Here is a 72,089-nt window from a genome sequence, read left to right on the forward strand (position 1 = left end):
TCTGAAGTGAAGTGAAAGTCGCTCAGTCATGTCCAAATCTTTGTGACCCCATGGAACATACAGTCCATGAAATTCTCCAGGCCAGAATACTGGAGTGGGTAGCCTTTCACTTCTCCAGGGGATCTTCCCAACCCAGGGATTGAACCCAGGTCACCCACATTGCAGAGTGATTCTTTACCAGCTGAGCCAAAAGGGAAGCCCAAGAATACTGAAGTGGGTAGTATATCCCTTCTCCAGAGGATCTTCCTGACCCAGGAATCAAACCAGGGTCTCCTGCGTTGCAGGCAGATTCTTTACCAACTGAGCTATTAGGGCCACATTTAACTGGTTGCTGTTTTTGAGCTAGCAAGCACTTAGGGAAATGTATGTCATCTAGTGGGAGCCACCCTTACCATAGTCTCTCTTGATTTAAAACTGGGCTAAAATAATTATATTTCCTATATCATCTTCTACTGTTGTTTAGTTGCTAAGTTGTGTCTGACTCTTTTGTGACCCCATGGACTGTAACCTATGAAGTTTCTCTGTCCACAGGATTTTCCAGGCAAGAATACTGGAGTGAATTGTCATTTTCTTCTCTAAGGGATCTTTCCACCTCAGGGATTGAACTGGCATCTCTTGCCTCTCTTGCATTGGCAGGCAGATTCTTTACCACTGAGGCACTGGGGAAGCCCCAGGGCATCTTCCAAGGGCAGACAAATAATATATAATTTCCTTTCGACCTTTACCTGAAAAGTCCATGGAGGTACTTAGCAATCCACATATTTATTTCATCTTTACCAGAAATTCTTGTTCTAGAAGAAATTTAGAACAGAATAGCTTAGAGATACTCAATGCACTTATACTAAAGATTAATATATCAAGAAAACATGCAGTGGTTTAGAGCAATTGTGTATTCTGCAAAAGATATGTTTTTTAAATTCTTTAGAAAAAAAATTCTGTCCCTCTATTAGTGATAGGCTCTAATTGCAAGTACTAGAAATCTAAAATTGGTGGTGTATTTCTTTTTGACCTTTCATTATTGGTTACATTAGCTTATTAAGTACATTTTTGTTCAGAAAAGTCCATTGCTCTACTTACTCTGAATTAGATTTCTAGAAAGCTTCTCAGATCTTTTTCTTCTTAAAATAATTAGAAATCATCAGCAGTGATGTCACAAACTATTGATAACACCCAGTATACATACTGCCTGAATTTACTGATTGGATTATGTAAAGCTTTGCCAAATATCTCTTTGGTAAACTTGAAGTTGCAGTTATTTGATAGTGTACTTGATTTTTGCTGTTATATTTACATATATTTCTTATTAGACTATCATAAGAGAAAAAAAATAAAGAGAAGATTTTTTTTTTTTTTTATAATAGGAAGAAAAGCACTGTTTCCACTACTGGTTAAGAAGATAGGTGTGCCTGGCTTGCTCAGTTGCTCAGTCATGTTTGACTCTTTGTGACCCTATGGACCATAGCCCTCCAGCTTCCACTGTCCATGAGATTTTTCCAGGCAAGAATACTGGAATGGGTTGCCATTTCCTTCTCCAGGGGATCTTCCAGACCCAAGGACTGAATTTGCATCTCTTGCATTGGCAGATGGGTTCTTAACCACTGAGCCACCTGGGAAGCCCCAAGAAGATATGTTCAGTTCAGTTCAGTCACTCAGTCGTGTCTGACTCTTTGAGACTTCATGAACCACAGCATGCCAGGCCTCCCTGTCCATCACCAAATCCCAGAGTCTACCCAAACCCACGTCCATTGAATTGGTGATGCCATCCAGGCATCTCATCCTCTGTCGTTCCATTCTCCTCCTGCCCCAAATCCCTCCCAGATCAGGGTCTTTTCCAATGAGTCAACTCTTCATATGAGGTGGCCAAAGTATTGGAGTTTCAGCTTCAGCATCAGTCCTTCCAGTGAACACCCAGAACTGGTCTCCTTTAGGATGGACTGGTTGGATCTTCTTGCAGTCCAAAGGCCTCTCAAGAGTCTTCTCCAACACCACTGTTCAAAAGCATCAATTCTTTGGCACCCAGCTTTCTTCACAGTCCAACTCTCACATCCATACAAGAAGATAGGAAGTAGTAGTAAAATAGATTTTCTTAAGGGTCCAAGACTGAGCGACTTCACTTTCACTTTTCACTTTCATGCATTGGAGAAGGAAATGGCAACCCGCTCCAGTGTTCTTGCCTGGAGAATCCCAGGGATGGCGGAGCCTGGTGGGCTGCCGTTTATGGGGTTGCACAGAGTCGGACATGACTGAAGCGACTTAGCAGCAGCAGCAGCAAGGGTCCAAAATAATAATAATAATAATATGCTTTAAAAAAACAGTGTGTTTTCAAGTATGGCTAGAGTTGGGCTTTTAGAGTATGAAAGAATTTCTCTATTTCAGAAACTAAGTAATAGCTAATTACAAAGTACATCAAAACCAACAAAGACCAGTCTACAATGTACAAAGCAGAAGATTTAGCTGTGACTTAACAACATGAACATGAAGAAAAGGAAAGATTCATGAGCAAGGCACAGATTTAGAATGACTAATATCACTGTCATCTATCATAGTAATATATAAACTAGCAGTACAATACATTGAATAAGCCAGTACAGACAATATAATCATGAAGTGTTTTTTTTTTTTTCAATCTCACACTTATTTTCTCCCCAAAATGGAAACCATAATCCTTCATCAGGAGCGTGCATTTGCTTGAGTGCATTCATGCTCAGGTGTGTCTGATTCTTTGCCATCTCATGGACTGTGAACTGCCAGGCTCCTCTATCCGTATAATTTTCCAGGCAAGAATACTGGAGTGGGTAGCCATATCCTCCTCCAGGGGGTCTTCTCGACCCAAGGATCGAACCTGAGTCTCCTGTGTCTCTTGCATTGCAGGCAGATTCTTCATCTCATCAGAAGGGATTAGATGAAGTATGGTACATTTATGCAACGGAATACTATATAATCATTTTACAATGGAGTAGATACACACAGCTGGACTTTGAAAGGTATATATATGTCTTACATTAAAAAAAAAAAAAAGATTGCAAAGAGCAAATTCTTTCCCTTCCCTTAGATGAAAATCTGGGAAGCCATTGCAGCAAAACTAATAAGTCGGTTACCATAAGTCTTAAAACACAGTCTCCATCAAGTAACAAAAATATCCATCCCCATGAAATCATTAAGGTCAAGATGTGATTTAAAATTCAGTTCAGTCACTCAGTCATGTCTGACTCTTTGTGACCCCATGGGACTGCAGTGCACCAGGCTTTCCTGTCCCTCACCAGCTCCTGGAGCTTGCTCAACCTCATGTCATAAGGGAGGCTTTTTCACTCTCCCACCTAAATCTGGAAAAATCTTAAAATTTGTTAAAGAAAGCAATAGCTTCCTTCCCACACATCCCCTAGCTTCCTTCTTTCCAGGTTTTCTAACTTCTCATTCCTTTTCCCCTTTTCAGCCATCCTACTCCTTACCAGCAGCATCTAGAAAAATAACAAGAGCAGAAGTAACAGATAAAGAAAACTTCTCTGTGGACACTGGATTAACTAGTGCTCTCTGAATTTGGCAGATATTCAAGGCTGACTCAGCTTTACGGCTCTTGGCCAACATTCCTAATCCATTTTGAGGAATCATTTACGTGCAGTCCTCCTGACAGGAGTAACTGTGCCTCCATTTCTGCTGTCCCTTTATCTGTCCTCATCACTAAGGATTGTCCCCTCTATTTTTTTTTTCCCTCATTGCCATCTATTTGTCCTTCTAGACTGGGTTTTGGACAAGACCTAAGATCACCCATGGAAGTTCTTACTCATTCTTGGCCCACAACTGGCTGGAGAATGCTGCCAAACTCTTGGAGAATGTCTTCTAACCAGCCCAAGCAAGCTCTCCCTTTGCCGTGCTTGCTGTTCAGTCACTAAGCCATGTTTGACTCTCTGCAACACCATGGCCTGTAGCATGCTAGGCTCCCCTCTTCCACTGTCTCCTGGAGTTCACTCAAACTCATGGACATTGAGTTGGTGATGGAATCTAACCATCTCACCCTCTGCTGCCCCCTTCTCCTTTTCCTTTGATCTTTCTGCATCAGGGTCTTTTCTAATGAGCTATTCCACATTCAAAACAGCTAGTTGGGAATCTCTTGGCCTTAGGTCTTCCAGGAATCAGTCAGACCTCAGTTTTTGCATTGCCCAACCTTTAGGAATACACATTCTTTAAAAATATTTATTCATTTGGCTATTTTGTGTCTTAGTGGCAGCATGCGGGATCTTTTGCTGCAGTATACGGATTTTCTAGTCATGGCGTGCTGGCTTTGATAATTGCAGCTCACAAGCTCTGGAGCACTTGGGCTTAGTTGTTCTACAGCACGTGAAACCTTAGTTTCCTGACCAGGGATCAAACCCATGTCCTTTGCATTGCAAGGTGTATTCTTCACCACTGGACCACCAAGGAAGTCCCCCACATTAAGTATTAAATGTTCTAACTGAACACTCTTAATTTTGTTAAAGGGGAATCAACTTCAATGTTGCACACCTTTTTGAATAGAAGATAATCCCAGTCCACAAAAAAAATGTCTCTTTGAATAATTTATTGGAAGTTCTTCTAACTGGTTTTGGAATTTGGAGGTAGCCACAAAACTCCCTACCCTTTGGTGGAGCTGGACAAAGAGATTTACAGTACAGCTCATTCCTAATACATTTTAAAAATCCTCTCTCAAGCTCAAAGTCTTATCACTTGCTATATCCCTGTTATGAGTGAGACGATCAAAGTTTATGGAACATACTTCAATAGGTATACTAAACATTTTCATTGTTTTAGCCTCTCCTTTGGTGTATACCTCATCTGTCTTAATATTTACTTCTGTATTCTGTCTCAGATCAACTGTAGGTATTGTTTATAGTTTATTTGTATAAATTATTACAGTAGCACAATTTCTTTTATTCATCTTTTGCTATGATTGTCAGTGCTATAAAATGTTCTGGGAATGTTTTTTCCTTACATGGACTTTAACTTTCTTAATCTTCATTAAAGTAATATCATGTCTCATTACCAAAACAAGTCATTTTCTTTTAAAGTCTTTCATTATTCTCTTTTCTCCATTAAAACATCATCAATCTCATCCTTAAAGTTAAATCATTGTGAGTTAAAGAAAAGTTCATCCAACTTCTGTAGACGAGTTACAAAATTAATTACAACTTTGTCAAAAAAAAGAATATAAATCGAGATGGATATATGAAATTAAATGATATTGAAATGATATATGTAGTCCGTTGAGTAATATTTGATCCTGCTAATTTCCTGGGAACATTCATACTCTCAATATTTAAATTTCAAGCTATGACAGTTGAGATGAAGCACATTTTATCATCATGGGTAACTCTCATTATATGACTATTATTTAAGAAAAGGATCCATATACTCATATTTCAAGTCTTTCTAAAACTGCATGCTGTTTTATTGTTTAAAAATTTTGGACAGCTTTCATGAATATATGCATGAGCATAGAAGATTCTCCTACTTTGTTCTGAGGTTTTACATTCAGGGTAGAAAAGAAGAAATATTTTCTGACATTTTCCCCACTCCACTTTCCCTTTTTTCCTCTCTCTCTTCCCTTCCTTCTTCCTTACTTTCTCAATATTTGCTTTAAATAAAAAGGAAGTTGATACAATATACATTTGCTTTTCCTAAATCATTTCCATTAGCAATGTATATCATATCTACCCCAAAGTTTGTTCGAATCACATATTCCCTGGCCACTCACTACTTAAAGTTAATTTCTGCAAGTCAGAGAGAGCAGTAACATCTAATACATGCATATCACCTAATTTCTTTCCTCTACATAGAGAAAAGACAGAGGAAAATGTTTGTTCCCAAGTGCCTCAAACTGCTCAGTGTTTAGGGAAAAAAAAAAGGAAGGTAATTGGGAAGTGCTTTTAAGAGAAATTAGTTTCTCTTGTCAACTGTCATCAAGATGAATTACACTCAGTGGCATCGCAGAAGCAGAAATGAAATCTAACATATTTGCAACTAAGACAACAGTGTGCATATTTTTCAATTGCATCAGGTAGGGCCTGTTATTTCAGATTCGTTGCTGCTGTCCTTGTCACAACATCCTACATTATTCAAGCCAAGCATCAATTCCATTAGGCAGTCTCTCCTTTGCTGTCAAAGATACAAACATAGGTTTGTGCTCCTTAGAGTAAATGTATCATCTGAATGGAAATGTGCCAGGAAATATTAAATGATATGAGGTATGATTCGTGAAAGAAAATCAGATAAACAGATGGGTCCCTCTCTCTCCCAAAAAGGGAAAATTCTTTCTAAAAAGCTGTAAGGTTAAGAGTTCTTTGTAGATGAATAGAGTAATATAACCATTTCTGTATTCCCAGTAAATAAGGTATGGTTGGTGTTTAACAGGTACGCAATACATATTTTTTAAACAAATTAATTCAATAAGTAAATGAATGAATAAAGGAATGAAGATCAAAGTAATCTTGCTTAATATATTAACACTAGAGTAAGGAAAAAAATTGGCCTATTAACATCTCTTTGGGTGATCAGGAACATATGAAATAAACATGCATTATTTCAAATTTTGAAATAGCCTATAATGGTTCATATTTATATCAAAGTGTACACATAGGAATTGGCAATACTTCACTCTGATGAGCAAGACCGAAGTGTTCTCATAATTAACTACATTTGAATAGATTTTATCACATATTTGCTACTTGCATGCTTTCATTAACATGTGCATCCAGGAGTTAAAAACACCAGGGGGAATTTTTTTTTTTTCTGTCAGTAAGAAATATTAAATCAAGATCCATATCATGAGTTAAGGATGTAACGTAAACTTTCGCCAGAGCTAATTCGCCAGACATCAAAGGTAGCTATTGGTCAACTGCTTAAAAGGTTTTGAGTTCAAAGTTCACAAAAATGATTCTGTTAAAATGTGGACACTCTCAGGTAAATTTAATCAGATTAATAGAATATCTGCTTTGCTTAAAAAGCTTATATAGGTGCTATAAGTGTTTTTATTTATTTGATGGATGATCTAATTCTTTCACACTGTATTATCTATGTAGTTAGAAAACATCACATTTATTTTACTTTATTATCACTATTTATTATATGAATATTTTGCTAAGTACTTTGAAATCTGCATATAATGCCTTGTGGAGTCCATGATAATATAAATTTGAAAAACAATGTGTTTTTAATACTAAGTACCAAAAATAGTGATTATTTATAGCAAATATATTATACTTCATGCAGTTTACATACAGAGTACATCATGCTTCTAATGCCAGGCTGAATGAATTACAAGTTGGAATCAAGATTGACTCAACAATCTCAGATATGCAGATGATACATACCACTGTAATGGCAGGAAGCAAAAAGGAACTAAAGAACCTCATGATGAGAGTGAAAGAAGAGTGTGAAAAAACTGACTTGAAACTCAAATCCAAAAAACTAACATCATGGCATCTGGTCCCATCACTTCATAGCAAATAGATGGAGAAAAATCGGAAAGAGTGAAAGATTTCATTTTCTTAAGCTCCAAAATCACTGCAGACAGTGAATGCAGCCATGAAATTAAAAGACACTTGCTCCTTGGAAGAAGAGCTATGTCAAACCTAGACAGCGTAAGCAGAGACATCACTTTATGGATAAAGGTCCGTATAGCCAAAGTTATGGTTTTTCCTGTAGTCATGTATGAAAGTGAGAGTTGGACCGCAAAGAAGGCCGAGCACCAAAGAACTGATTCTTTTCAATTGTACTGCTAGAGAAGACTCTTGAGAGTCTCTTGGATTGCAAGGAGATCAAACCAGTCAATCCTAAAGGAAATCAACCCTGAATATTCATTGAAAGGACTGACGCTGAAGCTGAAGCTCCAATACTTTGGCCATCTAATGCAAAGAGCCACCTTGTTCTAAAAGGCCATGATGCTGGGAAAGATTGAGGGCACTAGGAGAAGGGGCAACAGAGGATGAGATGGTTGGACGGCATCAGCAATTCAACAGGTGACAGTGAAGGACAGGGAAGCCTGGTGCGCTGCAGTCCATGGGGTCACAAAGAGTGATACACGACTTAGCGACTGAACAACAACAACGTGTCATGTACTTTATTTTGCTTGATAGTCATTTCAATTCTATGATTTTGGTATTACAATCTTATGTCATAATTAAAGGAGTCACTCAAAATATTTGAGCTGCTTATCCATGTCTAGACAACTAATAAGTTATATTACCAGCTTATCCGTTCTTTCACTCTGCCAAACTTCCGCTTCTAACTGAATGAACTGCAGAGTCTCTCATTCAAGAACATCCCTGCCAGGCTAGGCCTGGATTTAAAGCTCCTTCTCATTAAGGTCTCTATTCAAATAAAGGTGCAAAAGGCAACCAAATATATAAATAAATATGGAGAGTACTGTGGGAGAAGGCGGATTCTCCAATCAATAGTGTGTCATCCACATGGAAGAAGCTCAACAGTGTAACATATCTGGCCTGTCTATTTTTTCTTTACTTATTTTGGTTGCAGGGATGTGTTGTCACTTTTCTGATCAATCATTAGGATAAGAAGGTTTGGGAAAACAAAGTTTGACTCAGCAACTCCCTTATTTGTGTTAGGAGCATGCTACCTACTAGGATCCGGGCTTTGTTCTTCAATGTCTTAAGTACTACCTGGGCAAGCCTCACCTGGGGCAAAGCTGGCCTTATCCAGTGTTCTCACAGACAGGTATGAGTGTTCTGCTCATACCTACCTGGACGTTATGCTAAACCCATTTTCAGTTCAGTTCAGTTCAGTTCAGTCACTCAGTCGTGTCCGACTCTTTGCGACCCTATGAATCGCAGCACGCCAGGCCTCCCTGTCCATCACCAACTCCCAGAGTTCACTCAGACTCATGTCCATCGAGTCAGTGATGCCATCCAGCCATCTCATCCTCTGTCGTCCCCTTCTCCTCCTGCCCCCAATCCCTCCCAGCATCAGAGTCTTTCCCAATGAGTCAACTCTTCTCATGAGGTGGCCAAAGTACTGGAGTTTCTTCCATGCTAAACGTTACCTGTCATCTCTGCTTTTATTTGCAGGGCAGGAATAGAGACGTGGATGTAGCGAATGGATGTGTGGACACAGCCAGGGAAGGGGAAGCGTGTTAGTTACTCAACAGAGCTTGACTCTTTGCAGCCCCGTGAACTGTAGCTCTCCAGGCTCCTCCATCCGTGGGATTCTCCCGGCAAGCATACTGGAGTGGGTTGCCATTTCCTTCTCCAGGGGATCTTCCCAACCCAGGGATCGAACTCATGTCTCCTGCATTGCTGGCAGATTCTTTACCACTGGGGCACCAGGGAAAGCCAACACTGAAGTTTGGCCAACATTTAATACTCTTTTATCTTATTTCCCAATTTGTATACATTTGGATTAAATAAAACAGAATGCCATTTATAAGGCTCCATCAGTCCCCTGAGTTGTCCTTGTTTCGCCGATAAGTTGTTTCCAACTCTTTTGCGACCCTGTGGACTGTCGCCGGCCAGGATCCTCTGTCCAGGGGATTTCCCAGGTTAGACTACTGGAAGGGATTGCCATTTCCTTCTTCATCAGACCCCTCAGAGCTCTCAGCAGATGATAACAACTATACACATTTGCATGCATATACACGGGGGCTTCCCTGATGGCTCAGGGGTAAAGAGCCTGCCTGCAGTGCAAGTAACGCAGGTTGAGTCCCTCAGTTGGAGATCCCCTGGAGAAGGAAATGGCAAAAATCAAATTACAAAAATAAAAAAAAAATAAAAAGACAATTTCATCATGTTTTATCTCAATGGCAACCTGCTGTATTTAAACCCTGAAAGAAAAAAAAAATTGGTGCATGCAATTTTTTCTTTATGAACATATGGGAAAACATACATTTAACTACAAATAATGTAAATATTGACATATGAGTACCTATTTCTATGTCTGGGCATGAAACATTTAATTTTAATATCCTAAATGCTTTGCATTAGCATCTGTTTTTGCAAGCATGGTCTTATAAATTACACTGACAATACTGAATAAAGTATATTCTTAATTAGCAAAGGTTAAGTAATCCATAGGGTTCAAAAATATGCATTATCTTTACATTAGAGTTGCTTCATGTTTTCCTCAACTACTCTTTTGATGGAGTTACTTTATTCTAACTTTATAGTAATAACCTAGCACCTTTAATATATATGTCTGTGTAGCTGGAATTTCCACAACAGAAAAATCACACCACAAAAATTAATTATGACTCAGTTCTGATGTGTGCCTCTAAAAGAAGAGTGGATATAAAAAATAAAAACAAGTAAATATGATCACTCATGAAATAACTTACTCATCTGGTATGACTATGCAGATTCTTCTGTTTCAGCTCATCCAGGTCTCTGCTTCTCTGCTTCCTGCATTTCAATTGACCAAGCATATGATACACAGCGTAGATAAAGAGCCTTAGTAACTCCAATCCAAGTTTTGATGTTTGAGCAATGTAAAATGTTCAAAAATAAGTATTTGAGGAGTAATATTAAATGAACTTTTTGGGGGGTAAAAATGAAGGTGTGAAAATGAAGTCACTTTCTAGGTGACTTGATATGTCATAGTATACAGTGGAACTTCTTATTTGCTTGTTTGTTTTTTTTTTTTAAACCTTCTGCCATTGTTCTCAAGGTACTGCCTCAGCAAGTGCAAGACACCCGGGAACGGATTCTCCTCAGAGTCCCTTGCTGCTGCTGCTGCTGCTGCTGCTGCTGCTGCTGCTGCTGCGTCGCTTCAGTTGTGTCCGACTCTGTGTGACCCCAGAGATGGCAGCCCACCAGGCTCCCCTGTCCCTGGGATTCTCCAGGCAAGAACCATGGAGTGGGCTGCCGTTTCCTTCTCCAGCACCCTTACCTCTACAGTGGAATTTTTAGTTAACAAATAAAATTATGAAAACTGTGTTCTTTAGTCATAAAAATATATTACTTTTTTCTTTTTGCTCTTATTGTGTATTGAGAATAACAAAATTCCATAAAAATAGACCTACCACAAACTTCCTATATAAATCTACAGGGGAAAAATAAAAACATCAGGGTTTTGTAAAGATATGTCATGTGGGCATGCATAAAATGACAAGCACATGTAAACTGAAAGAAATGTCTTCTAATAGGTAAAATCAGCAAAAATGAGCGGTGATATAATCTAGGGATTTTAAAAGACACTTAAAAATGAACTTTCAGGAGTGGAGGAATTTTCACATCAGCTATTAAATGTTTATGAATGATCATTAGGGGATTTCCCTGGTGGTCTGGTGGATAAGAGGTCATCTTCCAATGCAGGGAGTTTGGATTTGATCACTACTAGGGGAGCTAGAATCCCATGTGCCTTGTGGCCAAAAAACCAAAACATAAAAGAGAAGCAATATTATAACAAAATCAATAAAGCTTTTAAAAATGGTCTACATTTTTTTAAAAAACTGTTAATTAAATAAAAAGAGATCATTGGTTTTGCCAAGACTCAGTGATAATTACCTGAGTTAACCTCCCACAGTAGATTGTTACAGAGGGGCACACATTACAGGCATCAACTATTGATGACATTGGATGACAGATAGGGCAGGGTTGTGATTCTTAAGAGAAGGGAAACGCATAAAGATAAGCTGCATGTTCTCCTGGGTTCTCCCTGGGATTCCTTTTCTAAACTGAGAGGATGGAGTCCTGAAAGAAAGAAGTCATCTTGCCTGGCAGAGGAAACCAAAGTTTAAATTCAGAGATGCAGAAGAAAATGGAAAGAGGAGTGTAGGATGCCAGAGAAGAGGGAGTCACACAGAAAAGAGACTCTAGCAATCTGCCCAGAATCCCCTTAACTCTTTGACCAAAGCCAATAATCTCCTCATGTGCAAGGAATGACCAGCTATATCATTTGCTGTTGTTCAGTTGCTCAGTCGAGTCTGACTCTTTGTGACCGCATAGACTGCAGCACACCAGGCTTCCCTGTCCTTCACATCTCCTGGAACTTGATCACATTCATGTCCATTGAGTCAGTGATGCCTTCCAACCATCTCATCCTCTGTCGTCCCCTTCTCCTCCTGCCTTCAATCTTTCCCAGCATCAGGGTCTTTTCCAATGAGTCATCTCTTCGCATGAGGTGGCCAAAGTATTAGAATTTCAGCTTCAGCATTGGTCCTGCCAATGAATATTCAGGACTGATCTCCTTTAGGATGGACTGGTTGAATATCCTTGCTGCCCAAGGGACTCTCAAGAGTCTTCTCCAACAGCACAGTTCAAAAGCATCAATTCTTCAGGGCTCAGCTTTCTTTATAGTCCAGCTCTCACATCCATACAGGACTATTGGAATAACCATAGCTTTGATTATACGGGCCTTTGTCGACAAAGTAACGTCTCTACTTTTAAATACACTCTCTATGTTTGTCATGGGTTTTCTTCCAAGGAGCAAATTTCTTTCCATTTCATGGCTGCAGTCACCATCTGCAGTGATTTTGAAGCCCAACAAAATAAAGTCTGTCACTGTTTCCATTGTTTCCCCATCGATTTTCCATGAAGTGAAGAGACCGGATGACATGATCTTAGAGTTTTGAATGCTGAATTTTAAGTCAGCTTTTCCTCTCTCCTCTTTGACCTTCATTAGGAGGTTTGTTACTTACTCTTGGCTTTCTACCATAAGGGTGGTGTCATCTGCATATCTGAGGTTATTGATATTTCTCCCAGCAATCTTGATTCCAGCTTGTGCTTCATCCAGCCCAGCATTTTGCATGAAGTACTCTATCATATCATAAATACAGATATAAAATTCCTTAATATGATTTAGTAAATTGAATTCAACAATAAAGAAAAATATAATACAAAAAAAACAAGTGGAATTTTTAGTGGAATTATTAGTGTAGTGTATATACGTATTATTGAGTAATGGAGACAAATTATATGATCATCTCAGTAAATAAAGAAAAATTACTTTAAAATACTCAAAATCTGTTTATAATTTTTAAAAAATCAACATAGTAGAAACACAGAAAAACTGTTCTAATCTGATAAAAAGCATCTATAAACAACTTGCAGCTAATATCATAGTTTATGGTGAAAGACTAAACACTTTACCCCTAAGATTTGAAACGAGGTTTTCAAGGACTCCAGGAAGTTTTGTAGTGTCTCAAATGATCATTTTGCTGACAGAAGGGACCTGAGCAGTTTTAAATACCTAAATGTTATAGGATGAATAAGATAGATAGAGGAATAGATGGAGAGATATAGGCATATAGATACCTGGATATATAAATTATTATATATTATATAAAAAATCAACATTAATCATATTAAATCATTATATATGTGCTTATAGTTATCTGTTGTTTCACAAACTGGTTCCCATACACAAAGAGCAAGAAGAGAGTAAAGAAAGAGACAGACCACTTCATATCGTTAGGTGGCAGGTTTAAGAAGCAAGGGAACTTCTATACCAGGTTTGTCTGGACAGCAAGACTAGTAGCAGATCCCTATACCCACTGGAATCTTACAAGTTTATACACAGGACTTACCTGGGTTCAGCCATATATCCAGCCCAGATGGTCTCACAATCCATTGCTCTCTCAAAGCGGTGTCCTTAAAAACGCTCTTACTCTGGCAACTGTGGGCAGAATGTACATTCCAAGGACAGGGGAAGGAGTGGGGAGCCTAGGATTGCCCAGGTCCAGCTTGCAGGTCAACTGAAACTCACATTCTCTCCATGATCCCCTCCAATGCTATCTATCTTCTATCTGTCTGCATCTATCTGTGTTCTATCATCTTTAAACATTAAAGGAAATGCTGACACCATTGTGAATACTAAAATTAATAATCAAATATATCTCATACTTTGAAAACTTCCGAAGAAATAAAACAAGTAATAACAAAGTTACACTATGGAAATAAACATCTGGCTTCTAAGAGTGCTATTCTGAAGGCGAAATACTGATTTAGATGTGGAGTTTCTCATCTGCCTGCAGACAAAGACGGTTCATTGTTCTTGTTACATATGCTGAATTAATAATAACTAATTGTCACAAGGAAGATTGCCCATGTAAAATAAAAATATGATATATATTAAAGGCCTCCTCAATATGCTTGCAATGCATATTAGGTGATCAAACAGTCATCATTTATCCCTATGCTTTGAGTCATGCATATTCTGATAAACAAGTATGCCTTAAATCCAAGTATCTTCACTAATTAATTAAATTAACTTTTGATACTTTCCATAAGAGTATCTACAAAGTGATTTAATTACAATATGATAGCAGTAGTTTTTAATCTTAATATAATGCAGAAAAAGATAATTTTCTAGTGTGAGCAGAGAATTTAAAGTATTCCAGAGGCATTATTGTAATGTCTTAAGAACTCTGCCTTGAACCAAATGGCTTTGGTTCAAATACGAGCTGTACTACTTAGTGTTTTTTTTGTGTGTTTTTCCTTAACCTTGATAAAATTAATTTATCTATGCCTTAGTTTCCTCATTTATAAACTGTGAGTGATCAGATTATACCCATTTCATTGATTTATGGTGAGAATTAAATGAACTGATATATTAAAAGTTTTAACTATTATAAGGAAAATTTACTTCATGACCTATGAGAAATTCTCTATACAGAGTCACCTATATTTTTATATCGTCTTCCACGAATCTGTTGTGAGATACTCTCTTTAATTGGCCCAGTCTTGAACAGTGGATTGAATCACATCACTATTACATTATTATAATCATATTAACATTATCTGGGGAGGCCTTACAAATACCTGTGAAAAGAAGAGAAGCAAAAAGCAAAGGAGAAAAGGAAAAATATAAGCATCTGAATGCAGAGTTCCAAAGAATAGCAAGAAGAGATAAGAAAGCCTTCCTCAGCGATCAATACAAAGAAATAGAGGAAAACAACAGAATGGGAAAGACTAGAGATAGCTTCAAGAAAATTAGAGATACCAAGGGAACATTTTATGCAAAGATGGGCTCGATAAAGGACAGAAATGGTATGGACCTAACAGAAGCAGAAGATATTAAGAAGAGGTGGCAAGAATACACAGAAGAACTGTACAAAAAAGATCTTCATGACCAAGATAATCACAATGGTATGATCACTCATCTAGAGCCAGACATTCTGGAATGTGAAGTCAAGTGGGCCTTAGAAAGCATCACTATGAAACAAAGCTAGTGGAGGTGATGGAATTCCAGTTGATCTATTTCAAATCCTGAAAGATGATGCTGTGAAAGTGCTGCACTCAATATGCCAGCAAATTTGGAAAACTCAGCAGTGGCTACAGGACTGGAAAATGTCAGTGTTCATTCCAATCTCAAAGAAAGACAATGCCAAAGAATGCTCAAACTACCTCACAATTGCACTCATCTCACACGCTAGTAAAGTAATGCTCAAAATTCTCCAAGTCAGGCTTCAACAATACATGGACCGTGAACTTCCAGATGTTCAAGCTGGTTTTAAAAAAGGCAGAGGAAGCAGAGATCAAATTGCCAACATCCACTGGATCATGGAAAAAGCAAGAGAGTTCCAGAAAAACATCTATTTCTGCTTTATTGACTATGCCAAAGCCTTTGACTGTGTGGATCACAATCAACTGTGGAAAATTCTGAAAGAGATGAGAATACCAGACCACCTGACCTGCCTCTTGAGAAACCTGTATGCAGGTCAGCAAGCAACAGATAGAACTGAACATGGAACAACAGACTGGTTCCAAATAGGAAAAGGAGTACGTCAAGGCTGTATATTGTCACCCTGCTTATTTAACTTCTATGCAGAGTACATCATGAAAAACCCTGGGCTGGAAGAAGCACAAGCTGGAATCAAGATTGCCAGGAGAAATATCAGTAACCTCAGATATACAGATGACACCACCCCCACCCTTATAGCAGAAAGTGAAGAGGAACTAAAAAGCCTCTTGATGAAAGTGGAGAGTGAAAAAGTTAGCTTAAAACTCAATATTCAGAAAACAAAGATCATGGCATCTGGTCCCATCACCTCATGGGAAATAGATGGGGAAATGGTGGCTGACTTTATTTTTCTGGGCTCCAAGATTGCTGCAGATGGTGATTGCAGCCATGAAACTAAAAGACACTTACTCCTTGGAAGTAGAGATATGACCAACCTAGATAACATATTCAAAAGCAGAGACATTACTTTGCCGACTAAGGTCCGTCTACTCAAGGCTATAGTTTTTCCAGTGGTCATGTATGGATGTGAGAGTTGGACGGTGAAGAAAGCTGAGCACCGAAGAATTGATGCTTTTGAACTTTGGTGTTGGAGAAGTCTCTTGAGAGTCCCTTGAACTGCAAGGCAATCCAACCAGTCCATTCTAAAGGACATCAGTCCTGGGTGTTCTTTGGAAGGAATGATGTTAAAGCTGAAACTCCAGTACTTTGGCCACCTCATGTGAAGAGTTGACTCATTGGAAAAGACTCTGATGCTGGGAGGGATTGGGGGCAGGAGGAGAAGGGGATGACAGAGGATGAGATGGCTGGATGGCATCACCAACTCAATGGACCTGAGTTTGAGTGTACTCCGGGAGTTGGTGATGGACAGTGAGGCCTGGTGTGCTGCGATTCATGGGGTCGCAGAGTCAGACACGACTGAGCGACTGAACTGAACTGAACTGTGACAAGAGCTGCCTGCAATGCAGAAGACCTGGGTTCAATCCTTGGGTTGGGAAGATACCCCAGAGAAAGGAATGGCTATCCACTCCAGTATTCTTGCCTGGAGGATTCTATGGACAGAGGAGCCTGGTAGGCTACAGGGCTATAGTCCACGGGGTAACAAAAAGTCAGACATGACTGAAAGACTAACATATAATATTATGATAAAAACTTTATTTTACTTTATTCCTCATTAAAGTTCTATAATATGGCTACTATCCAAGTTTAACTAATGGGAGAAATGAGGTTCAGAGTGTTTAATCAATATTACTTTCAAGAGCTGATATTCAAATTCAGGTTTATGTCAATTTCAAATTATTATTTCTTTCATTAGGATTACTAATTTATCACATTTTCCCTCTCTTGGGCTTCAATCCTCATGTATTTCTGGTTATGAAATAAAAATTTACTGGTCACTCTTTGTGAATGAGCAAAACTGGTAGTAAGGTGTGTTTTTCTTGTTCCCTTGTCGACACGGTATAATAAGCTGCCGATAATATGCTATGAATAGTCTAATTAGTAGAAGCTGGTGTTTTTACTGCAGGCAGGTAGGTCACTTTTATAGAAAAAGGAAGAGCTATGCTAAACACAATATATTTCCCAATTAAAAGGGTCATTTCTCTAAAAACATTGAAAATATAATACAATTCGAAGATAAAACAGAATGGCATTAGTTGTACTTTGCTGAGGGATCTAGGGGAAAATGCGGAGCTCATCTGTGCTATGCCACTCAGCTCTGCACCAGGTGACCTTCTACAGCCCCTCTGAGTGGCTTGCTCTTTGCACAGATCCTTTCTCTGATAATTCAAAGAAAGGATGACCTTTCCATGGAAGTCCCCATTTTCTAGCCATAATTAGTATGATTAAGCTGTAAAGAGAGAAAAAGCATCCTTACTACAGGCCTCCACACCAAATCATGGATGAGTTATAGCTCTGCTTAACCTCAGGTAGTTCTGACATTTAAAATATTGAACTGCTTAAGACATATGCATAAATCTCTAACATTGGAATTTCAAAAGAAATGTTTTTGAGCAAAAGTTTCCTCTTGGAGCCAATAAAAGTGTTACATTTTGGGTGAGAACAGTCATGATTCTTTTTAAAGACAACCTTGAGTTTCGGTGGACATCTTTTCACATTTGGTTGATGCAGTCCTATGATATCATGACTTGCCATTAAACATTGCCAACCCAGCATTTTCCAGCCCTCTGTTATGGGTGAATCTTTTAACAGAAGACAGAAACTCTCTCTATTGTTCTTGTTATTCATTCAAAATGATTCCTCAAACATATATTGAACATCTTCACAAAGGCAATGGGTGAATACTATTTCCTGTCCCTGAAATCTTTCTTCGCTTTCTACTTCCCATAGCCTGGCTAATGCCTTCTAGTCCTTTCAGTCACAGACAAGATGCCATTGTCTGCAAAGGAGTTTTCAAGAATCGATAAGGTAATTTTGCACTTCAGCAATGTATTCAAAATCTATTGCCTTCGAAAATGTAGATATTCCTTGACAACAGCAGCCATGGCATGCCCACTTTCGTATTCCCAACACAGAAAATATGTGTAGAATGAATCAGTAAGAGACACTGTGCGGAAGACAAGGAAGATGGCAGACTATCAGGGGACTTTATTCTTTAATAGGGACTATACTGCTGTTCTGGAGAAGGCGATGGCACCCCACTCCAGTACTCTTGCCTGGAAAATCCCATGGATGGAGGAGCCTGGTAGGCTGCAGTCCATGGGGTCACAGAGTGAGACACAACTGAGTGACTTCAATTTCACTTTTCACTTTCATGCATTGGAGAAGGAAATGGCAATCCACTCCAGTGTTCTCACCTGGAGATTCCCAGGGACGGTGGAGCCTGGTGGGCTGCCATGTATGGGGTCGCACAGAGTTGGACACGACTGAAGCGACTTAGCAGCAGCAGCAGCAGCAGCATAAAAGTTTTCATTCATTAAAACTTAAAAGTGAAAAAAAGCAAAAACAAAAACGATGACCTCAAGGATCAGGTGTAGATAAAATTCTCTAGAAATGTTTAACACTGTCTATTTCCAATCACAAATCTGGGAAAAGTTAAAGAAAACATACTCTTCCTTATCACACAATTATTCACCATTTTACTTTTTAACAGGAGCCATCATAATTTGAAATAATCTTGGAAAAAATAAGTACTAGTATTTGTAATATTTAGTGTTTATTTTCTATTAAAAACCCCTGGGGAAAATCTGCCAGATGTTTTATCATTGATGGTCTAAATCTTGATTACACAAATGGAAACTGTCACTGGTTACTGTGAAGTATGTCCCTCATAAACTAGCCATAGCCTACTGAAAAAAAAAGAAAAAAAGATAAAATGTATTGTTGATGAGACATTAGTGTAAGTAATGAATTAAGATAAATTAAGATAATTGCCCATGAGATTCCCAGGTGGCTCAGTGGGATTAATCCCTGGGTCGGGAGGATCTGCTGCCTGAGATAATGTCAACCCACTCCAGTATTATTGCCAGGAAAATTCTGTGGACCAAGGAGCCTGGTAGGCTACAGTCCTTGGGGTCGCAAAGAGTGGGACAGGACTGAGCGAGTCAGCATGCATGCACACAAGCGAGCAACATAATTGACCATCCTACAGTCTGAGGTCATCGCCTCTGGATAGCTATGTTCAAGTGCCTATGCCTTATCTGAAATACTAGCATACATCTTGAGATGATCAGTTTATGGGATAAGAAATCACAAGCATCAATGTAAAGTGAGGTTGACAGAGAATTGCGCATCCTCACATCCTCCGATGGGAAATTCATGGTCAGTATCTGTGAGAAAACTGTCAAAAGTACCTGGATCCATCTATGTAAAGTGGGAAAGCTACCATGGTTCTATGTGTTTTGTGATGTAGTAAACTTGACTGAATTTCCAGAAACAAATTGTCAAAGGAAACACAAACACGCACAAAGTATTGAAAATAACTAAAGTCACCCAATGTCCATATTTCTGAGAAATAATTTTGCCTTTATGATAATCCCCTTTACAGGTTGAAAACAAAATAGTTCAAAAGTGAAGGCGCAAGGATACACTACATATCATTCCAGACTAGAGATCAGTATTCAAATTGCAGAGGGAAAAACCTGGGCATTTTTGTGCATTCTGTGGACTTCGAAGACCTAAATCTGTCTTGTCAGATCCTGGGAGGTAAAATAATTGTGTCAGAGAGCTTCAGAAGATGTAAGGGCAATAAGCATCAGATGGCAAAAGTGTCGTATTAGCACAAGCTGCTTTAGTGGAAGGACCCTGGAGACCTCCATTCTATGAAGCTAACTGCATATAATCCTGGTGCTTATTAAGTGCAGTTAAGTATGCAATGGCAGCAGGCTGCCTATAGCCAAGCAAACGCCAATCATTTCAAATTACGCTTCTAAGGTCAATTTTGCTCCTTTAGACACCACAGTGAGCCAAAATTCACGCGAATACATTAGCGTAAAGTTTCATCATTCTACTTCTGAGTTTCAAATTTTTATTCATTTAGAGGACAGTCAAGTGACTTCCCAGAAAAATGTTTATTAACAGTAGCATTTGCCACGGGAGTTCAGAACCAAATTATAAGTGATCTTTTGGATCCCTATCAATGCAAAGTCCTGAAATCCAGGTCAATGATTGTAAATAAGCCAGTCTCTCACAAATCTCTCTCTTCCCTCTGCACCCCCAGCCCCCCGACACAGGCTTCTCAAGCTTTGCTAGATGTAAACTGAAACATATATCACAAGAGACAGGCCTCATAGAAATGTAATAATTACAGTCAACACATACTGAGCTTTCACTAAGTTCAGGTATTTTTGTATACATTTGCCCTAACTTTTAATTTTAGAATAGTGTTAGATTTACAGAAAAGTTGCAAAAATAGCACCAAGAATTTCTTTATATCCTGCATCCAGTTTCTTCTATTGTTTAGATCATATATTAACATGATACATTTGTCAGAATTAGTGAACCAATACTGACACATTATGATTTACTAAAATCCATAATTTATTTGTATTTCTTTTGTTTTGGCTTCCCTGGTTGCTCCAGTCGGTAAAGAAACTGCCTGCAGAGCAGGAGACCCAGGTTCAATCCCTGGGTCAGGAAGATCCCTTGTTGAATGAAACGGCAACCCACTGCGGTATTCTTGCCTGGAGATCCCCCTCGACGGAGCCTGGTGAGCTACAGCCCATGGGGTCACAAGAGTCAGACATGACTTAGCAACTAAACCACTTTTACTTTTACCTAATAAACTTGTTTTGCCCCAAGATCCCATCTGGGTACTATGGGTACCATCATCACATCTCATTAGGTTCCTATGTAACCATTTCTCAGGCTTACCTTTATTCTGATAATATTGATAGTTTTGAGGGTACTAGTCAGGTATGTTGTAGATTTCCTTCAACTGGAATTTGTTGGATGTTTTTCTCACAGTTAAACTGGGGTTATGGGTTCGGGCTGGATGAAGCACAAGCTGGAATCAAGATTGCTGGGAGAAATATCAATAACCTCAGATATGCAACTGACACCACCCTTATGGCAGAAAGTGAAGAATTAAAGAGCCTCTTGATGAAAGTGAAAGAGGAGAGTCAAAAAACTGGCTTAAAACTCAACATTCAGAAAACTAAGATCATGGCATCTGGTCCCATCAATCTATGGCAAATAGATGGAGAAACAATGGAAACAGTGACAGACTTTATTTTCTTGGTCTCCAAAATCACTGCAGATGATGGCTGCAGGCATGAAATTAAAAGACACTTGCTCCTTGGAAGAAAAGTCATGATCAAGCTAGACAGCATATTAAAATGCACAAATATGTCAACATATTACATTGTTGACAAAATTCCATCTAGTCAAAGCTATGGTTTTTCCAGTAGTCATGTATGGATATGAGAGTTGGATTATAAAGAAAGCTGAGCACCAAAGAATTGATGCTTTTGAACTGTGGTGTTGGAGAAGACCCTAGAGAGTCCCTTGGACTGCAAGGAGCTCCAACCAGTCCATCCTAAAGGATATCGGTCCTGAATACTCATTGGGAGGACTGGTGCTGAAGCTGAAACTCCAATACTTTGGCCACCCAATGTGAAGAACTGACTCATTGAAAAAGACCCTGATGCAGGCAAAGGTTGAAGGCAAGAGGAGAAGGGAGCAGCAGAGGATGAGATGGTTGGATGGCATCACTGACTTGATGGACATGAGTTTGAGCAAGCTCTGGGAGTTGGTCATGGACAGGGAAGACTGGTGTGCTGAAGTTGCAAAGAGTCAGACATGACTGAGCAACTGAACTGAAGCTGAATGGGTTTGGGCAGGGGAAGACCAGAGAGATAAAATGCCATTTTCATAACATTGTGGGTCTTCCCTAGTAGCTCCGATTATAAAAAAATCTGTGTGGAATGGAGAAATTGCAATTCCTGGATTGTGAAGATCCCCTGAAGAAGGGAATGGCTACCCACTCCAGTATTCTTGCCCAAAGAATTCCATGGACAGAGGAGCCTGGCAGGCTGTGGTCCATGGGGTCACAAAGAATTGGGCTTGATTGAGCAACTGACACTTATCACATCATATCAAGGATATGCACTGTCAATACTCCTTATCACTGTTGATTTTAACCTTGATTGCATGGCTGCAGTAGAGTTTGTTAGTGTTTCCCCTTGCATGGTTCTTATTCCCATTCTCAGACTGCACTCTTTGGAAGGAATATACCATATGCAGCTTACACTTAAATGGTGGAGAGTTATGTTCCACCTCCTTGAGGGGTATCGAATACATCTTTCATGGATTATCATATTGAGTTTTCAAGGTAAATACTATGAGGTAGATGACATTATCCATTTTATAGATAAGAATGGGTTTCAATAAAGAAAAAGTGCCCCCAACTGCATATCCAAAGTTGGTTGGTCTCCAACATGAACTTGGGCACCCTGGTTCCAGATCGTGAGTTGAAAGTCAAATGTGCAAGTGACGTCCAAGTGGTCATCAGAGCATTAAAGTCAAGTGGATGAAAGCCCATCGTGGGGAAGAAACTGTATATTTGTACTGGGTACTCCAAGGAGACAAAATAGAAACCGATGGATGGAATACAAAAGGAGAAATGCTTCAGCACAAACTGTTGAGCAATAAAATTAGAATTTCATAAGCTACCTGAGACTAGCAGCACTGGGATGGCAGAATTATTTCAGAATAAAAGAATAAGAATGAAAACATATGATCACTTAGAATGGCTCTCCCACTTTTCATAAGTGTTTTAAATGCATTTACTCATACAATAATCACAACTCTACAAGGTACTTACTATTATTATCTCCATTGTACAAAGATAAAATTGAGGCACAGAAAGTCTAAATAACCTGCCCAAGTCCACACACCTAGTAAGCGGCATTCAAACCAAGTAGTCTTAGCTCCACTGTTCTTGGTTTTACCACTGCAGGTTGGTGTAGCCCTCACTCAAAATCTGCTAGATACTGTAGTATCTTCAATATTCCTAATCCTTAACTACAAAATCACTGTCTTCTTGTCATTAAAAGTTTTATGAATGCATGTTAATTCTTATAATTTTAAGCTATAATTTCCTTGAATTAGTGAAAGACAGATCAACTTCTTTTGTCTTATTTCAGGAAGTAAATCATGAAATAGGAGACCAAAGATGAAGTCATCAGTTTAGACAAGTGAATACATATTCAAATCAAGAAAAATACAAAACAGGTATATAATATATATCTTTACAATACCACAGTACCTGATGATTTTTTTTTCCTAAGTTTAATAAAAGTCTTGCTCCTGGAAATTAAAATTCTCTTTTCTTATTTGTGTCTTTGTAAAACAAATGATAAGGGCTTCCCTGGTGGCTCAGAGGTTAAAGCATCTGCCTGCAATGCAGGAGACCTGTGTTCGATCCCTGTGTCGGGAAGATCCCCTGGAGAAGGAAATGGCAACTCACTCCAATATTCTTGCCTGGAGAATCCCATGGACGGAGGAACCTGGTGAGCTACAGTCCACGGGGTCGCAAAGAGTCGGACACAACTGAGCGACTTCACACACACAAAACAAATGATAACAGAAATCTGTCATTCATTTATTTGGAACTAATTTCAAGGATGGCATCTGGAATTAACTTCCAGTTCCTTAGAGCTAAGGGTTTAAAGAAATGTTCAAAACCAAGATTTAAAAATATCTCCATTCCCCAAACTGAGTCTACCTAACTCAGTAAAGTTCCACTCTTGGTAGAGAGAGTTAGAGCAGCAGGCTGAGAACTCAACTAAGCTCGGCAGAAAGCACTGCTTTCCCCTAATCAATATCATGATTACACAAAAATTAAGAGGGTGAGAAATCTGAGCTTAAGGCAAAAGAGAAAAGAAGGCATGATTTTGTGAACCCCTAGGAGCACTGAACTGTGGCTTGAACAATGTAACAAGCAGGGATGATAAATGCAGTCCTGTGGTTCACCTTCCAGGTTTCGGAGCCGGAAGGTTAGTTGAGGTCCAGAATTGATCCAGATGCCTGCAAATAGGAGGCCTCCATAAGTGGGGTCATGAAAGGCTTCGTCGCCCACCCACACACACGCACCGGACTGCTGACAGTGTAGAACCCACTGGGTTTCTCCTGATTGACACATGTGGTTAAGTGACTGTCACATTTTGTTCCTGTTTCCACCTTTTTGAAGCACACAACAAGAGATCACTCCTGACATGTGATAGCTCAGAGCGGGGGCATAAATAAAGCATTTCATGGATCGGGCAAGGGCCGTAGATAGACCCCAGGGCCCATCTCTTTGACAACCCTTGCAAATCTTGAGCAGTGTAATCTTTTTCTCTCTCCCTTCCTTTCCCAGTATGATTTAAGCACACGGCCATTTAGATTGATTTAGTGGCCACCAAGAAGCTGCAGCTTTGTCTAGAGCAGGATTGGGAGCCTCCACCCTCCCAACCCACACCCCTGCCCCCTGCCCGAGTCTTTGCATCAGGAAAAGTTTGTCTTCCAGGAAGAAATACTAGAAGTACTGCCACAAGGCTGCTGGGTGCAGGCACACATGAGGAATTGATAATCTCCTTAAGGGGCTCTGACAGCAAGTGGGTGGGGACATGCAGAGGAGAAGATGGTAGGGAGAAAGGAAGGAGCAGAGGGTTAATGTAATGCTAGCTAAATACTCTAAGCCACACGTGGTCCATCAAGCCCTGCTGACCCCCCTCAAGCACAGCTTGTCACATTAATCATCTGTGTTACCATGGCAACTGAGCAGATCCATTTTACTGCATAATCATGTTTTTGCAAGTAGACTTTGAACACACACCAAAGCATGCTTTCAGAAAGCTATATTCTCACTGCTTAGGAGCTATACAAAGCAGAGCAAAGAGAAGGCCTTAACTAAGAGTTTGGCCAAAGAGTGTAATCAACAGTGGGAATCTGTCTGCTCACTGCTCCAAAGCCAATAAAGAAGCCAGGCTGGTGGAAGGGAAGGCTTCCTTTATTTTGGATGGTGGGAACCAGGAGAGCAGACTTCCGTCTGAAGACTGACTCCCGTCAGCCCCCACCACCCTGCAGACAATCCGTGGGCAAGGGCTTTTATAGAAGGAGGGAGGAGGCTATGTGCAGAAACAGCTCTGACAGTCATCTTGAAATTAGGTACATAGTGATGTGACCAGGGTCATCTTGACTGTTTTAAGTACAATTAATCTTCAGTTCCAGGGTCTGTTTTGTCCCATTACCTTGAGGCCAGTTCTTGGAATTGTGGCAGTACATGTCATGGCTTCAGTCTGGACATCATGTAGTTAACTCCTTCCACCTGCTGGGGGTTTCAGTATCTATACAACAGCTCACAGGGTATGGCTCAGAATATTAGCTATAGCCCTGAGAAGGAGCTAAAGGTCCTTGACTTTGCTTAGTGACTAAGCTGTCATTATTTGGTTTCCTTGGAGTTTTCCTTTGTGTCTGTATTTTCTCATTTTTCTGATTAAACTTATTCTTTGGCTAAAGATTTTCCATAGATAAGAGGCAGTTGGAGGACATGATGTGGAAGGCCTATAGCGTCCCTCTCCATTTCAAAAGTATGTGAGTGATGAAAAAAGTCAATGTTAAGAGCAATTAATAATTTTCTAATTCACATAAAACATTTCAGCCTCAGGACTTCCTTACACTCTTAAAGTATCAGCCACCTAAAGATCCTTTGTTGATGTGGATGACGTTTAAAAGTACATGCCATATTTAAAAGTCTAAGATAGTTTTGGCTTCCCTGGTGGCTCAGATGGTAAATAGTGCACTCGCAAGTCAGGAGACCCAGGTTTGTTAAGATAGTTTGGGAATATTTATGAATTGATTCACTACAAAAGAAGAAATAAACCCATTTTATGATAAGATAAATACTATATTTTATAAAAAGTATTATAATGTCTATAATATAATGAATTTATGGGAAGAGTGGCATTTTATTTTTTACATTTTTGCGCATCTCTAACATTTTGCTTTATCAGACAGCTGAATTCTCATATTGGTTTCTGCAGTCACTCCATTGAAAAGCCACACATAATGTGTAGCCTGTAGAATACACCACTGAACATTTTCAAGGCAATGACAGTGATAAAGGCAAATGCCTTTTTACTATTATTATGAAAATAGTGTTCATACTCTGGAACCCCTGAAAGGATCTCAAAGACCCTGAGGTGTCCTTGGATGACATTTTGAGAAATTCTAATAAGTGTTTTTAAGCTTCTATTCACTTTCTGTGACCACTAATTTCCAATGAAATGTTGCACAGAAAAGGCTAAGCTAGTTCTGTGACGCTGAACCTGAGGGTCCTATTGGTAAGGTTGTAAAATTTTGCAAAGGTGAGGTCTTTACATTTAACTCTTCCACTCATTCCCTCAATTTCTGTAAATTCCATGCTTGAAAATGATTTTGTCACAAAGCAAGACCTGGCTATCCTCAGCTCCAGCATCCAACAACTTCCCCATCGGGACCTCTTTTTGCCCACATTTACAGCGTCTTGTCTCTCTAGCAAATCCTTGGCTGATTCTAAAATATCAGCGAAAAGAAAAATTATTCCTTTTCTCCAAAGGTTTGGAAATAAATAAAGGATACAATGTTTATTTTGAAGACTAAGAGTAAACAAGGATTATTATTATGATTTTTTTAACCTGGAAGCCTGAAAATCGCAGCTGTCAATCTTGGCTCTTTGATACTGTCTAAATTTAATTCCAATTAAATAAGAATGAGATTTCCAATACCCTTAATAGCAGAATCGTATGGCCTTACAGCCAAGTATTGCTTAAAAAAGAAAGAGCAAATCAGAAACTCCCCCCAAGGACACGGAAGCTAACCCTATCAAATGGACTATCAATAATTAAGGCCTTTGATGCCTGGAATCATTTAGATGATAAGATTGCTTTGAAGTAAATAAATATCAAATTAGGATTTGTGGCAGTCACAGGTGTTTGGCACAGCTAGCCTATAATCATAGAGAAAATGAATGCATTTTATTCAGCATAATTAGAAAAAGAAATGAAGTTTATATGCAAATTGTAAACCACTTTAGTCCAAGATAACCGGTCAGACTGCTTTTGGTAATTTAAACTTTCATTTAGATGAGAATTTGCAAAGTATCTATTTTCAGTGCAATGTGAGTGCAGCTGGTTGCACGCTCTCAGTTGACTGAGAGGAAAATTTAAATGTCCCTCATAACCGTCCAGTCCTGTTTTGGCGCCAACAGAACAGCACATGAATTCTTTAAACTTGACTTCTCTCACTCTTGTCTGTATAAGACGTCAGTTCCAGAAGGTTGTATGGGATTTTTTTAGGGCTCAGTACCAGCTTTAAAGGAACATGTGGGAGCCAAGATGATAAAGATTAAGAGGAAGAAATGTGTCTGAATGCATGTAAAATTTAAGTATTCTAGAAACAAGTTAAGTATGCAACCATTGTTGGTGATTTTCTTTTTCCTCAGCCAGAGCTATATGCTTCCAAGCTTTTCTTAATTTCTTTCTGATATTCTTCTGCCATGTTGTAATATTTACTTACTTGTCTTTTCTTCTTCCTGTTAAGCTAGAAACTGCTTAACGCCAGGAAAGGTTGAGCTACTCACCTCAGTTTTGCCTGAGTAGTCTGGACCATTATCTGCCCTAAATCACTTATTTTTTTCTTTTTCCTTTAATTTACAATATTGTGTTAATTTCAGGTGTACAGCAAAGTGGTTCAGTTATACATATAGATAATATAAACATATGCATCCTGTTTCAGATTATTCCACTTACAGGTTATTGCGGAAAACTGAGTATAGTTCCCTGTGCTATGCAGTATGTCTTTTTTGATTACTTGCTTTCTATATAGTGGAGAGCATGTTAATTTTCACCTTCTAATTTTCCCCTCTCCCCGCCCCTTTTTGTAACCATAAGTGAGTCCTCTATGTCTGTGAATCTATGTTTTATAAATAAGTTCATATGTCTAATTGTTTTCAATTCTACATATATGTGACATATGATATTTGCCTTTCTCTGCCTGGCTTACTCCATTTAGTGTGATCATCCCCAGGCCCATCTATGTCAGAGTAGATGGTCTGAGATGTTGAGATGGCAGCTGAGAAATGTCTGGGTGACAATACCATACCTTTTCTTCTGCCCCCTTTCATCTACCTATCTGGCCTGGAGTCTCATCTATAACCAGACAAATGTAGAACAAGTCTGTAATATTTTTCCACATAATTTACATGCAGAGGTTGGTACCTTCTTGTGTGACATGCTCCCAAAAGAAGATAGCCTTTGTGGATCAGAGCCCAGGCAGTCAGATGCCAGCTACCACACTTTTCATCTTAAGGACGGAGGGGCTCTTGATTTATCCCACTTCCCCGCCCCCTACTTTTGTCTTCATTCCTGAATCTTAGCATGGATAAGCAACGTGCGACACAAGATAATAAATCTATGATGAACACTGTTGATGAGACAGGCAGATGCTTGCTATTGTTGTACGTGTGCTCAATTGCTTCAGTCATGTCCAACTTTTTGCTGACTCATTGGAAAAGACCCTGACGCTGGAAAGATTGAGGGCAGGAGGAGAAGGGGATGATAGAGGATGAGAGGGTTGGATGGCATCACTGACTCAATGGACATGAGTTTGGGTAAACTCCAGGAGATGATGATGGACAGGGATGCCTGGTGTGCTGCAGTCTGCAAAGAGTCAGATATGACTGAGCGACTGAACTGAATATCAAACTAACATTTTATTTCCTTTCTTGTGTTCTCTTTTATGCATCTGGAAGCGTATAGTCACCCTCAAAATTATTTTTTATTAATGTTTTCCTTCTACCTGTGTTCACTTTGTCTTTTTTCCTTTTTAAAAAACTCAGCACCTCCGAGGCATTGTAGCTCATTGAGTCCTTAAGTTGATGCGAATGGGTTTCTAAGCTGCCATGTTTCTGACTGGAAAGTCTGGTGAGTCAGAGAACTTGGGAAGGTTGAGCAGAACGTGGGGAGTGGAGAGAGCAGCAGGAGCGATGACGCACTCAGAGTCTGATGAAGAATGGCTCTGTTGAGATACCTCGCTGGGATCAGGTGGCCCGAGGGAAATCCAGTAAGCCCCCTCAGTAAAACTAAGGGAAACCCCTTCAAAGTACAAAGTGCTATTCTGTAGAATCACTGTTTCTCCTTTTAATCTAACTCTTAGAATCTACTTATATCTAAAGCTGTTGTTAGTCACTCTGTTGTGTCCAACTCTTTGTGACCCCATGGACTGTAACCTGCCAGGCTCCTCTCTGTCCATGGAGTTTTCCAGGCAAGAACACTGGAGTGGGTAGCAATTCCCTTCTCCAGGGGATCTTCCCGACCCAGAGATAGAACCTGGGTCTCCCCCATTGCAGGCAGATTCTTTACCATCCGAGCCACCAGGGAGGCCCGTCTAAAGCTGCTGGCCCTAACTTATTGCCTAGAATTTACTTTCCAGACAAGTACTGAAATGCGTTGACATCACAGACTCCTTTTGCTATTTCCCAACTGATTAGGCCAGATCCAAATCTTCCATAATTAATCTTTCAGCACATTTTTTTCCCTACCAAATAACCTTGCTTATTAAATTATACTTATATCTTGAGTTGTAGTCTAATTAATACATGCAAATATCAAAAGTAGAATAATTAAAGGATTATGTACAATACAAAAGAAAAAGTGATGCAGTGACTCTGAAGAATTTCTGTTATTAAACCTTATTTACAAATTAACTCCTTCTTGAGTTTCTCTGTATAATGTCTGAGTTGTCAGGGTGTTTATTGTAGAAGAAGCCAAATCTGACTGAGTGATTAACACCTTTGCCTTTCACAGTTTTTAAAGCAATTCTCAACTTCTTAGCACTACCCCTGGCTGCCAATCTTATCATCATGATAGCATGGGAGAAAACCTCACAAAGTCAAAAGCTACCAAACACCTATGCTTCAAAGATGTAGGAGTGGATAATTTACATAGCTTTAACGAAAAGAGTAGCTTATTTTTGTTTGCGTCTGGCTCTATACAAAATACTTAATTTTTTTAACTAATTATTGTACTCACAGTAATCCCAAGAGGCAGATAATACTATGGTATCATTTTGCCACAGAGGAAATAGACAGATTGTGAGAGACTCGACTTAACCAAGGAATGTACATCCTGGATTTGCCCTTCTGTGTGCTGTGCTTAGTTGCTCAGTTATGTCAACTCTTTGTGACCCCATGGAATGTAGCCCACCAGTCACCTTTGTCCATGGGGATTCTTCAGAATGGAACACTGGAGTGGGTTGCCATGCTCTCCTCCAGGAGATATTCCCAACACAGGGATCAAGCCAAGGTCTCCCGATTGTAGGCAAATCCTTTACCATCTGAGCCACCAAGGAAGTCCCTGCCCCAGTCTATCAAATACCATATCCTAAGTTCTCACTTCCTATTCTGCTCTATCTCCCAAACTTCATCCTAAGATCTCAGGAACAAAGACTCCATAGAGAAGCCACGTGCGTTCTGATTTGTGTGTGTGTTGGGGGGGAGGTAAAATATAATATAAACTTTTAGTTACCATCTGTGACAGCAATGTTTTTAACAGGCTGAAAAGATCTCACTCAAGTTATTTTCTTATTGTCTTGACTGAATTCCAAATTTCTAGCTGCTTCTTTGGGTGAAGATTTTCCTTGTATCTGTGCTGTTTTACAAGGCTAACTTTTTACAGCCTTAATTTTTCAGTTTGAATGAATTTATTACTATTTTTTCTCTCCAACACCAGAGAATCTGAAAATATTGAAATGCCTATGAATAACAATGAGTTGCAATTCCCTGAGTAACATGGGAGAACTTAAGAAAAATACAAAACTTCAGCAAAAAGCTGTATGCCTTCCATTTTCAGAGACCTCTATATTAAGGTAATCCAGCAAGGAATAGAAAATAATCTATATAGATTTTGATAATGTGGGAAAGGTGGTCCAAAGAAATGTAAAATTGGGCATTGTTAGAAAGGCTACCTTTGGGTGCCATGGGTTCTCTCTTTGCTTAATCCAGTGTGGACTGACCTGACTTTCACATTCCCTTCTTTAAAACCATGTTGAAGACTTTTTTTTTTGCATTTTGCAATTTCAAAATGATTTAGCTTCGGTTGAAAGTAAGGCATCATAATTTTTCTTCTCTTATCTTCTAGGTACCTTATGTTATTGTGTTTTTGCTTTATGTTATTGAAGAGTTGGTTGGATTCTTTAGCCCTGTGAAGATTATGTCATTTTCTTATACATATTGTAAAAATATATTGCTTATATATGTTTTTAGCTGCTCATCTTGGTTTATAATCTGGATGACTAACTAATCACTATTTTTTTTTTCAGTTTCCTTTGTTCATGCTATACAATAATTGCCTACGATTCTAATGGAGCAATGTAACTTTGGCAGCTCTAGAGCTTCAATCATACTCAGCATTAAAATGAGATAATGTTTTAAGCCTGCCAGAATATTATTTTTGTGACCTTATATTTGGCAAGAAGAGGTTAAATTAATATCTGGGGAACGGTCATTGTAAACATCAACTGATACTGAGAACTTTGAACTCGCTAGTTTCTTTACAACATAACTTGGTCTCAGAAAACAGTACCAATGAATGTTTTCTGGTAAACTCCATGTACATCAAAGCAAGTGAACTTGATTCTAGAAGTCATTTAGATTAGTTTCGAGTTTATAATGGACTCTTAAGGAGATCATCCATCTGATTTCAGTTACTCTTTTCCCGTCTATATCATGTTCATTAAACATGAGTCAGGAGGCAGTAAGAGCGGACCAGACTGGGTAGTAATGGCAAGTCACAGTGTTCTCATGATACCTGATAGAGTCAACAGAAACTTTTAAAAATGGTGATTGAAGGCGAAAGGAGAAGGTGACAGATGATGAGATGATTACATAGCACCATCAACTCAATGGACATGCATCTGAGCAAACTCTGGGAGTGGTAAAGGACAGGGGAGCCTGGCACGCTGCAGTCCGTGGGATCGCAGAGTTGGACACAACTTAGTGACTGAACAACAACGGCAAAGCAAATCATGTGGGCAATGAAAGCAAGAGCATAGGGCTGAAACTACATATCAAAGATAGAGCTATTCATATAGATAGATATATATAGAGAGAAATAGAGGACAGACATGGATACGAATTTAGGATTACTGTGTGAAATTTAGACACGTTGCCTTGACCCCCAAGCCGTGAGGGCAACTGCTAGACATTCTTACAGATGTTACCAAGTCTGAGAATGCAAATTGAGTTATTGTCTATATTTTCGTTCTTCTGGCCTCCTAGGAAACTAAGCAAGGCATAAAAGCCTTGAGGCTTGGTTCCGTAGGTTGACACAAGTTGAAGACCGTTTCAGGGAAGGCTTCCTGAAGAAGGCAGCCTTCTTCTTTTCTTTCTTCCTTTTGTTGTCTATGAGAATATTTTTCTTTCAATTTTTTTTTTTTGGGTGATGATGATGATTCAAGGGAAGAGGAAATATATTTCCTTGGTTACTATGATATTCTTTTTCCATGTTACTTTATCTTGTATGTCTTTCTCCAGACACACTGCTTTGTGTCAGACCAGATCCCTTGAGAGCTCTGAAAAACCACCTGTGCCTGGGTCTGTCTGTGTGATGGAGCTTGACGGGAAGTCTTATGTGAAGTAAAAGGTATTTGGAAGAACCACAGTGGGTGCACACTCACTCACTTCAAGATGCTGACATTGGAGGCATCAAGTGGGAAAACTCTTCACCTACGGAATGCCTCAACCACCTGTGGACAAGACAGTCCTGGTGAGCACTTTCTGGGCATAGTCGGAAATGTTCTGTGAATGTCTAGCGGAACCTGTAAGTGGGAGACACTATAAAGATGCTAATGCTATGATGGGAGAGAAGACTCCAGAATCTGAACCAGGAAAAATGTTCTGAAGCCTTAGTACTGGATAATCAGAATTCACCCTTCCACAACCATTGATGAGAACGCTGGTACAGACTTTTGTGATACTTCACAAGGGAGAGAAGTAGGCAAATAGTCAAATTTCTTATACAACTTTGTGTTACATATCTTTCTTCTCCATATCCTCAGATTACTTAAATGATGTCAAAATATGAAATACTCAGAGAGAAGAAATGAGCTCTTACTCTTATATTTAGGAAGAAAAAATAAATCATACACATTATATCAAAATAAACAGAAGATCTGAACAAAGACTTACAAGATGAAGTAAGATGAAAAACAGAATCATGGCAACCAAGAAAATATATGTCCTCTTCACTCTCTTCATCATAATCATCGAAAAAAAAAAAAAAGTTGAAAGAAAAATATTCCCAAAGACAATGAAAGGAAGAAAGGAGAAATAGCATGATAACTTATATGGACAAAACAATCTGTAATAAAATATAATGCAAGAATTAAGGAGAAAATTTCTAAGATATGATTTAGGTTATAGAAAAACTTAAAACATACATTTAATAAATATATAATTTTAAAAGATGATAAAATAGCAAAATGAGCTTGCAATGTGCTGAATTATGGCTCCCAAAGATATGTTCACCCAGAAATTTAGCTTGTGACTTTATTTGAAATAAGAATCTTTGCAGACACAATCAAAGATCTCAGATGCAATTTCTGTAGATTGGTTGAACCCAAATTCAAATAAAGAGTGTTTTTATAAGGCAGCAAAAGACATAGAAACATATAGGAGAAGCAGATGTAGAGAAACAGGAGATAAGGCCACGTGAAGATGTAGGCAAATGTTGGAGGTATTGCAACTACAAGCCAAATAATGCCAAGGGTTGCCAGTAACCAACAGAAGCTAAGAGAGAGGCGTGGAATAGATTCTCTCTCAGAGCCTCAAGAAAGACCCAATCTTGTTGTCAACTTAATTTCAGACTTCTGACCTCTGAAACTGGGAGAGAATACACTTATGTTATTTTAAGCCACTGAGTTTGTAATAATTTGTTACAGCAGACCTAGGAAATGAAAATAGAGATGAAAAGTGAGATTGCAAAGCTAAAGAAGCAAATCAAAGACTAAACAAGATTATTACAGAGCTAATAATTAAGTTAGAAGCAGTGAAGACAGATAAGCTAAACATTAAATTAATAACAGAAAATGTAACAAAATCTCTCAGTTTTCTGTCAATGCCTCTACATGCTTTTCCTTGAAAAAACATCTCTCAAAAGACATCTTCTGGTCTCCGCTGCAACTAGATGGCACAGTGTTACTTAAGTTCTGGTCACAGGGTAAAAATGGAAGTGTATGTATATTTTCTAAGGTGCCATTAAAGAATACATACATTAATCTTCCCACTTGCCTACTGGTTGACATGCAAGCGTTATGGATGGAAACAGAGTAATCATCTTGGATCTAGTAATGGTCCATGTTCAGGCTAGTATAGCCACCAAATTAAGCCAATTGGGTTTCTGACAGTGAAGCACTTCCCTATCAGCCATGAGTGGTTTATGCCAGGCTTGTGTGAAAAACAAATGAACTTCTACCTTGTTTAAACCACTTATATATTCTGAGCTTTTGTTACTGAAGCCAGAATGTTCATGTTAAGTAATGTATCCAGTTATGACATAGAGATATATTGGAAGTTATATTTGAAATATATTAATAATTATTATTTGCTTAACTCTGCATAATATCTTTTTACTTATTAAAAGAAGGAAGGAAACTTTGAAATTAAGCTGAGATTTAAACTATTGAACTATCACTTGCCAAATGATCTTAGAAGAATCGTTTCATCTATTTGAAACCTGATTCTTCATCTATGAAATTAAGAAAAATCTACCTATTTAACCTTCCCTTGCCCCAGTTTTCTAAGCTTTAAATTGGGAATATTAATATTTCCTCTTTCATAAGGTTGTTTTCAGGACCTGTTTAAAGTGCTTAGAATAATGTCTGGCTCATATTAAGCACTATATGATTTCCAGTTTTCAACATCATGATTGTCATTCCTAAATATTATTTCCTAACAAAAATGTCATTTCCTGGTAACATATGAAATTTAAACATGCTAAAATATATAAAATATTTAGCTAAATTCCCAACAAATAACAAATGCTACATGATAGTTACATTGTTTCAATTATTATTCAGTAAGCACATTAAGAAATGTTTTCTCATTAGTCTCCTCCTGTCATTCTAATTGAGGTCACTTAAGATAGTCAAGGCTGTGGTTTTTCCTGTGGTCATGTATGGATGTGAGAGTTGGACTGTGAAGAAAGCTGAGCGCCAAAGAATTGATGCTTTTGAACTGTGGTGTTGGAGAAACTCTTGAGAGTCCCTTGGACTGCAAGGAGATCCAACCAGTCCATCCTGAAGGAGATCAGCCCTGGGATTTCTTTGGAAGGAATGATGCTAAAGCTGAAACTCCAGTACTTTGGCCACCTCATGCGAAGAGTTGACTCATTGGAAAAGACTCTGTTGCTGGGAGGGATTGGGGGCAGGAGGAGAAGGGGACGACAGAGGATGAGACGGCTGGATGGCATCACTGACTCGGTGGACGTGAATCTGAGTGAACTCCAGGAGTTGGTGATGGACAGGGAGGCCTGGCATGCTGTGATTCATGGGGTCACAAAGAGTCAGACACAACTGAGCAACTGAACTGAACTGAAGATAGAACACAGTCTTCATTTCCTGTTTAATATTCTGATATTCTTATCTCTAATGTCTTCTCTTACTTCAATTCATTTTAGTCAATTCTGTCAGGTTAATTCTTTTAAAGCTTGACTTGGTAAAATCATTGTCTGTTTTGCACTAAAGGTGTGTCTTCCAAAAGTACATGCTGAAGGTCAATCCCCAACATGATCATATTCGAACCTGGTGGCTTTGGGAGGCAGTGTGGCTCAGACAGTAAAAAAAAATCTGCCTGTAATGCAGGAGATCCAGGTTCAATCCCTGGGTCAGGAAGATCCCCTGGAGAAGGAAATGACATCCCACTTCAGTATTCTTGCCTGGAAAATCCTATGGACAAAGGAGCCTGGAGGGCTAAAGTCCATGGGGTTACAAAGAGTCAACAGGCTGAGCAACTAACACTTTCACTTAGATAATGCTGATGGAATCTTCATGATAAGATTCAGTTCAGTTCAGTTCAGTCGCTCAGTCATGTCTGACTCTTTGTGACCCCGTGGACTGCAGCACTGTCTGTCACCAACTCCCAGAGCTTGCTCAGATTCATGTCCACCAAATTGGTGATGCCATCCAACCATCTAGTCCTCTGTTGACAACTTCTGCTTTCAATCTTTCCCAACTTCAGGGTCTTTTCCAATGAGTCAGTTCTTTGCATCAGGTGGTCAAAATATTAGAGATTCAGCTTTAGTCCTTCCAATGACTATTCAGGACTGATTTCCTTTAGGATTGACTGGTTTGATCTCCTTGCAGTCCAAGGGACTCTCAAGAGTCTTCTCCAACACCACAGTTCAAAAGCATCAATTCAGCTTTCTTTATGGTCCAACTCTCATGATAGGATTAATGTCCTTATTAGCAGATATACCAGAGAGATGATCTCTTTCTCGATCATGTAAGAGGAGAGTAAGATCACTGACTGTCTGCAAGCCAGGGAGAGGGCTATCACTAGACATGGAATTAGCTGACACCTTGATATTGGACTTCCCAGCCTCCAGAACTGAGTGAGATAAGTGTCTATTGTGTAAAGCCAGTCTATGGTATTTTGATGGGCTTCCCAGTGGTAAAGAACCCACATGCCAATGCAGGAAATGTAAGAGTCATGGGTTGGATCCCTGGGTTGGGAAGATCCCCTGGAGGAGGAAATGGCACCCCACTCCAGTACTCTTGCCTGGAGAATCCCATGAACAGAGGAGCCTGGTGGGTTACAGTCCATGGGGTCGCACAAAGTTGGACACAGCTGAGCGTGTATGCATTCCAAAAATATTCCTTACAACATTCCCCACCCACAGCTTTGCTTCTGCTATCACTTTCACCACTTGGAAAGTATTCTTTTCTTCTTCCATTATGCACAAACATTAAAAGGCTTTCTAAGGGTCATCCCAGTGCACCAGCCCCAAGCATCCTGTATCCTGCATTGAACCTAGACTGGCAATTCGTTTCTTATATGATATTATACATGTTTCAATGTCATTCTCCAAAATCATTCCACCCTTGCCCTCTCCCACAGAGTCCAAAAGACTGTTCTATACATCTGTGTCTCTTTTACTTTCTCGTATACAGGGTTATCGTTACCATCTTTCTAAATTCCATATATATGTGTTAGTATACTGTATTGGTGTTTTTCTTTCTGGCTTACTTCACTCTGTATAATCGGCTCCAGTTTCATCCACCTCATTAGAACTGATTCAAATGTATTCTTTTTAATGGCTGAGTAATACTCCATTGTGTATATGGGGAGGGAGGTGGGAGGGGGGTTCAGGATAGGGAACATGCGTATACCCGTGGCGGATTCATGTTGATGTATGGCAAAACCAATACAATATTGTAAAGTAATTAGCCTACAATTAAAATAAATAAATTTAAGTGAAAAAAAAGGCTTTCTAAGCAGTTACTCTTCTGCCAGTTCTTTCTGAGCATTTCTGAATGAATGCACTTTTTCTCTCCTGATTTTTAACCTCTTTATAACAATAATAGCTATATGTTGGATGTGATGAGGACTGGTACACAAATTTGACTGTTCACTTTTCTCTCTATTGGGCATCATGTTAAATTAGCTACAGACACATAGAAGACAATATTAATAACTAAGTGGGAAATTAATTACCTTCCTCACTTACTCCCCACTCCCACTAGGTTGCCTAATGTAACATAGACGAGGAAGCCAAATAACTCTTCCTTTAAGTACAGCATCGATTCTTAGAAGGAAAAAATTATTGTGAATTTTGAAATTAGCCAATAATTTAACATAAAAGCTTCTTGCTGTTGCTCAGTAGCTGTCATGTCTGACTCTTTGTGACCTGTTGTACTGCAGCACACCACGCTCTTCTGTCCTCCACTATCTCCCAGAGTTAAACTCCTTACTGAATATTAGAATTGAATTAATTTATTGTGCATAATTGGAGAAGGAAATGGCAACCCACTCCAGTACTCTTGACTGGAAAATTCCATGGATGGAGGAGCCTGGTAGGCTACAGTCCATGGGGTCACAAAGAATGGGACACGACCGAGCAACTTCACTTTCTTTCTTTCTATAGTTCCTTTTGGAAAAGGAAATGGAAACCCACTCCAGTGTTCTTTCCTGGAGAATCCCATGGACAGAGGGGCCTGGTGGGCTATAGTCTATGGGGTTGCAAAGATTTGGACACGACTAAGCAACTAACACACATACACCCATTGTGCATAATAAGTAATACTTCAAACAGAGAGATTAAAAGGCTTACTGATTTGAGCTTAAAATATTAAAAACCTCTCCTCTACATATTATTCCATAGGTTACAAGCTTTTATGGTCTTGAAAAGTTGTCAGAACCTTTTATGATGGATGTCATATATTTCAAAGCACATACAGAATATGAAGGCAAAGTCTAATGGTGGAAAACATAAGCCTTTATGGTGTAAAATAGATGACATCAAACCAGGTGATTGATTTGATTTGCTGACTACAGAACTGTGGCAGGCATTCTCCACACCTCCTTTTCTGTGAGGCAGGATACTGGATAAAAGGGATATAAAGTTAGATAAGATAACTTTTTCATGCCCAAGAGGGTGGACTCCAGTGTAGAAGACAGGCTACTTATCCTAATAGCTGTATAAGCAGCTATTAGTAATTTGGGGGAGCTGCTAGGGGAGCGAAGTCCTGCGTATCTTGGGGGACAGTATGAATCAGGAAAGGCTGCAGAGAGAAAGGGGCACTTGTCATGACTTGAAGACTGGCCAGAGTTTTACCGGCTGATGAAGAGGGATGTATGCATCGGGGTTCTCCAGAGAAACAGAACCAGTAGGATATTTTCTTCTTTTATGTATTTGTTAACTGCAGGCATTGGCTCAGGCGGTTATGAAGGCTAAGAAGAACCACCATCTACTCACATTGCTAAGGGTGGATCTCTGCTCAGTCCACAAATCAAACACTAATCTCTCCCAGAAATACTCTCAGAGATGTATCCAGAAATGTTCTCCCAGCTATTCTGGATGTCTCTTAGGCCAGTTACATTGACACATAAAAATAACCATCACAAGGAAGGAAAAAAAAAATCCAAGCAGAGGGATAATTCTCTGAACCCTAAAAGATCAAGTCTATGTAAAGAGTCATGAGATGCTCCGTCCCAGTTGGGGTAGAGAACGGCAAGTCCTGCCCATGAGGCAGGAGAGCTCAGGGGTTAAGAACATGGCTCTGATCTCTGATTCCTTGAATTCAAATCCTGACCCTACAGTTTATTATCTGCACCTCACTGGACATGTGATTTAACCTCTCTGCTCTTTGGTCTCCTCAACTGTAAAATGAAAATAAATTTCTTACAGGATTATTGTGAGGAACAAATGAGATAATGCTTATATTGTGCTTAAAATAATGAAACGTGTCTAGTACAGAGCAAACCAACAGAAAGAGAGCATTAAATGTGTTTCTGCAAGGTCTGTATTGTACGAACTGCGCATACTCAGTTCAGTTCAGTTAGTTCAGTTGCTCAGTCATGCCTGACTCTTTGCGATTCCATGGACTGCAGTACGCCAGGCCTGTGCTGTCCATGGGATTTCCCAGGCAAGAATACTGAAGTGGGTGTCCATTTCCTTTTCCAGGGAAACTTCCTGAGCCAGGGATCAAAGCCACATCTCCTGTATTGCAAGCAAATTCTTTAACACTGGGCCATCAGGGTGGCCTATATATATATATATATATATATATATATATATATATATATATATATATATATATATTCTCATTTCTAATAGAGGGAGAAAGAAGACATAATATGTAATACATGTGTGTATATTTGTAGAGGGAATGCATATGAATATGTCTGGACATACATATGTGTGTGTGTGTATGCGTGTGTGTGTGTGTGTGTGTGTGTGTGTATGTCTGTGTATGGAGGGGTTCAGAGACATTACTTTGCCGACAAAGGTCCATCTAGTCAAAGCTATGGCTTTTCCGGTAGTCAAGTATGGATGTGAGAGTTGGACCATAAAGAAGGCTGAATGCCAAGGAATTGATGCTTTTGAGCTGTGGTGTTGGAGAAGACTCTCGAGAGTCCCTTGGACTGCAAGGAGATCCAACCAGTCAATCCTAAAGAAAATCAATCCTGAATACTCATTGGAAGGACTGATGCTGAAGTTCCAACACTTTGGCCACCTGATGCAAAGAGCTGACTCCTTAGAAAAGACCCTGATGCTGGGAAAGATTGAAGGCAGGAGGAGAAGGGGACAACAGAGGATGAGATGGTTGGATGGCATCACTGATGCAATGGACATGTTTTGAGCAAACTCCGGGAGATGGTAAAGGACAGGGGAGCCTGGCATGCTGCAGTCCATGGGGTCACAAAGAGGTGGACACGACTGAGTGACTGAACAGCAATAATAGGAATGGTGCGGGGAGAGACAAAGAGAGAGAAAAGGCGCTGATATAATTTTGTAGACAAAAGCCTACGTTTTAGATCATGACTTTGAAACAGCTAAACTACAGAAATGCTTTAATATTTTTTAAAGATGGATTTTTTAGTTAACTGCATGTTAGAAAGGGTTATGCAAGAGATAATAGAATGGCTTTCCAATTAGCTACAGTAATTCAATAAAGCCACTAGGTAAGGTCACAGATTCAAAGGGTCATAAAGATAGAATCAGATTCTAACTCTCGGCCTCCCATCCCTCTATCTTGACTCTTTTTCTTGTGTGACCCCAGATCCCTACAACTCTATGACCCACCCACCAAGATCATGCATACCCATTTTGCTTAATTAGTTCAAATTTTGAAAACTGAATGTAGAGGAAAGAAGTTCATTGCTTCTGTCTTTTGTTACTTACTTGGCCAGCCCAGTAATCCTCCTGATGCCCTAAAACTACTCTCACTCATTCACATCACTTGCTTTGACACATCATTTGCTCCATTCCTTTCAAGAGATGTTTTATCTACTGTGTGTATCCTTAGCTGTTCCCTTAGAACAACACAAGATGAATGAAATCACTCTGAGACACTAACTGCTTAACAGGTAATGACAGCTTGGTGTATGTGCATTTTTACTTTCTTTCTGCCACCTGAACGAATTCATAAGCCTTCCTTATACATTCCTCTGGTTAGTAGGAGAGTCCTTCTAAAATCACAACTCTCCACCAACTCCTGTGAGTCAGACTAGTCTTGCTGCAAGATCTTTCCTTACTGCCATGTATCACTGAATATGGTACAGTTGATTCTACTTATAGGTGAGCTGGATTCAAACCATTACTTAAATGTTAGCAGAATTAACCTTCAGTTGGGACTGGGTAGGAGTGTAGGGGAGCTTCTTTTCTTTTTTTCATTTTTGGTATCTTAGTTTGAAAATCATATTTCTGTTCAAAAATTCTTTCTTGAAAGAATACAGTTAAGCACATCATAAGGGATACCAGTGTTTTTCCTCATAGTGTTTTTTTTTTTAATCATCGCTGCTTTTTGCCATTCTTTTTAATCTTATTATAATTAATCCCCTCTGATACTATTCTGCATCCTTCAAAAACTTTATTATCTATTTTTTCCCTCAAAACAAGAAGGACATTGATTGGATTGTAATGCTTGAATGGCTTACAATGTTGCAGTTTTCTTATTAAGAGAATCTCATGTCTATGAACATCCACAGAGAGCCTTGGTGTTTTCATTCACTTGGATTGAGGCACTCATTTGCTATGCTTTCTGGTTCTCTGCCATTCAGTTTTAAGGGGAGGAAAAAAGTATACAGGGCTGGGAAGACTGACAGAACTGAAATGAAGCTGCTTCGATTTTGAGGCATTGCAAACTTCACCCATGCTTGCAATTTTTAAGGACATTTTAACTTTCTTTGGTGTGGCTTTCATAATAATTTAGACTCTAGGAGAGGCACAGTATTTGGCACATGAAAACTCTTTCAAGCACAGAAGAAGGTGCATATTTGCGAGAACACTCTTCAACAAAAATGGGAACATGCTATCAGATCTTTGGTCTGTAATCTCTGGTAAAGTCGATCTGGGGATCACATTTGGCTTTTAATAGATGGTCACACAGTCCCGAAAAATTAAAAATAGAGCTACTATGTGATTCAACAATTCTGCTAAGCCCCAGAGTGCCAAATCAAATGCAAAACAGATCTTTCATGGGGGAAAGACAGGTCTGTGCACAGCGAGAAATGGGGAAATGAGCAGATGCAATGACTGGAAAGTCTTGACAGAGGATAGAAACTGACGAGTCTTGAAGTTAGGCAGAAGGTAGAAGGCCTAACATACAGGAAACAGAGGAATCACTGTATTTCATCAAATGTATGATGTCACTGATTATAAGACACATTTTGTGCATCACTAAAAGGGAAATGGTACCGATTATGTTCTGTGTTATCTCTTTGATTTTTGTAACTTTATATTTATTTAAAAAGCTTTACACTCATTTGGTTGTAAAAGAAGACAAATCACCAATAGGCACTTGAAAATGTGGTCAACATCACTAATTATCAGGTAAATGCAAATCAGACTCACAAAGAGCTGTCACTTCACACCTATTAGAATGGCTGTGTGTTGGTGAGGACATGGAGAAAAGGAAACCTTTGCATTCTCTTGATGACAATGTAAATGAGTAAAGTCACCATGGAAAACAGCATAGAGGGTCCTCGAAAAATTAAAAATAGATCTACTGAGTGATTCAGCAAGTCTGCTAACTCAAAAAGATATCCACACCCTCATGTTCATTTCAAGACTTTTACAATAGCCAAAGCATGGAAACAACCTAAGTGTTCAATGATCTGGATACAGAAATCCATATCATTGATGGATAGAGAAAAAAAATAATGTGTGAGAAAAAATAATGCCACACACACATATGTATGTATATACTTTTCAGCCATAGACATTTGCCATTTCAGACAATATGGATGGAGCTAGATAAAGCTCCGAAAGATAAAGTGGACAAAATGGATGAAGGGGATCAAAAGGTACAGACTTTCAGTTATAAAATAAGTAAGTGCTAGAGATATAATATACAGCACCACCATAGTGACTAGTTTACAAGACTGAACTTTATATTTGAAAATTATCTAGCCAGAGAACTTGCCAGATGTGAAACTGGACTCTGAAAGACTCACTATAAACTAAATAATACCTCCACTTGATAACTGAATATCAAATGGCCCAGGTTTATACCAAGTGAAAGTGAAAGTGTTACTTGTTCAGTCGTGTCTGACTCTTTGTGACCCCAAGGACCATAGCCCACCAGGCTCTTCTGTCCATGGAATTCTCTAGGCAAGAATACTAAAGTAGGTAGACATTCCCTTCTTCAAGGTATCTTCCCACCCCAGGGATCAAACCTGGGTCTCTTGCATTGCAGGCAGACTTTATGGCCTGAGCTACCAGGGAAGCCAAGTTAATCCAAAAGTAACATTGCATGTTATATGTTTTTGTTTTAGTTCTCAGAGAGAGAAGTAAAGGATTTTATTTTTTAAATACCCTCTGGTTCACATAGTGAAGGGCGGGGGGAGGGGGAAGGACATTTCTGTTTTCTCACCCAAATAGCTATGATTTACTCTGAATTTTCATTTAAATCATCCAAGTGACAGTACTTATACAATATATCCTCCAGAAAACAACCAACTGCCTGCAAGAAAACAGAAAGAGAACAAGCCAACAAGAGTATGGCTCTTCCAGTTAGGAATGATATTTAAGATTCTTATTTCCCACCACCTTTACCATACAGACCACTCTGCAGCAGTGACTGGGGAGTGGATTTCATTACTAAACCTAAGGTCACAGGTGGTTTTGCATTGAAGCGTAATTAAATTGTGCAGAAAGAATTTAAGTGGTTTAGCAAATAAGGCCTTCTTAATGCAGGATGAATAGGACAGACAGAATGCGGTGCCGTGTTCAGGCTACAACAAGGCAATAGCTGGGCCCACGGAGATTAATCTGGAGAGCAATCACTTGATGATCCCTGACTATGAATACTTAGTTGAAATTATTCCTCAGTCACCCTGGGATGAGGAAAGCAATCACTCATAATTAACAGGTCACTTTTTTTTGCAGGAATATTTATGCAGGGCACGGAGGGGATGTCATAAGAGAAACTTCTCCTTGTTTAGGGAAAAATTGCTATGTTAGCTTGGGATGAGCATAATGATCAAAAACCATTAAAGAGATACGGAAATTATTAAGGATGGAGAAGTCTACTTAATTGCATATTTCCACATGTGAATTTTGACTTTGTGGGGAGGAAGGGGATGAAAAGTCCCCCTACTGGGGAATAGGTAGCAGGGTAGTGAGAAACATTTTTCTCGTTTTGAGAGCAATCTTTTAGACTTTGAGGAAAGACAAAAATAAGCACATTTGATACTGATTGTTCCCCAAAGAACAAGGAAATCCAAATATAGAGTGAATCCTATCCCCTCAGATTGCAAGGAAAAAAAAACAAAACTGTATCTCTAGTTCAACCCTGATGTGTCATTTAAACTACTTCTGTGCTGTGCTATGCTGAGCTTAGGGCTCATTCCTGTCCGACTCTTTATGACCCCACTGACTGTAGCCCACCAGACTCCTCTGTTCATGAGATTCTCCAGGCAAGAATACTGAAGTGGGTAGCCTATCCCTTCTCAAAAGGATCTTCCTGATCCAAAAATTGAACTGGGGTCTCCTGCATTGCAGGCAGATTCTTTACCAGCTGAGCTACCAGGGAAGCCTGAAACACTTCAACGTTATCCCAGTTAGTTACTTTGTCAGGGAATTAAAATCTTCAAAATTACCACCTAAAGCTACACTTGTTTTTTTTGTTTTTTTTTTTTTTGGGGGGGGGGGGGACATTTCCTTCGAAATATACTATGCAACACTAATTTATAACAATATTTTATATGCATTATGTGTGAAGTGTGTGTGTATATATGTGTGCAGTATTAATTGTTAAATAAATCCATGAGCAAGTGGGAGAGACCAGCTGTTGACTTACTGGATAGGAAAATGTAATAACTTTTACTAGTGTACCAGAAACACTTAAATATTATGATTTGAATGATTATTCACCATGTAAGGCTTTTAAAAGATTCAGGCCACCAACTGGATTACTTATACTGCTGAATTCTAAAATTTTCAGTAGAGATATAAATTTTCCTACTGCTTTACTGCTAATCAGGAGTAGAATTTAACATAGCTATTAGTTAATTTATTTTTTTTAATACATGCTGTTCTGGTGTAGTACAAAGGATTCAGAGTATGTAAGTACAAACCACAATTCTTAATACTGTTTAATTGCTTCCTACCTAATCCAAACACCTTATTTCAGGTTGTCATCCAGTAGGTGATGAGAGGTAGGTTTTGAGTAACATAATTAAACTAATTTACATTCACAGTGGGTCATAAAGAAAGCTGAGTGCAGAAGAATGGATGCTTTTGAACTGTGTGGAGAAGACTCTTGAGAGTCCCTTGGACTGTCAAGAGATCAAACCAGTCCACCCTAAAGGAGATCAGTACTGAATATTCATTGGAAAGGACAGATGCTGAAGCTGAAGCTCCAATACTTTGGCCACCTGATGTGAAGAACTGATTCACTGGAAAAGACCCTGATGCTGGGAAAGATTGAAGGCAGGAGAAGAAGGGGAGGACAGAAGGTAAGATGGTTGGATGGCATCAGTGACTTGAGGGACATGAGTTGAGGCAAGCTCTGGGAGCTGGTGATGGACAGGGAAGCCTGGTGTGCTACACTCCATGGGGTTGCAGAGTTGGGACATGACTGAGTGAAGAACTGAACTGAACATTAATGGCTGATGATGTTTTACCTATGCAAGAAATAAAGTAACATTTAAGGTGGATTCGTGGGCTTCCCTGGTAGCTCAGACAGTATAGAATCTGCCTGCAATGCAGGAGACCTGGATTCAATCCCTGGGCTGGGAAGATCCAATGAAGGAGGGCATGGCAACCCACTCCAGTATTCTTGCCTGGAGAACCCCCATGGGCAGAGAAGCCTGGTGGGCTATAGTCTATGGGGTCGCAAAGAGTCAGACACTACTAAGTGACTAAGCACTGCACAGCACAAGGTGGATTCCTACGAATCTAAATAAATGTGTTAAGCAAATTAACATCTATAGGTAGTTTGAAACTATTCAATAGGCAGAGATAGATTCTGGAATTGAAAGCTACGTTTAATACAGTTCATCTTCTGCCTTCTTGGTCAGTTTTCTCTACTGATTGTTACTTTCCCCGGCTTCTCTCTTAAGCTATATACATATATTTGGAGTGTATTTGTTTCTTTAATATAAAAATATTACATCCATGTTTGCATCTGCATGCATACTCAATCTAAGCAGCAAGAGAGAATGAATTAGTTATGAGTTAGGAAGGACATCCTTTACAAGAGTGAATTTCCCATTGACAAAGCCTCTGTTGTCAGAACTAGAAATAAACCGAAGCTACTCCCCAGTTTGCCTGAGACAGACCCTGCTTACATCTGTTGCCCCATTTTCCAGTCCAGTTTTGCATTTGCTCCTGACTTTCTTCATTTTAAGGGCTTCCCTAGTAGCTCAGCTGGTAAAGAATTTGCCTACCATGCAGGAGATCCCGGGTCGACTCCTAGGTCGTGAAGATCCGCTGGAGAAGGATAGGCTACCCACTCCAGTATTCTCTGGCTTCCCTGGTGGCTCAGCTGGTAAAGAATCCACCTGTAATGCGGGAGACCTGGTTCGATCCCTGGGTAGGGAAGATTCCCTGGAGAAGGGAAAGGCTACCCACTCCAGTATTCTGGCCTGGAGAATTCCATGGACTGTATAGTCCCAGGGGTCGCAAAGTGTCGGACACGACTGAGCAGCTTTCACTTTTCTTCATTTTAAAATGTGATTCAAATTACTTTCTTTTGGAAAATTATGGAGAACTCGGGGTGGGTAGTGCTAGGGAGGTCTCCAACATGTTGTGCCTTCCCTCCTCGAGGTTGCTTTTCCCCCCGTTGGTGGTTACCTATGCTACCAGAGCCTCCCTGGTGGCGCAGAGGTTAAAGCATCTGCCTCCAGTGTGGGAGACCTGGGTTCCATCCTTGGGTGGGGAAGATCCCCTGGAGAAGGAAATGGCAACCCATTCCAGTATTCTTGCTTGGAGAATCCCATGGACGGAGGAGCCTTGTGGGCTACAGTCCACGGGGTTGCAAGGAGTCGGACGCGACTGAGCGACTTCACTTCCTTCTTTTTCTTTCATGCTATTCCTGAATCACACACCTGGCTGGTTCTCCAGGTCTCCATTCATACAGAGGCTTCCCTCGAGGTAACGAGTTGCATCGCTCACATGTGACCTCATACCACTCGGACGTGCCCTGACCATCACAACTTGCCCAGCCCACCGTGGCTTGCCCCGCCCACCGTGGCTTGCCCCGCCCACTGTGGCTTGCCCCACACATCACGACTTGCCCCGCCCATCACGGCTAGTTCCCTGGTTCCCAACAGGCAGGATGCAGTCGACCGGGACGAAATAGACTCGGCGTAGTGGAGTTGGTGTCACAATCCTAGGTGGTGAGCAGAATTGTGTTGTTACTCCTCATCACACTTCGATAAGCCGTTATGAGTTGGGTCGACCTCCGTTTTCTGTCTAGCATGTGTGAAGTGCATCTAGCACTGTGTGAAGCGCGACTTAAACTCTTGGTAAAATAAGCAGAAATGAGCAGAGATGACTCAGATGTCTTTCTCCCGATCCTTTCTAGTCACATATGTCTACATACACATGTATATCCTCCACTTTCGTTCCAGGGACCAAATACATTCATTTGTGTAAGTGCCCTTGAAACAAACAAAGGACCAGAAAGGTGAGTGCTGCTGTGCCCATCTAGTCCCCAGATGCTTGGTTTAGCCGCCAAACCTGTGCACCTTAACCTTTAGCCTTGAGCTGGACATCATTCTCCCAAAGAGCACATAATATATATATGTATGTATTTAGCTGCAGCACTGAGACTTTTTCTTTCTATCTTTGTTGTAGCACGTGGGATGCTATAGCTATAGCTATGGCATGCAAGCTCCTAGTTGTGGCATGTGGGATCTAGTTCCCTGACCAGGGATAGAACCCAGGCCATCTGCATTGGGAGTGTGGAATCTTAGCCACTGGACCACCAGGAAGTCCCTAATGAGCATGTTTAATGAAAATCAGGAAATTAAAGAATGGCTTTACATGAAATGTTTTGGAAATAGAGGTTGAACAGGTATGAGACATAGTCTGTATGGAGAATAAATGAATATACTTGGTAGCTGGTTTTGTCATTTATTTTAAGATGTAAATCTATAAATATTTATATTTTTGCTCAGTAACTTATTTTAAGATTTTTTCCAGAGATCCTTTCAACAGAGTTGACCTTTTGAAATGCCTATTTAGTAAAAATGCATGTATAGTATTTCATTTCTCAAGAAAGTTTTGTAAATGTGTGAACTGAACAAAATACTTGCTGGCATTTATCATCCACCCTGGAGGATATAGTGAAATCACTGACCACATAAAAACTTGCAGCAGCAGCCACATTAAAAAAGTGGTCAGCTTTAACTTGTGTTACTGCTGCTGCTGCTGCTAAGTCACTTCAGTCGTGTCTGACTCTGTGTGACCCCATAGACGGCAGCCCACCAGGCTCCCCCATCCCTGGGATTCTCCAGGCAAGAACACTGGAGTGGGTTGCCATTTCCTTCTCCAATGCATGAAAGTGAAAAGTGAGAGGGAAGCCGCTCAGTCGTGTCCGACTGCATTTAAAAATCATTCTGGGACTTTTCTGGTGGCCCACACTTTCATTACTGCCCATCATCAAAGAGTTTAGAAATGTCTGAGCTATTGAAATACTACTTGTAAAAGTCAACCAGTATATCTCTTAAAAGTGCTGTATAACTTTTGAAATGAGTTTTCTCAATTACAGTGGTATATTGTTCAAGGTAAGTTAAAATTTTTAATTAATCAACTAATATAGTGCAAAAACTTCAGATTTTCAAGGTTTTAGAAAATTGCAGTTATTGAAAAAGAAGTATATATAAACAGGAAGTCATTGACAAGTATACCTAAAAAGCAAGTGAATAGCTAACAAATTAAGAGGACTTATACTGCACAATATTTAATATTGAAACAATAATACAAAGATTCTTTAGAATTTTTCAACATCAAGCAAATCTTTTAGTTAGAGCTCCATTTATTAATTGTATAAATTTATATTTCATTCAAAATGCCTCCAACTTTGAAACTTCAAAATTTGATGAGCTGTATCTTTTAAAGTCATAAATATAAGGAACTGATACAAAAAAAATCCTCTAGAATTAGACCAGTACCTATAGCATATTTAAATGAGATATTTACATATATTAATATGAATATATGCAATAAGGCAGTGACTGTGGAAATATTTTGACTGAAATAGTTACATTTAATATAAATACTGCTGAAATATTCTCTATTTACCAGATTTTATCTTTTAGTAGTCACTTCAGAACCTGAAAGATCATTTTCTCAGTTAAAAATATCAAGTATTATGTACTATGGAAAAGAGAAGTTTTAAAATTACAAATTTTCTACCTATAAGACACATTTTGAAGGAAATTGTAGGCAATATTATGATAAAAATAAAGCTATATTTAAAAAGAATTTTTCACAAAAATACAGGCAGAGCTAAACTGATTTACTTATATAAGTAAAACAAAATAACTTGTGCTTGGTTTGTTTTTTTAGTGTTCAGAAATCAGTATAGAGATTTTAAAATTGTGCTTTGCTGTACTCAGAGATACATGTTTTTACTTTCAGAAATAATTTTAGTTTTGAAAATACATTTCAATAGGACTATAAACACAATGTAATTGACATTAGTAAATAATATAAAATAATAAATACAATAAAACCAAAAGTTATTATTTTTAGCATCCTTTTTTAACTTTAAGATTTTTTGTTTGGTTAGTTTGTATTATAATTTATAGCATTTTCTATGTATAGATCCCATACTAATAGCAATCAGGGATATTAACCAAATAAACAGCAGTTACAACGATAAAAGAAATCCTAATTACTTGCATCCTGTGAGTTACTTTTTCATCAGTTCTATCGTTATTATTAGAGGGCCTAGGATAATCCTGCCTCCAAATACTCTGGGTGGCCAGTAGCTCAATGTTCTGCCAAATACTCATACACAGACAATATATTATGTTATCATTTATTGAACATGCACATACTAATAGCATGCAGGCATTTATCGAGTATCAATTACATTGTTTTTCTAAGTTAAATATTTACATTTTCATTCTCAAATCCAGATTTTACTTATGAAACCCTCAAAACAAGGTAAATAAACCCTGAATTTGCTCATTAGAAACGCTGAAGTAAGAATTCAGTAGTAAATTTGGAAAAGCAAATCAAACATATTCCTGCCCTCCTTATTAACCCATTTACCTCTTTATGTGCCAGTTAGAAAAAGCTATTTTCTTTGTTGTTGTTTTTAAGTAGACTTTGTTTTTAGAGTAGTTTTTTGGCTTCACAGCAAAATTGCACAGAAGACAGAGATTTTCTACTGACTCCCCACCCCTCCACACACATTTGTTGTTCTTTAGTCACTAAATTATGTCTGACTTTTTGCAACCCCATGGACTATAGCCCACCAGGCTCCTCTGTCCATGGGATTTCCCAGGAAAGAGTACTGGAGCGGGTTGCCATTCCCTTCTTCTAGGGATCTTCCCGACCCAGGGATGGAACCAAGTCTCTTGTTTGTCAGGCGGATTCTTTACCACTGAGCCACCTGCATGACCTCCCCCATAATCACCATCCACCACCATTGTGGAAACAGCTACTTTTAATCTATGCCTTAAGATACATTTAGCCTAACTGTGTGTTAAAAGTGGAATGTTTGTACTTTTTTTTTAAATCCTTTTCCAATAAAATCTTCTTAGCTGACTTTCTCCCCACTATCCCTTAGAGCTTAGCTAGCAAGTCTGTTTAGAGCAAAGGATTGGAGAGAAAGGTTTATTCTAGCTTTCTTTGTTGGCAGAGTATTTACACTGCCAAGGGCATCCCACCCTCTGCTAACTATTGATTTTAATGGATTTTGTTGGTCATTCATAGTCCATCTGTCTGCAATAAAACAAAGATCCCTTCAACCCCTATAGGAATTTCAGAGCTATGAAAACTCCGAAAATGCCTCCTGGGAGATGACCTCCCTTTTTGGCAAAGATTAGCATGTTTCTCTGGGATTGATTAGTACTCACCCAAGTTTTGGAATAGCTACTTTTCTCACAACCCAAAAAAAAAAAAAAAAAGATCCTCAGTGAGATACCCCCCTTACCAACCTCAAAATGCTGGGATAATGATATTCAAATACATGGACTAAAGAACATCTCTCTGAGGAGATCTATTGTAGTTGGACCAAATTTACCTTTAAAACTCAGACACAGCATCCTTGCATCCCGTCTTCATTCTGAAAGGACATCTCCTTTTTTAACCTTCTATTGATTTAACACCCTTCCAAGTGGCTCAGTGGTAAAGAATCTGCCTGCCAAGCAGGAAACTCGATTTCCATTCCTGGGTCAGGAAGATCCCCTGGAGAAGGAAATGGTAGCCCACTCCAGTATTCTTGCCTGGCAAATCCCATGGGCAGGGGAGCCTGGTGGGCTACCGTCCATAGGGTCTCAAAGAGTTGGACATGACTTAGCAACTAAAAAACAACAGTAAATACATGATTCTTGTTTTCCTTCTATATGTCATATCACCAGGAAACCAAAAGAGAGGGGAAGAATTTAACTCTGTGGATTCTTTGGCTAAAGTCAAATATTTTTACTCATTCCCTAACCCAGATTATAATTCCACGATGTTTCTGCACTCAAATCTTGGAAGATAGAGGGGGGTGTTTCCTTCTGAATTACCATGGAAACATCCAAAAGTCTTTGGGCATCATATCCCAGGGCAAAAACAGTGGATGCTTGAAAGTTTAGAAACAGCTATAAATAAATTTCAGCTCTTCTATAGAGACTGAAACTCTGAAAAAAAAAAAAAAAAACAGGCTCTCTCCCACTTACATCTTTAATTCTTACTTCTGCTACCCAGTGGGAGCAAAACTGACTCCTGGCTCCAGAGCTGCAAGCTTTCAGTTTTCAGAAAACTTGTGGACTTAAGCTTAAGGAAAACAAATGCCAAGATGCTGTAGTGCCCATGATTTATACTTCCATTCATTATCCTTGATATTTTTCTTCTCTATCATAAATGTCTAGAAACTGTCACATGAAATCTAAGGAGTGTTATTGCTCAAACAACAAAGGGAATAAAGTGACTTAAAGCATTTTATCACTTTATGGGAGGCAAACTAAAGTGAGTAAGCACCAAGCATCATAAAAAGAACCATATTTTTAAAAAGCCAAATAGAGAGGTGCTCATAAAAATGCAAGCTTTCCTAGTTCACTCAGTCCTCTACAGGGAAAGAAAAGGAAAGCACTGAAGCTGAGGCTTGGTACTCTGAGCCAGGGGTCATGCACAGTGGTCTAGATACTGCTTTTCACCCTTCCCTTCTAAGATCAAGATCGAAGATCACACATGCCTGTGTGGGGCAGCTAACATAGTCTGGAGGACGATGTCAACTTGGAGGAGATGAGTAAAAGAGGTCCTTGGAGCCGGATATCTTCAGCATGAAAGATCTGTTGCTCTTGCTGGCAGAGCCTGTCCCCCAGCCTGGTCATCTCCCAGCTCACTTTACCAGTGCAGCCACTGTCTGCGAAACACTTCTAAGGTCCAGACAGGAATTGCCCTTCTAGCTGCTGGTCAACAAGGGGGTAATTAGGTATGCATGGTTAGCTGACAGTGGCTACAGAGAAGGCATGGGCTTCTTTCTGGAGGGAATGTCCAGTTGCCTTACCATTATGACTGTCGGGAGATTTTCTGTCCTCCCTATGCGTGCTTGCTAAGTCACTTCAGTCATGTCCGCAACTCTCTGTGACCCTATGGCCATAGCCTGCCAGTCTCCTCTGTCCGTGGGATTCTCCAGGCAAGAATACTAGAGTGGGCTGCCATGCACTCCTCCAGGGGATCTTCCCTTCCCAGGGGTCAAACCCATATCTCTTATGTCTCCTGTGTTGGCAGGCAGGTTCTTTACCACTAGTGCCACCTGGGAAGCCCTCCCTATGGAATGAAGCAAAGACAGTCAAAACCATCTGATTTAGGAGCACGAACTGGGATTCTTATGACAATTTCAAGAGAACAGGGTCAAGACTTCCAGTTTGAAGTCATTCAGCACTGCTTGTTTTCAACTGATAGTTTCCCTCAGATTCCTCTTTAATGTTTGGACAGCTACAGGATTGTGCTCCTAAAAGAAAAAGACAGATATTTGCCTTGATGCCCTGAATACAGAGTTGACTGGTCAGTTCATCATCTTCTGCGTATCTAAAAACATGATATATATTTTTTGAGGGAAAAAAATCCTCCATAGTAGTTCATTGAATATTAATGATTTTCATGGGAGAATTCTCTGATTAAATATGTACATGCATATTGCTGCTGCCTTAGAGGTCAGTAGGAGTAAAAGGGAAACGTAGACAGCTGAAAGAAGCTAATGACAGGAAATACGTCTGAAGAGGGAAGAAGAGGAATGTCTTATTTGTGATGAAACCCATGGGAGTAATTTGGATTTCATACAGAAAATATTTTCTCTTATCTTTTCCAAGGGGAGTGCAGTAGAACATATTTTCCAGCAAAAATAAAACAATGTATTGAATGGTGGGACTGTGCATAACACTTGTGTGTTAGAGGCTGGCATTGAGAAATATTGGATTGGCCAAAAAGGTCATTCAGGTTTTTCCGTAAGATATTATAAGCTTTTTGGCCAACCCAATAAAAGAGTGTACGTAGGCATAAAATTTTAGTAAGTCTTCTTCATTGGAAAAAGTGATTAAATTTTGTTGTCAAAAATGCAGTTTCATATTTGGCCAGCAGAAGGTAGGCTGCACAAAGGGCTGAATTACAAACTAGCCTGATACACTGGTCTATAAATCAGTTTGGATAGTAGGTTGAGTTATGTTCTTAATCAGGGAAGGATACTTTCGCTTGAAACTATTCTTTCTCATATTTCTAGTAGTCGCTCTTATTTATGGGCATGCTGGAATCTGGCCAGAGCTTTTCCCCTTGGTAAAATGACAACATCTTAATTAGGAATGTTTGGTCTGTGGCATGAGTTGCCAGAGAGCCGTCCATTGTTCTAATGCACAGACATCCATCATCAGCCTGCACCCAAAGCCCATAGCGTAGTGGTAGAAGCACAGGGCTGGAAGACATCGGAATCATTCTTTGGATTCCAGCGCTGCCCAGTTATATTTTAAAAAAGGCAAATCGTACTCTCCCTGGAACTCAGCCATATTATCTTTCAAGCGGCTATCCCAATTCCTAGTAGAATTGTGAAAATTAAATAAATTTAAATCACAGAAATAAATTCCCCCCATTAAAGGCACGGGGTAAACAGATGTAAAGTAATGATAGTAATCTTTTCTGGAGCAAAGTATTTTAATTCTCAGGTGAGCAAAATAAATGTTATGCTATGATTTTAGCTATTAATTCCTTAGCAGTATAATAGAAAATCTGAATTTCTTATAGGCTTGCAATCTACTCATCTTAAAAGTCACAGAGAATGCATGCTGTGTGCTCAAGAAGTATTTGTGAATGCAAAGGAGAAGACTTCATAGCAAAATAAAAACAAGCAAAAACTCTGAGAATGCTACAAAATACCCATGAAAGGTACATAGAAGAGCAAAACTTTCCCTGTGAGTATCTGAACATCACATTATATCTTATAGGAAAATGCGCAAGGATCTAAGAAAAAGCTCAAAATGTTATTTCCAATATCCCATGTGTAAAGGAACAGAAAAGTATTTCTTATTTGTTATATATAACCTAAGAATTTCTTTGCACTTTAAACCAAGCTTAAACTGGTGTGTGTGTCTGTGTGTCTGTGTGTGTGTCTGTGTATGTCTGTGTGTGTCTGTGTGTGTGTCTGTGTGTGTGTCCTGTAAGGAATTGTGTGTGTATTGGAAGTGGGAAGAGTTCACAACTCAGGGCAATATGAGAAAGTGCTGGTCTGTACCAAATTGTAGTGATTTCAAAAATAAGGAAAATTCTAACTTTCTGAAACACACTAGGCTGCACATCTTATGACAAAATATTTTGTTTTTATAAAGATTGGCACTTGTCAAACTTCATTCAAAAGTATTTTAATCTTCAGGCCTGCCACCTTTGTCAAATCCTTTAGGAATGCAAAGCAAATTTTCCTTCAGAAAGGCCTAGGCATATATGAAGGCCTGCTCTGCTAGCACTAGGTAACAATGTTGAATTCGGAAAGAGCTGTCAAATCATGCCCCCAGTCACAGTGAAAAATGATGCAAAGATCAGAAACATTAAGATACGTTTTACATTAAAAATACCAACTCCTTTTTAGCAGTGTTTTCAAATCTGGTACCACTTACTGGGATAGCAATAGCTAATGAAATGCAAGAGGCATTTTGTTGATCTAAAACATTTGAAAGATTTTAAAAAAATGTAAAATAAGGATGCCACTTCAGCCTTTCTTCATTGATTTCTGTTGTTCATTGTTTTCAAAGATTAAATGCCTGGTCTCTCTTAACCTTACTCTGGGAATCTTTTTTTTAAGTGATAATCTAAGTATTCTTTTTTTCATGCTTGTTATTTTCAAACCGGTTAAGACTCACAAGAAGTTGCAGAAATGCTACCCAAAATTCCCATGGACTGTTAACCAGCTTTCCCCAATGATACTATCTTACATAAATATAGTACAATGTCAAAACCAGGAAATTGACATTGGTAGAATTATATTAACTCAAATAGAGGCCTTATTCAGATTTCACTAGCTTTTCCATGCACTCTTTTTTTTTTTCTCCCCCTCCTGGGAATCTTTGAGTTACCTAAATCTCTAACTGGTTATCAATAATAAATATTATATAATACAGAAACAGTCATTGACCAGCAGTGACACTTGAACAGTGCTAAAGCATAAGTCCCATCTGTTTTCACTTACTTCAGAAAGTTTCTGGCTTTAGGCTACTTAATCATTCCTACCCCCTTCCCTCTTCAAGCCTCCCTCCCAAGACCAGGATTCAGAGAGCAACTGCCTAAAACACGATTTGACACTTTTTAGTGTTTTATCTTTGATAAGCTCAAGGGGGTCATTTCTATAAATTCTCCAGATGCTTTTAGGCATTAATACTGACAAATTAAAGAAATGAACACAATTTGTAAATCTAAGAGCTTGTCAAAGATAGAGGACATTTATTTCTACCTGGTGAACACCTGGGTTTAACTTGCTCAGAAACAATGAGCATCATTGTTTGGAATAGAAAAGCTAGTGTAAACGCGACTCCCCTGCTGCTAAGCGGGCACCAAGGCAGTTCTTTGGCACCCATGAAGATGACATACTTTTTGTGCCATACTTAAAAAATAGGAAAAGAGAGAGATCATCACCATTTGTGACCATTAATTACATCGTACGTGTTCTTCTGGTTGAACAGGTTAAGCGTCATCACAATTTAGTATATCATAATGAAGGATCAAGAAATTTTACAGAAAGATAGTGAACCACACAGGCATCAGTGGATAGGTGAGCAAATCATTGCCATTGTGCACAAACGGAGGAAAAATTGACCGATTTAACTAAAATTATGTAAGCTAGATTGATAGTTTAGTAAACAAAAGATGGGCACCTTATGGCCATTTTTCTAAAATGCTTCAGTGGAGAAGCATGAAACCCGGACCACTTTTTATAAAGTGTCAGCCAAACAACCAGGACAAAAGCAAGGAATTCCATATGATGAATAATAATAATAATAATAATACAAACAAGACTAAATGTTTTTTTGTTTTTTTTTTTAACTCCTGGAACATTAAAGCACCTTTTTGGGAGACTCTTTTACCTATTGTTTATGTAAACAGCTAATAGGGGAAAATTAAAAGAGATTATAATTCATCACTCTTCTTTCTCAACCCTGCTTTTTCTAAGTTCTCAAGTTAAGACTAGAGTTAATAGCATCTGTTTTCACTTCATTCTTTCTGCCATTAATGCAGGCAGATGCCGTTGGGCTGTGGCAGGCCTGAGTGGGAAATAGCTTCTGGGGAAGGGCAACATGAGGTGAGTGGAGCCACAAGGTTAGACTTATGAGTACAGGACACGTAAGAGCACACACTGGAAGGGGTTCCAAGTAAGAGAAGAGAGTGAATAGCTCTATAGAGATTTCTTTTTGCCCGCATTATGGTTTTCTTTCCCTCTTTGCCCTAAATAGTATTTCTGATAAGGCTGTAGGAAAATATCCATGTCAACCCCAGGAATTAAGGACATTGAAATAGAAGAAAATAGAATGATTGGGCACCTTAAGAGTGAAGGGAGATTTACGGAGCACTGTCCCTTGTGGGAACTTAAGAGCCTGCAAAGATACCAAAGAAGGTTGGGCCTTCCATCTCCCCACACTTGCTCTCACAACAATTTATCCAGCTAGACTTACTGGATTATAGATATGTGGGTGTACATAATTGCTAGGATCAAGAGATCTTCTTTTTCAAGCTATAGAATTCAACTGTGAAATAAAAAGTTGTGAAATATTATCAGAAATCTAATGATTAGCTACTGGCAATCTCATTGCGGTAGGCCATAGCTATGGCTATGCTTTCAATTTGTGCTTGTCAAAACTAGTGTTTAGCTGTTCGGTTCCTTTTATGAAGATACATTTATCATTTTTTAGTCATCAAGTTCGTGATAGTTAATATATTGAATACGTAATGTATTTTAAAAAATCAGATACTGAAAATAAACTGTTCTTCGTAGACCAAAGTTTGCAGTCTGGGTTTAGATAGGCAAGACAAGATGCAGAGTTCAGTAAAAATGGTAATAAACGTTGCCCTGAGAGCACACAGATAGTGTAGGAACCCCGGGCAGAGAGCGGAGAGGGATGAGGGGCCTTCCCAAGGCTCTGATATTCTGAAGTTCCTCACATGCACGTGAGTGAAATGAAAACCATCCTCAAAGCTTTATAATGGCCTCTCCTGTCTGATCCCAGAGCGGCTGTGGTCTACAGCCTTCATGGAGCATTTGCATTATGTTGTCTTTTCATATGTATTACTCTGTCGTCCTTGTTACATGCTGAGCCCTTTGAAGCCAGAAACCTGCTTTTCTTTTCCGGCCTCACTGGTTATGCGTACTAACGGAGTCATGCTAACAACAAATCTCCCAGTGCTCCGCCAGTGTGTCCTGCACGTTGCGACCCCATGGACTGTAGCCCGCCAGGCACCTCTGTCCATGGACTTCTCTGGGCAAGATTACTGGAGTGCGTAGCCATTCTCTTCTCCAGGTGATCTTTCTGATCCACTATTATTATGTGAAAAATCTCATGGACAAAGGATCCTGGTGGGCTGCAGTCCATGGGGTCACACAGAGTTGGACACGACTGAGTGACTGACACTTTCACTTCTAGCGCTCCCCTGGTGGGTCAGCAGAAAAGAATCCACTTGTGATGCAGGAAAAAAAAAAAAAGAAAGTATTAGTCACGTCTGACTCTTTCTGACCCCATGGACTGTCACCTGCCAAGCTTCTCTTTGCATGGAATTCTCCAGGCAAGAATACTGGAATGGGTAGCCATTCCCTTCTCCAGGGGATCTTCCCCATCCAGGGATGGAACCTGGGCCTCCCCCATTGGGTACAGATGTGCTATCATCTGAGTCACCTGGGAAGCTTGTGGTGCAGGAGACTGCCTGGGTTGGGAAGATCCCCTGGAGAAGGAAAGGACAACCCACCCCAGTATTCTTGCCTGGAAAATCCTATAGGCAGATGAGCTTGGCAGGCTATAAAGTCCATGGGGTCAAAAGTGTTGGACATGACTTGGTGCCTAACCCACCATGACCTGTGTAGGGCCAGAGAACTTGATGTCCATAACTATAATTCTTTTTTTTTTTTTTTTAGAATGGACTTAAGCATGGCAGTTTTTTTTTTTTAATTTTTTAAATTTTAATATCTTTAATTCTTACATGCGTTGGTGGTTTCTGAATGTTCTTAGAGATTTTTTTATATAAAAATTCAGTTACCCTTGGATTATCCCCTACACCCTGACGCTCCGTCAGCCCTCTGCCCACTATTGCACAGCTCCACAGTATCCTTCTTCCATGGCTGGTACTCGCATGCCAATGACACAGCAGCCCCAAGGAGGTTGTCTCTTAACACTGCCAGTACCATAGGCATCCTGCTCTCAGATTACCGTCTGCTCCTTGAGCAGTGATGGTGATCTCACTGTGGTCCTTGCGTCTCTGTAGATCAAGTGAAACAGCTCTGCACCTTTTATCTGCTATCTTCACACACTTAATCCTTGAGGCAGAGCCTGGAGACTTGCACCATACTTTTTGTTTCCATTCCCTGGCTATACCTGAAAAATCATAATCACTGCTGAATCCAGCAGCTTTCCTCCCTCCAATAAATCACTTCACGTAAACTGATACCTGAGGTATATTCCTTAGGCTCAGCCTGCACGCCTGCTACATTAGCATCTCTGCTCATGGTCATCTATGAACACTCTCGATCAAGAGAGGTGTTTGCTAATTGACTCATAACAGCATCCACTATGAGATGGCAGCGCCTAATACCAGGCAGTTGGGAAAAAAAAACAAAACAAACAACTTTTTCTTGTTTGGAAACCAAAGCAAATACATGTGGTGTGAACAAAAAAATGCAGCACACTGTGCCACGAGACTGACAATATGACAGTAATATATGTCTGTCCTCTGCCACTGCCGCAAATTAACTTCTCATTTCATCTCTGGATTTACTGTCGTCTTTTGGCTGGGAGTACACTTATGAATGAATTGAGTATTTTCTTGCATATAATATTAGAAATCAGAGAATTGGTCTCCTAGTTGATTATACGATATCAAATGAAGTAACATTCTTTAATGCATAGGGTATCTGAATGAGGTTTCCATAAAATCCATATGAAAGTATTAAATGCTATAAATTTTGGCACACACACACCTACACACACCAAGGCACACATGCCTGCACAGTCTCTAGTAAATTTACAAGTGAAGATGTGGCCATTGTTTGCTTTAGAGTCTATGTCAGAGTTTCTTGAAAATAACTATCCTTCATTAAAAAGTTTCAATTAGCTGATATTGATTGAGATGAGAAGCAGAATGTTGTTGTTGTTCATTCGCTAAGTGGTGTCTGACTCTTTGTGACCCCATGGACTGCAGCACCCCAGGCTTCCATGTCCTTCACCACCTGCTGGAGTATGCTCACACTCATGTTGATTGAGTCTGTGATGCCATCCAACCACCTCATCATCTGTCTCCTTCTTCTCCTTTTGCTTTCGATCTCTCCCAGTATCAGGATTTTTCTAATTTTTTCTTTGCTTCAAGTGGCCAAAGTATTAGAGCTTCAGATTCAGCATGAGGCCTTCCAATGAATATTCAGGATTAATTTCCTTTAGGATTACCTGGTTTGATCTCCTTGCAGTCTAAGGGACTCTCAGTAGTCTTCTCCAGCACATTTTGAAAGCATCAATTCTTTGGCACTTAGCCTTCTTTATGGTCCAATTCTCACATACCTATATGATTACTGGAAAAACCATAGCGTTCATGAGACAGACTTTTGTCAGCAAAGTGATGTCTTTTGCTGTTTAAGTTTATCATAGCTTTCTTTCCAAGGAGCAAATGTCTTTTAATTTCATGGCTGCAGTCACCATCCTCAGTGACTTTGGAGCCCAAGAAAATAAAATAAAATCAGTCACTGTTTCTACTTTTTCCACTTCTATCTGCCATGAAGTGATGATACCAGATGTCATGATCTTAGTGTTTTGAGTGTTGAGTTTTAAGCTAGCTTTTTTCACTCTTCTCTTTCACCTCATCAAGAGGTTCTTTATTTCCTCTTCACTTTCTGCCATTAGAGTGGTATTATCTGCATATCTGAGTGAAAGTTGCTCAGTCGTGTCTGACTCTTTGAGATCCCATGGAGTAGCCAGGTTCATCTGTCTTTGGAATTTTCCTGGCAACAATACTGGAGTGGGTAGCCTGTCCCCTTTAGAGGGTGTCTTCCCAATGCAAGGACGAAATCCTGCATATCTGAGGTTGTTGATATTTCTCCAGGCAATATTGATTCCAGCTTGTGATTCATCCATCCCAGCATTCCATGGGATGTTAAATAAGCAGGGTGACAATATACAATCTTGATGTACTCCTTTCCCAATTTGGAAAAAATGGTTGTTCCACATTCGGTTCTGACTGTTGCTTCTTGACCCACATACAGGTTTCTCAGGAGACAAGTAAGGTGGTCTGGTATTCTCATTTCTTTAAGACTTTTCCACAGTTTGTTGTGATCCACACAATCAAAGGCTTTAGTGTAGTCAGTGAAGCAGAAGTAAATGCTTTTCTGGAAGTTCCTTGCTTCTTCTATGAGCAAATAAATGTTGGCAATTTGATCTCTGCTTCCTCTGCCTTTTCTAAATCCAGCCTGTACATCTGGAAGATCTCAGTTCACATACTGCTGAAGCTTAGCTTGAAGAATTTTGAATATAACGTTACTCACATGTGAAATGAGTGCAACTATTCAGTATCTGAAGCATCCTTTACACAGTTCTGCATATTCTTGCCAACTCCTCTTAATCTCTTCTGGGTCTGTTAGATCCTTACTGTTCTGTTCTTTACCATGCCCATCCTTGCATGAAATGTTCCCTTGACCTCTCCAGTTTTTTTGAAGAGATAACAGGCTTTCCCATCTATGTTTTCCTCTATTTCTTTTTGTTGTTCACTTGAAAAGGCTTTCTTATCTCTCTTTGTTATCCTCTGGAACTCTACATTCAGTTGGGTTTATCTTTCTTTTCTCTCTTGGTTTTCTCTTCTTCTCTTTCCTCAGCTATTCATAAAACCTCCTCAGACAACCGCTTTGCCTTCTTGCATTTGCTTTTCTTTGAAATGGTTTTGGTCATCACCTCCTGTACAGTGTTATGAACCTCCGTCCATAATTCTTCAGGCACTGTGTCTACCAGATCTAATCTGTTGAATGTACTCTACTGTAGATTCTGTTCATCACCTCTACCGTATAATCCCGAGGGATTTAATTTAGGTCATTCCTGAATGGCCTAGTGGTTTTCCCTACTCTTTTCAATTTAAACCTGAATGTCGCAATACGGAGCTAATGATCTGAGCCACAATCAACTGCAAATCTTGTTTTTGTTGGCTGTATAGAGCTTCTTCATCTTCAGCTAAAAGAATACAAGCAATCTGATTTTGCTATGGACCAGTTGGTGATGTCCATGTGTAGAGTCATCTCTTATGTTGTTGGAAAATGGTGTTTGCTCTGATCATCCCATTCTCTTGATAAAACTCTTAGCTTTTGCCCTATTTCATTTTGTACTCCAAGGTAAACTTGCCTGTTACTCCAGCTATCTCTTGACTTCCTACTTTTGCATTCCAGTCCCCTGTGATGAAAAGTATGTTTTTGTTTGGTATTAGTTGTAGAAAGTCTTGTAGATCTTCAAAGAACAGGTCAACTTCAGCTTCTTTGACATCAGGGGTTGGGGCACAGAACTGGATTACTGTGATACTGAATGATTTACCTTGGAAATGAACTGAGATCTTTCTGTCATTTTTGAGTTGCACCCAAGTACTGCAGTGGACTGTCTTGTTGACTATGAAGGCTACTCCATTTGTTCTAAAGGATACTTGCCTCCAGTAGTAGATATAATGGTCATCTGAGTTAAATTCACCTGTTCATGTCCATTTATAGTTCACTGATTTCCTAAGATGTTCATGTTCACTCTTGCCATCTCCTGCTTGAGCACATCCAGTTTACCTTGATTCATGAACCTAACATTCCAGGTTTGCATGCAGTATTGTTCTTTAGAGCATCAGACCTGACTGTCACCAGCAGACACGTCCACAGCTGAGCGTCGTTTCCTCTTTGGTCTAGCCGCTTCACCCTTTCTGGAGCTATTACTAAGTGCCCTCTGCTCTTCTCTGATAGCATATTAGACTCCTTGCAACCTGGGGGTCTTCATCTTCCGGTGTCATATCTTTGCCTTTTCATACTGTTCATGGGATTCTCAAGGCAGGAATATTGGAGTGCTTTGCTCTTCCCTTCTCTAGTGGACCATGTTTTGTCAGAACTCTCCACTGTGACCTGTTCGTCTCGGGTGGTTCTGCATGTAATGACTCACAGCTTCATTGAGTTATGCAAGCCCGTTTGCCACAACAAGGCTGTGATCTGTGAAGGGGGAGAAGCAGAAGATCGGCCCTCATTTATCGAAGGACTTGGCATCTGTATGTGAGTATGTTGAATATAATGTCATGGTATAAAGGTAAGGATACTACTTAATGTTTGAGAATTCTTGTATCCACACAGGTAGTTTAATACTCATGGAGACTGTGACAGATTAAATAACTGATGCTTTTTTTCCTCATGGTGTTGACAGAAGTAAAAAGAGGACACAGGAAACACATAAGCCTTCTTAAGGCCTAGACTGAAAATTTAGCACTGTCTCTTCTATGTCATCCCTTGGACCAACACAAATTTTAAGTGGTCAACGTCAGAATCAAGTGATGGAGAAACATACCTCACCTGTGATGATGCTTTGACAAATGTATGGAATAAGGGGAGAATGAAGAATTTAGACCAACAGATCTGTCAGTCCTATCATTATTTCCTGTCATGTTCCTATTTCTGGCCTGCTTTTCTGGTGAGCATGCATGATTAGAAAATTCAGTGTTTGAAACAGAGCCTTACTTAAGACCGAGGGAAAACACCTACTACAGTGGTTCTCAAAATGTAATATAAGGTCCACTGAAGGACTATATGGAGCCTCTTGAAACACTGCAAATGTATTTGCCACCTCTAGTCTTTAAAAAGAAGATAATTGTTACTGGAATATGGCTGATGACTGCAGCTCTATACACTTTTAGTTTTGAATAACATTAAAGAGCATGTATTGGCAAGCCATCAAGTGTGTTATTAAAGGTTACTAAAAGTGAGTCTTCAAGATACTGCAGTGCAAGGTTTGGGTTTTAAGTTCAAGGCTAAAGTCTGTCATACCACGTTAGCCTTGTGAAACTCCAAACACACAAAGGAACAATAAGGATTTCTACCATTTGGAACAAGAATGATGTGATGTAAGAATTGTTTTACACTGAAAATGGTTTTAAATCGCTGCTTTCCTTTTCAATTATAAATAAGTGTTGATGTATTTTAACCATCATTAACTTTATTTGTTGTATGCTTATCATTAATAAACATTTGTAGCAGTAGTATTTTAGACTTTTTAAAACCTCTATTTTAAAGCACATGCATGTTGTGGTTCAAATAATGATCATGCATAATTTTGTTTTTATTGTAATTCTAGTCATGCACAGACATCACACACACACACACACACACACACTGCACGTACACACCACTCACACACACTAGAAGATGAGGTAGAAAATGACAGTTTTCATGATAGGTAACTTTTCTGATGAAATGTAGGAGTGGACTGATAAGAATAGGGTGCCATAGAATTGTCTGTGCAGCCTAATGGAATGTAGTTTCAGAGCGAGTCATCTAGAGCAAAGTATATCATACGATTTGGACTGAATCAAGGAAGGCTGTAAATGCAGCTCAGTGTCTGAAACTCGGCTTTGTTTCTCTCTATAGAGTAGCCCTCATTTGACCTCTGTAGTCTCAGGTGTTATAGGCAGCATTTCTGATTATGTGTTTCATATTCCATTAACCTGGTAGCATATAGCTTTAGATGGTTTACTGATGCAATTCCCAAATTATTATAGAAAATCTAGTCATTTGGTCAATCGTCCAGAGGTTTCCTAGCCACAGAGATGGTTCTAAGCATACAGTTATTTGATACAAGTGGTTGAATTTTAAAATTTTGATCCAGATGTTTTGGTGCTAATTAGCTGTAGCTGTCATTATGAATCTGACTTATTCCGGTGCTTTGGTACGTACATTAGGAAATCACATGTCATGTGATTTCTTCTTTTACTTCAAGGGTAGGACACCCACAAATATTTAAAATGATAAGCTGAGATTTGTAAAATTTTTTGACAAAGGCAAAGAATGATACTGACAGTATATAATAGCTTGAATATTTATTTACCTTTACATTATATTACTAGATATGACATAGTGTACTTTGAATTGACTTGGTAAAGAATTACTTTGAGTTTCTACCTTAATTCAAGTCTTTAAAAACTTGTGTGGACTAGTTACAAGCCTAAGATTTGCTATGTTGAAGTCTTAGGGCATACAATTATTTGTAAGATTAAGTGAGTATCATGAAAAAAAAGTCCCAAACTTCGGGGTCAGGGAGAAACTTTTCATATATCAATTTTAAAACTGTGTATAGTATAATATGGACAAGTCACTTAGCTTTGATAAAACATAGCTTCCTCACAAATGATATGAGAAAAAATGTCTAGCTTGTAAGATGGTTATAAAGATTAATGGTGGAATATGAACAGTGATTTCCATTAATTTCCCTTAATAAACAGTTGCTTAAAATTGATTAATTTTACTTTAAGTTAGGAAATGATTAGATCTTGTACAGGAAGTCACCACATCAGTTCCATGAATAAACTAATGATTGAATTCTTATAATAGAATGCCTACCTCTCCATAAAGTGTCTACTTCTCCATATTAGCTCCTTACATGGCTTTCAGATCTCAGTCTTGTGATAATTAGCTCCAAGAATGTCATGATGGTGAGAGCTGGATTATACTAAAGAGAAATAAAAAGATAATGGGAGATGGGAATGAAATTGGATATATAAGCAATTAAAGTGATGATCAGAAGGGTAAATTTTGAAGTTATTCATAGTAAAAATCAATGGGCTCTAGAGATTATTCTGTTTTCTTACCTTTTCCCTAAAATCATTGGCTAATTCTAAATCCTTTGGGGATGGGAGCTTACTAATACAAAAAGGCTATTCCCCCCCCCCCCCACAAATATGCTGAATTACTAGTCAAAAATAGTGTGTTCTAAGTTGCTTCAGTCATTGACTCTGCGATCCCATGCACTGTAGCCCACTAAGCTCCTCTGTCCATGAGATTCTCCAGGCATGAATACTGGAGTGAGTTGCCATTTCCTTCTCCAGGGGATCTTCCCAACCCAGGAATCAAACCTGTGTCTCCTGTGGCTCCCACATTGCAGGCAGATTCTTTACCACTTGAGCCACCAAGGAGGGAGTTTAAGGAAACGGTTAACATAAGACTCTCTCTTTTTGCGACAAAAATATCTTGCAAATAAAAAGACAATTCGATGTTAATTGTCGACCCTTCAATGTTTTGCATAGTGGGGAGCTACTGCTGCAATGGGACAGGAAGCACAATTATGGGATGGTGTCAGTGTTTTTGAATTTCGCGTTCTGCAGTTTCACAAACAGTTCAACTAAAAGTAAGTAGAAGGCAATGGCACCCCACTCCAGTACTCTTGCCTGGAGAATCCCATGGACGGAGGAGCCTGGTAGGCTCCAGTCCATGGCGTCGCTAAGAGTTGGGCACAACTGAGTGACTTCACTTTCACTTTTCACTTTCATGCATTGGAGAAGGAAACGGCAACCCATTCCAGTATTCTTGCCTGGAGAATCCCAGAGACAGAGGAGCCTGGTGGGCTGCTGTCTATGGGGTCGCACAGAGTTGGACACGACTGAAGGGACTTAGCAGCAGCATTCTTTTAAAGAGTGCTGAGATACTGTAGTGATGGGCACCATATCATATATGTATATACTATATACATAAATGAATATATTTATTATACATGTCTGTTTTTCTCCAACAATTTATTTATTCAGCTAATGAATCCAGTGAATTGTGACTTTACTCTGCTTTCCTGAAGTGCGGTTCTTGTTTCAGTTATATACTGCCATGTAACAACATATTCCAAAACTTACTGGTTTAAGCAACATTTTATTTGTTTTTGATAGTTAGATTATTTATTTTGATTATTTGAATATTCATGCTGAGCTTGGCTTCTGCATTTATCTTGCTTTATCTTTGGTAGTAAGATAGGGGAACACTAGTTTTTGCATGGACATCCTCACACAAATGTTTCTTTGAGAACGGGGTAGGGACAGACTGGAGACCAGGCACTCAGTAATTCATAGGACTTCTGAAATCCGGCCAGGCATACGGCACTTTCCACTATTCTCTGTTCTGGACTAGAGAATGCAAGTTAGTTGGGACCCATTTCTCTTCCACTTCACTGCAGTGTAGTTCTCCTCTTGGCTTGATTTTGAAATCTGGACTCCTGATGTGAAGACTCTTAAAAATTTTGGTTAAAACACTCATAACTTAAAATTCAACATTTTTACCGTTTTTAAGTGTCCAATTTAGTGGCATTAAATGGGTTAATATTGTTGTGCAATCATCACCACCTTCATCATTCATCCTTATAACTTTGTTCATTTTGTAAAACTGAAACTCTGTATCCATTAAATAATAACTTTTCATTTACCCTACCCCTCAGCCCCTGGCAAATACACCCATGTTCAAAATAGCATTATTTCCAATAGCTAACACAAAGAATCAACTTAAATATCCATTGATGGATGAACAGAAAAGCAAAATGTGCTGTATACATACAGTAAAATATTATTCAGCCTGGACCTTTGACTCTTAATAATTAACATTCCATAAGAAATGATTAATGTTTGCATCTGGGTAGTTTTCTCAGGTCTGCTTCCTCACATTAAAAGTTTCGAAATCCAGAGGCTCATCTGTGCCCTGTACTGTCTCTGTCTCTTAGACCAAACTGTTATAATTCCTTTAATAACTTTGAGGACCTTTCAAGACTAAATCTTAACTGCAATTCACTTCATTATACAAAAGCCATGCCCACAAATCCCTCTTAAGACAGGCCCAACTCCACTTGGACCTAGAGTCAGGGTGCCCTGTAACTGTATACTTAACATTTCCAGAAGCTCTTTTTTTCTAGGTGAAATCTATGAGGCATGCTGTTAATACCATTGGGAGTCCCCTTTTCTTTCTTAAGAGGGTCCAAGACGCTCTGCCTTAAGTCCTTTTGAAGTCTTTACAAAAGTCTTCAAGTCACATCTTTGACTTGATTTTACTCTAAATCCACATTTGGTTTTTGTCTTAAACTGGAATTTTGCCCTGGGGCCATTTCTATTTTGAGAGCTTTTTGCTAGATGCAGATGCTATGAATTAAAAGTTTTTATTTTCCAACCCAGCAAGTCCAGATTGGAAATGTTTCCTGTAGATTCTGCTGGAAAAGGAAACAGTTCCTTCTTCAGTTTATTTCTATCTATAATTTCTCATAAAAAGCAAAGAAGCCAGTAAGTGCTTGCAGAATTCTCCCTAGAAATCCCCTTAGCAAAATTATTTAGCTTATTAAGAATGTATTCTAATTACCATATGTGACAGTTTGTCTAATTAGTCTGTCAGTAAATTATTTAGATCTCCTTTCTTCAACCTCAAATTAGGTTCTTTCTTGCTTTCGCAGCCTCCATTAATACACTCCTTGGAGTCCTTTATGGGGGAACAGAATGTGTCACCCCAAAAGATGTCTTTGGGATATGGATTATTTTAGGCAGGTTATCTTTGAAGAAAGAACAGACATAGGAAGAGCTCTGAAAACCAAGTAGAGGGTCCCCTTTATGAAGAGACATTTACATGTCTAAAGAAAATTTTCATTTGTAAGGATAACTTTCTTGCTGTATAGGCATACCTTGGCGATATTGCCGGTTTGATTCCAGACCACCACAAGAAAACAAATGTCACAATTTTTAAAAAGCAGCTCACCTGAATTTTTTGGCTTCCTAGTGAATATAAAAGTTATGTTTACACTATATTATAGTCTATTAAGTGTATAATGATATTATGTCTAAAAAACGTACATACCTTAATCGAAAAATACTTGATTGCTAAAAGATGCCAACCATCATCTGGGCCTCCAGAAAGTTATAATTGTTTTGCTGGTGAGGATCTTGCCTTGATGTGGATGGCTGCTGACTAATCACGGTCGTGGTTGCTGAAAATTGAAGTGGCTGTGGCAATTTCTTAGAGTAAGATGACTGTGAAGTTGGCTGCACTAACACTTCCTTTCATGACTAGTGTCTCTGTTACATGCAATGTTGTTCTTTCAAAACTGAAGTCAGTCTTAACCCTGGTTGCTGTTTCATCAACTGAGTTTATGCAATATTCTAAATCCTTTTTTTGTTGTTGTTTCTATAGTGTTCACAACCTCTTCATCAGAAATAGATTCCATCTCAAGAAACCAATTTCTTTGCTCATCCACAAAAAGCAAATCCTCATCTGTTAGTTTTATCATGATATTGAAGCAAGCCAGTTCACATCTTTGGGGCTTTCCTGGTGGCTCAGCGGTAAAGAATTTGCCTGCCAATGTAGGAAATGCAGGTTTGATTCCTGGGTTGGGAAGACCCCCTGGAGAAAGAAATGGCAGCCCACTCCAGTATTCTTGCCTGGAAAATCCCATGGACAGAGGAACCTGGTGGGCTACAATCCGTAGGGTTGCAAAAGAGTCAGACACGACTCAGCAATTAAATAGCAACAGTCACATATTTAGATTCAAGTTCTAATTCTAGCTCATTGAAAAACCTGTGATTTAGTGTAGCTACTTTCATTATCTCACCTAGATCTGGATAGCTTGCTAAAACTTCTCCACCAGAACTTGCTGCTTCATCTTGCACTTTGTTATAGAAATAACTTCCCTCTTAAACCTCATGAACCAACTTCTGCTAACTTCAGATTTTCTTTTCTAGCTTCCTTGCCTCTCTGCATCTTCACAGAATTGAAAAATTTTGCTTTGGCTTAAGGGAATGCTGTGGCTGGTTTGATTTATCTAAGACCACTAAAACTTTCTTCCTATCCACAATAAGGCTGTTTCACTTATCCTATGTGTTCACTATAGTTTGAATTCACAAGTAGGCTACTGTTTGGTGCAAGAGGCCTGGCTCTCAATGTTTCTTGGCTTTTCCGCCTTTTCCCCTTAGGTTAATCACTACTAGCTTTTGATTTAAAGTGAGAGAATGTACTTCTTCCTTTCACTTGAACACTTGACCCTTGTAGAACTGATTTCAATATTGTTTTTTCTCAGGGAATAGGCAGACCTGGAGAGAGCGAGAGAGATGGGGGAATATATAATTGGTCAGTGCACAATGAAGAGCCAGGTCACAGCAGAGAGGCAAGAGGAAGCCAAAGGATGGAGATAGCTTTTTATGTTTAAAGTGTTTCTTGCCATCCTATAAAATATGCAAAGGGTATGAATCCAGGAGGCGAGCTTCATTGTGGGTCACCCAGGTAACAGAATGCCATATGTCCAAAGCAAAAATAGATTTTTCCTCTGAGTTGGAGACACTCTTACAAAAATCCTCTTTCTAGATTTGGTATGTTGTTAGCCATAGAAATATCCACTCTCTGATAATTTCTATTTAATTTATCCTCTCAGGAAACTTGAGATGTTCAGCTCACCATAGTCCTACTGTGTGTGGGTGGAATGGGAAGAGAGTAGTTAATATTAACTTGAGGGTAGAGCATCACAGATGAAATGCAAAGAGAAATGAGAGATCCAAGAAGCCCCCAGTCCAAAGGATTCTTGTCTCTACAAACGTTCTTGTTTTTAATGGTTTTTTTTTAAAATTATGGTAAAAGTCATATAATATAAAACATACTATTTTAACCATATTTAACTGTACAGTCTAGCAGCACTAAGTACATTCACATTGTTGTGTAACTCTCACCCTTATGTTCTAATTTTGAGATAGTAAAGCATTTGTGCAATTTTAAGTTACAAAATTTCTTTTAAGTAAATCAAACTAAATTACTAATGTTTTAAATACACTATATTTGATTTTAAGAATGATGGCAGATGGAAATGATAGAAACAAGTTGAACATATCAGATATTTCTTTTCCCAAATGATCTGACCTATACCCTGCTGTAAATAAATTTTATTGGAATAAAGCCCCTCATTCATTTTTGTATATTCTATGGCTATAGTGGCAGAGTTTTAGTATCTGCAACACAGCCAAGTGATTCACAAAGTGAAAATACTTACTATCTGGCCCTTTACAGAAAAAATTTGCTGACCCCTAATCTAGGCAAAGCCCTAAAGGAGAAAGAGATCGCTTTTGAAAGCCTCACTTACTGAACCTTCTTGTGTAGCTCAGTTGACTAAAACACAGATCCATTGTTATGTAATCTTGTTATTCAACTAGAAAGTGAATAGCAAACTGATCCAGGAAAGCATACCTCTTTGGTATCTGTAAATTTAATCTTTAATTCAATAAAGCAAATAGAAAAAAGACTTTCATTAACGCATAAATGCTCTCACAAATACTCTATGTGATAGAATGTCCCAATTCATTTCTGCATCCAGGGATCTTAGAAGGTTACATTTTAGGCACGTGGCCTTAAAACAACTAATACTCAACTCCATTGGCAAATTAATAAGGTTTATTGAAAATCTTGAAATAAAATTTTGTATTGAAAGTGAAGAGGAATCGAAGAGTCTCATGATGAGGGTGAAAGAGGAGAGTGAAAAAGCTGGCTTAAAACTCGATATTAAAAAAACTAAGATCATGGCATCCAGTCCCATCACTTCATGGCAAATAGAGGGGGAAAAGGTGAAAGCAATGACAGATTTTCTCTTCTTCAGCTCTAAAATCACTGTGGATTGTGACTGTATACCTGAAATCTAGAAGACGAGTGCTTCTTGGAAGGAAAGCTATGACAAACCTAGACAGTATGTTAAAAAGCAAAGACATCACTTTGCTGACAAAGGTCCGTATAGTCAAAGCTACGGTCTTCCAGTAGTCATGTACAGAAGTGAGATTTGGATCATAAAGAAGACTGAGCACCGAACAATTGATGTCTTCAAACTGTGGTACTGGAGAAGACTCTTGAGAGTGCCTTTA

Source organism: Ovis canadensis, chromosome 7 (genome assembly GCF_042477335.2).
Source record: "Ovis canadensis isolate MfBH-ARS-UI-01 breed Bighorn chromosome 7, ARS-UI_OviCan_v2, whole genome shotgun sequence".
Classification (NCBI taxonomy): domain Eukaryota; kingdom Metazoa; phylum Chordata; class Mammalia; order Artiodactyla; family Bovidae; genus Ovis; species Ovis canadensis.